General features: G+C 25.4%; 2 protein-coding genes and 1 pseudogene across 3 annotated transcripts in view; 2 read left to right on the forward strand and 1 right to left on the reverse strand.

Annotated features, from left to right (window-relative positions):
- Positions 1-1124: 1124 nt before the first annotated feature.
- Positions 1125-41614, forward strand: LOC145830214 (uncharacterized). 2 transcript variants are annotated; one of them, XM_082938142.1, is made up of 23 exons: positions 1130-1347; positions 2973-3046; positions 10131-10247; positions 11051-11203; positions 12462-12583; positions 13325-13502; positions 14816-14947; positions 15089-15193; positions 15250-15342; positions 15701-15898; positions 16482-16575; positions 16778-16959; positions 17743-17888; positions 18331-18418; positions 18618-18720; positions 19164-19318; positions 19854-20037; positions 23314-23553; positions 24919-25007; positions 25868-26000; positions 34786-34855; positions 39550-39640; positions 41125-41614. In XM_082938142.1, exons 1-23 carry the CDS (start codon positions 1138-1140, stop codon positions 41249-41251), a joined length of 3084 nt encoding a protein of 1027 aa, XP_082794268.1. In that variant the 5' UTR covers positions 1130-1137; the 3' UTR covers positions 41252-41614. The 2 variants fall into 2 exon arrangements, with proteins under 2 accessions (XP_082794269.1, XP_082794268.1); XM_082938143.1 differs by lacking the exons at positions 34786-34855; positions 39550-39640; positions 41125-41614 and adding an exon at positions 32213-32797 and having other exon boundaries at positions 1125-1347.
- Positions 33111-33897, reverse strand: LOC145830189 (uncharacterized; annotated as a pseudogene).
- Positions 41615-50748: 9134 nt separating the features above from the next.
- The window catches only part of LOC145849813 (CWF19-like protein 1), a 25207-nt gene continuing 3866 nt past the window's right edge, over positions 50749-72089 (forward strand). Inside the window, exons 1-12 of the mRNA XM_082954881.1 lie at positions 50749-50836; positions 52114-52198; positions 55147-55330; positions 63651-63874; positions 64079-64146; positions 64808-64943; positions 65779-65922; positions 66086-66182; positions 67911-67984; positions 69449-69658; positions 70011-70151; positions 70470-70567. Coding sequence (XP_082811007.1) covers positions 50814-50836; positions 52114-52198; positions 55147-55330; positions 63651-63874; positions 64079-64146; positions 64808-64943; positions 65779-65922; positions 66086-66182; positions 67911-67984; positions 69449-69658; positions 70011-70151; positions 70470-70567 — 1484 coding nt within the window. The 5' untranslated portion in view covers positions 50749-50813. The remainder of the gene's footprint in view (positions 50837-52113; positions 52199-55146; positions 55331-63650; positions 63875-64078; positions 64147-64807; positions 64944-65778; positions 65923-66085; positions 66183-67910; positions 67985-69448; positions 69659-70010; positions 70152-70469; positions 70568-72089) is intronic.

Below are 72089 nucleotides of genomic sequence, written 5' to 3' on the forward strand. Positions count from 1 at the left end.
AGGCTTATGGTATAAAAAAAAAGTGGGAAAAAAATTTAATTAAAAATTTAAACTTAGTTTAATAAGTATCTTAAATAAAAAAAATTTTTATTATTTTATTGGAGAAAAGCTTGTAAAATTAAAAAATTAGGAAAAAACTCAAAAATTTTTAACGGGCCCCACTACAAAAGTCAAACCCCAATTCGATGGAAATTATTGTGAAAAGCAAAGCAAAAGAACATTCTTTAGAATAAAAAAAAAGTTCCAAGTTAACATTAAAGAATTTGAAAATAATTGGTTTTAAAGTTTGGTTTTTAAAAAATTACAAAAAAAGCCATTCAAGCCAAGTTCACGCTCGTTAAATTTTTTTCGAGGAAATACCTTTACAAAAAACTGTAGACGTCTTATATAGTCTAAACTTTTTTAGATGAAATCCTAACAAAATGCGATAGACTTTTCTTGACTTTGTATTTCAAATAAAAATTAAACAGTGAGACGTCTCTTTTTTACGCTCTTTTACTGTACAAAAACTGGCTTTATCAAATGTTTTGAAGTAAACAATTATAGAGAAGCTGCATAATAAAAATTAAAAATGATATGATAAACTATTTTTTAGAAAAGTTTTTGATTTTTTAATTTTCTAATCAGTGTTGATACAAAATAGACTGAGACTAAGACCCGGGTTTCGTTCTTATTAAAACTTGCAAGTCAGCCGCAACTGAAAAACTTTCAGTCGTCAGTTGCGGCTTACTGACTAGTTTCAAAAAGAACGAAAATCGGGTCTCAGTCTAACGAAGGCTTGTGATCTGATGATCGAATTAGTATGATCAAACCTTATGTTAATTTTAGATTTTCTCACGGCATACAAAAGTCCAGTTTGCGCTCTGTAGACTTTCGCCGATGTTTTCTTTGAACAATACAAACTGTATTTAGATATTTATCAGTAATAATAACCTCACATTTATATTGACAAATTTTAGAAGAAGACCAGATTAAATTTAAAAAATATAACACATTTAAAAGTCTTTTTTAATCAAATAAACAAAAATTAAAACAATGTTTTTGTTGTTAGAAATGTTATAGCAGTTATTTCTAACTCTGTTACCAATGTCTAGATTACTGTAACGTATTTTAGAAAAGTTGTTAAATAGAGCTGTAATGACTGTTAATAGAAACAAAGAAGATTTTCATGTTATTTCAAGCAAAAAAAGAAGACTTGATGTAACTTTTAAACAATATCTATTAATTTCATTTCTTATTTTATTTCTAACTTTTTTCTCCATCTATAAATTTAATTTTAAAAAAGAAGAAGAAGAAAAACAGCAAATAAAGCATAGTTACATGGAACGGACAAGATACAGGCGTTCAGTAAGTTTTGTTTAAATAGTTAGGAATATATTTTATCTAATTTTATTTATAAAGCCTTTACAAAAACAATTTTTTTATAATCAATTTAAGATTTTTAGCAGTCAAATAACAAGTATATTAAAGTTGTTTGAAAAGTTATTTAACAATTTAGAAAAATGTAAATTGTTGTATTTTATTTAAGACATAAAATAGGATTTCTAAAAACAACTGCTATTAAAATGATACTTTTCTGAAGTTTTTGTCAAAATTCTGTTTTTCTTATACTTTATCTTGTACTAGTTATGAAAAAAAAATTATAGATCATCTCCCTGAATTGATAGTTAGTTGAATACTTATTTAACGATTAAAAAAAAATTAAAGAATACAGTTGCGAACTTATCAAGTAATGTAAAGATTGTTGTTAAAAACTAGAAACAATATTTAGCTCCAAATAATAATATTAATAAAAGTTATTAAAGAAAGCTACATTTTAAAGCTAACTAACACTTATTGTTTTATAACGTCTCTTAAAAAAATAATATTAAACTTTTTCCGCAGAAAAATATTTATGTGTATATAATTGAAGAAGTTTAGGAAAAATATTTTATACTTTTTATAAGTTTTGCATAGCTTTTTTTCTAGTTTTCTACTCTTTGTTTCTACGACTAACTTGTACAACAAACACTTCATTTAAATTTTTATTCTCTCGTACCATTTTTCAAAGTTTTTATAAGCTTGCATAAAATATAAGATGAATGCACAAATTTATGAGTAAAAATAATTGAAAGTTAACAATAACATAAAAAATATAAGTACATAATCATAAAAATAAACATATTTATTTTATTTAAAAATACACTAGCGAAAGTCGTCGAGCCAAAAATTTTACTTTTATGTGCCATAAAACAAGTTCAAGTTAACAACAAGCTTTTATCATGCAACTTGGCTCAACAGTTTCATCAGACCACAGTTTCTCGGTAGACTTAGGTTCGTTTAATCATACCATTTAGATCATCAGACAACCAGGTTTCGGTAAACTATCTGATAGCTAGAGCCTAGAGTCTCAGTTCACCGAAAGACACGAAAAAAAGCTACAAAGCTGCGAAAAATGAATCAATAAATTGATGTGTAAAACTAAAGTTAATCTTAATATTATACTACTAAACTAAATAATAAACTATAAGTCGAATTAGTGTGGCTAGTAAAAAATTTATTACTATTAGAAAATCAAAAGGTATAATGCATTGGTGTTTATAACCAACTTTAGGTAAACACATTGATATTATAAGATTTTTGCTTTCAAAATGTAACTTTAAAAAATAGCAGGAATAACATAACTATTGATAATACATTTTACGTACAAAAATGTAATCAGTTAAGATAGTTATTTGGAAAGAGGAAGTTTAGTAAAAGGGCTAAATTTGAAATTAAGTTTAAAAATGTATTTTTGACGAACTTCTAAACCAAAAAAGTTTATCAAAATATTATAAGTTTTAGTTTTTTTCTAAGTCGTGTTTTATTAAAATAAAAAAGTTTACTGCATAACATGAAAACGTATGAGTTTTAACTTTTCTGTTTATTGTAAAAGTTTAAAAATTAAACAAGCCAACAATGATAGTTTAATAAATAAAAACTTAAATACACAGTACCGACCTATTTCTCCTTGTTCAAGTAATCCATGTCGTTCAAGAGGTCTTTGTAGAGAAGATGGAAATGGCAGGTTTTTATTCTTTTGATCCAATAGTTTTATTAAAAGAAAAAGTTAATTTTAAAATAGGTTCGTTATTTATAGTAAATGTAAAAACAAAATTAATAAATTTAAGTCTAGATAATAATAGTTTTATAATATTTAGAAAACAAACTTTAATTAAAACTTAAATTAAAATTTATAAATATGTTTACTTTTAAAAATCATTAGAACAGCTTGTATGTTAAACATTAGCCTATTTGGTAAATAAGTCAAGCTCAACAGTTTTCAATTAAAAATACTGCAAATGCAACTTTTCTAAAGACTCTTTATTTGAATGCAATTTAAAAAGTAATTTTTGTGACTTTTTAAGCAATAACTAACCTACTAAAAAAAGACGTAAACATATTTAAAGTTATAACTTAAATCAAAAGGTAAAACTATCACTTTTTTTATTACAAATATAGGTACTTTTATTAGTTTGAAACTTAGTGATCTACCGGATCTGACTTGATCCTAGTGTTATGGAATTGGAAAATCACTGAAATAACTTTACTCGTTTCAGTTTCTTCCTGTTTTTTTTCTAAGTTTTTTTAACACTTTAAACATTCTAGAGTGTAAAAGGGTTTACAGCCCTTTAGCGCCTTAATAGTTAATAACGAACCATTTTAGATTATTGTATCATAGAGCTTTAAAATAAAACAATTTATAATGGGAAAGGGTCAAATTTGTACTAAAACACTTTGCCCGGAGGGTCATTTTTGCACTAAGGTTCATTTTTGCACGAGAGTAAAAAAAACACAGAAACAAAACTAAAAGTTTAACGATAAAAAGAAAAAAAAGTTACCGACCGAGGTAAGGGTTAGGGGTAACAGTGATAGTAAAAAAAAACTTATAAAAATCAATATTAAAAAAGAAACAGAAAAAAATAGATTAAAAAATAAAAACTAATTTGAAGTTTAAAAAAAATGCTACCGAACGAGGGTAAGGGTTAGAGGTAACAGTGATAGTAAAAATAGAAAATAAAAAACATATAACAACTAAAACTAACAAAAAGAAAAATTTAATAAATTAGTAAAAAAATTTTAGAAAAAATAAGTTACCGACAGAGGGTAAGGATTAGGGGCAACAGTAATAGTAAAATTAAAATAAATGAAAATTTACAAAAAAAATTATAAAAATTAATATAAAATTAAAATTTATAAAAAAATTGAAAAAAAAAACTTAACCCGTGCAAAAGTGTCCCTTCGTGCATATTTGACTTCTACCCACTTATAATATTTTATATATAGAATAAAGTATATACTATACATGCAAACTAATTTCAAAGCTTCATATAAACAAGAATGAGAAAAGATAAAAAATTAAACAGTATATAGTATATTTATTTTAAAACTCTTTAAATGCCTAACTTTAAATCGCTTTTTACTTATAAATCTATTAGAAAAAATATGAATTTAAATTTGAGGTTCTAAATTGAACAAAAATAGTTCTAAACTTATTTGAAAATAAGGAGACAAATATACAACATTAATTAATCAAAATTTTATTTGTAAAACTCAGTTTCACTCTTTAAGGGATCTTCAGTTAGAATTTAAATCTGAAAAATAAAAGTAAAACAAAACATGGAAGATACTAAAAAGTAAAATAAAACAAGTAAATTAGAACTTGTAACTTACGATGTTTAGAAAGTTTCGAGTCTTAAACACGAAAATTTTATGTACTAGAATTAGTTGATAAATTGAAAACTTTAACTTAGGTATTGAACATAAAACTATTAACTTAAAAAAATACAATCAGCTTAGAGTAAATAAATAAACTAAATTACTTACATATTACCATGAATAAAGGGATTTGAATTAAATATATAAGTTGATAAACTACTAGCTAGCTGGAGCTAAATTATACTAATTAAAAATTGCATTGAAAATTTTTTAGAATAACATCGCTTCTATTATTATGACGTAACTAATGTATACTTTGAACTAAGTTAATGTTATAATTTAGTTTTTACAGTTTAAAGCTGGAGATTTTTATTTTAATTTTTAAATTTTTTAAGTAGGACTAAAAACGTTTCGTACTAATAAGTTAAAATGAATTTAAGTAAATAAAATTAGATGCAAAACTAATTATCAAGCGCTTAAGTCTTAAAGTGAATTTTTTTTAAGTGTGGACAATTAGCAAACAGTTCGTATCTTTTGTTTAAGTTCTTTACTTTATTGGCTCTGGCTATTTCTAGTTTTTCTAGGCTGCATATGCTGTAGATTTTTCTTACCTCCCCGATGTGGTGGATGATACTCCATTTGGTGTTATATTCAATATTGTTGTTTTTTAAAAACCAAATGTATTTAGCTAGTTCGGTGGTGTTTTCTTTGTAGGTGTTAAAACTGTGGTTATGGTTGTACCATCTGCTTTTCAAAGTATTAGCAGTGCTCCCAATGTATTCTTTTGTTTCCTTGCTTGATATTACGGTGGCTTTGTAGATAACATTTTTTTATAAGGCATTTATTGTTCAAAGGACAGGAGATTTTAAATCGGCAGTTACAAGTAGGGGTGTTATTGGTTTTGTTTTTTTCTTTATTGGAAATATTATTTAAGGTTTTTTTATTGTGTTTTTGTATTATAACTTTGATATTATTCATACAGGTGTATAATGTTTTGCAATTATTTCTGTTTATAATTTTGTTGAGTACTTCATTGTCTTTAAAATGTTTATCGATGATTTGGAAGAATACTTTCCCTAAATTTGTTTTAACGGATTGGCAGAAGGGTGGGTTGAAGTAGATGATTTTTCTTGATCGGTTTCTTTTCTTTTTAGTTTGAGGGTTTTTATTTTCTGAGTATTTTAATATGTGTTTAAAATTTGAATCATTTAGAGCATTTTGGTATGTGTTTACAGAGTTTTTAAATATTTTTTCACTTTTAGAGAGTTTGTTAATTCTTTTTCAATCATTTCTGGGAGGTTTTTTTAATAATTATTGGGTGGTTAGATTTTTGTTGATATATATAACATCTGAGTTTTCCTTACGGTATGGCTTATATTCGTCGTCAGTGAGGTTTAGAGTTGTATCTAGAAAGTTGCATGCGGTTGCGCCGATATCAATAGTTATTTTAAATCCGATTTCCTTAAATAGCTCGATTGTTTTCTTTTTGGTATTTTCTAAAGTTGTTTACTTTTTCACTCGATGATAGATAGCTAGGCCGTCGTCTCTATATAAACCAATTTCATTATTTTTATAGAGGGATTTAAGGTGGTTTAGGGCGTAAAGGCCTATAAAGTCACAGATCTCTGCGCCAAAAAAATGATTCCATTGGTACATCAAATAATGTGTTGCCGTCTTTTTTTATCCATGTTTTGTTGTTAAATGTTAGAATTGTTTTACATGTGTGTTTGATTAAACTTATATCTTTATCTTCTATATTAGTGTATGCTCTTGCAAAGCTTATGGCTTTCATCAAGTGCTCTTCTTTTATACTGGGGTAAAAACTAACTATGTCAAAATTAACAAAGCATTTAGTATTTTTATTTTTGATATTATTAAACTATGATATAACATCGTGAGAATTCTTCCATTGTATTAAAGATGATTTGTATCTTATTTCATTTACTGTTTTTTCTAAAATAGTTTTACTAATTCTACCGAGTTCGTTTTTCCGGGGTTGAGGATTCTACAATCGATGTTAAAAGGAAAGTTTTTCTTGTGATTTTTTATAGTAATGAATGCATCTGCAGCTGAAAATTTAGGTATGTTTTTATTTTTGTATTTTCTCTCACATATAATTTTTTCAGATTCTAGGTTTATTTTGTTGATTAAGTCTTCATTAGAAGTTTTGTATGTTTTGGTTAAGTTGTCGGTTATTAGTTTGTTGTAAAGTTTTGGGCTTGTCTGATATAAATTTCTTGTTTAGTCGGCGAAAAGTATTACTTTGCTTTTGATTAGTAGTTTGTTTAGGTCTTGTTTTAGCTTTTTCTAAAAATTTGACTTATACGAAGTAAATTTGATGTTTTTAATGGTATCGAATAAATCATTTTCAAACGCTTTTAGATCATCACACGATGGTGCTGATCTGCTGCTTTTGAAAACATCTTCTTCTTTAAACTCGTAGGGGGGGTGGGCTAATGTCTTCGCTGTTGTAAAAAAATAATTTCCACCTTAATCGATTGACGAATTTCGAAGTAGCATCATAAAGTTTAATTAGGTATTCTTTTTTATTTGCATTCTACTTTATGATGCTACTTCGAAATTCGTCAACCAATTAAGGTGAAAATTAAATGCTGTTTTCTGTGAATTCGGCTTCAAATTTTCTTGTAATGTAGAAGAACAAGTAAATTATTTAAATCATGCTACTTCATGATTAACATTTTTCAAGGTAAATTTGTAGGCCCCAAACTTATATACCCCAGACAAACCTTGGCTTAAAGTTGTGCACACATTATAAAAACTGTGAAAAAGTTAAGTGGATTTAGATGACTTCTTAAACTATGACAGGATTTATAATCACTGTAACATTTTAAAAACTAATACATGCATAAAAATTTATGTAACTTGATAAAGAAAAATATAAACAAACTTCTAGTTATGAAAGCGATGTTTTATCTGCATTGAGAAGAAATAATAAAATCTGGAAGTTATCAGTAGTATTAGTTTTCAAGATATTATTTGTAAAGTTAACCTAAAAAGTATAGCTTTAGACTAGTTTATCAAACTTTTAATATTTTAACTACCAAACAAGTTAAAAACTACTCACAAAAAATATCCGTTTTCCATCAATACAGTGGTCTACAAACTACTGCCCTCGGCCCAATTACGGCATGCAAAAAGCTGCGATCTGCGCGCATCTACATTTGACCCAGTAAACAAGAAATTTTTGAAACTTACACTAGATTACCTAGGGCTTGTAATGAAGGCTAAAAAATAGTTCATGTTGTATTTAAAACTAGAACCGTGGCAAGAAACCTTTTTATTTAAAAAAATTGGCCCACGACCAGAAAATACTTGCTGACCCCTGCATTAAAACAAACTTTATATATAGAAAACAGAGTACAAAATATTAATAAATAAATTTTAGATGTCGATTTTTATATTAAGTTCCTAAGAACAAATATATTTTTTTATGATAACTTTTCAGAAAATGTAAATATTAGAGCAAAAACTTTATGCTGTTCAACTGTAGAACTTTAATTATCAAATTAACCTATATAAAATAGTTTTATGTAAAATTACGACGCTTTCTTATATATTTTATAAACTTTTGTGTATAAACTATGTGTTTTACTAGTAGAATATTCTAAAAAGATTTGTATTTAGTCTAAGTAGTTTTACTTTCTATTTGTAATAAAAATCAACAAAAAAGCTTTGGAAAAGTTAGTTTTCTTTATTTTTCTTTGAAAAAATAACGGGAGCAAAGTAATACAAAACTTTAAACGATATAATTTTAAGATCTGTTTGTTTTTAGTTTAAAAAATATTCTCAATCTTACTTCTATACAAATTTTACTAAATGCTTGCCTACATAATTTTTTTTAACTTATACTTGGCTTTAAACTTCGTTTCAAACAATTATTTAATTCGTACAAAAAGTACTTAAAATTTGTTAGTAAAAAAATATCGTAGTTTCACGATATGAAAAAATTATTTAGTTTAGTTTATTGAACACAAAAAAAATCAATGCTCAAACATTTCGGTCAAAATAACAGGGATATTAAAAGACCTTTTCGGCCATCGAGCTACACACCAACTGTTAACTTTATCTTTTTGTGTTTTAAAACAAACAGAAAAAAAAAGTTTTACTTAGACTTAAAAATTTGTAATTTAACAAAAAAAATATATAAGAAGATAACAGAATACGACACTTTACTAGAATAAATTATCATGAAAAATAAGAAAAAATAAATATATAAATGGTGTTTAAGTTGCTTAATAAATTTTGCGTACAACAATAATTTAGGTCTATTTACTTGTTTTGAATTGTTTATAGCTGTAAATAATTGCCTATACCTACAGAATTAACTATAAAATGATAAACCTATTAAGCATGCAGTAAAATAAATGTACTAAAATTGTTTGCTACAATTACTTACTTAAACAAAATAATATAAATACAAAACTAGCTAAGATATATCCTAATTCTTTTTTTTTAACAACAACTTAGTTAATAAATAAGTATTTAGCACTTTTAAAGCAATCAAGCCAAAAACTTTGTAAATGTACATATAGAAAACTATTAAGTTGTTGAATTTAAATCTAGTAGTAGTCCAAGTATAATTATATTATATTAGTAATTGTCACAGTCTAGACTCGGTCAATGTCATCAGAAACAAGTTAGCATATTTAGCAGAAACTATTTTTAGGTTTAGTAAGTATCGGTATAATCCCAAAAATTTCTCATAATAACCTACCTAAACTTTGGTCATATAACTATTCTTTTATTTTTCTTTTAGTAAAAAGTTTACAGATCGACCTGGTACCTTACAAACCGAGCCTGATCTTTTAAGCTACTAGGCAAATTAGTCCATACTTTACTACCCTGATATGCCAAAAAGTTTTACCCACGTCTTTTACAGCTTGGTAAGAAAACAACAATATAAAGCTTCTTTGAGAAAATCTTTTTGAATATTTATGTATTTTTTCTACATTTAAAAAATGACATATGAATTTAAATATTAAAAAGTTATGCTAAAGTTTATACAGAAAGACAACAACCCAATATTTAAACAATTTTTAACCCTTTTTTGATTTTTTATCTAAGAGCTTTATTTATAAGTATGCATTAAACATATCCTCCGAATTTCACAAACTGTTTTTTTTTCAGTTAAATATAATCTCAAAAACAAACTTATGTTTCCCCTTTTACCATAGCATTCTAGTTTGTTTAAAAAAAGACTATACATCCACATTACCAAAGGCTTTACTTAGATGTAGAAACACTGAACACACAGCTTCGTCTTATCAAATGAATATAGAACTCCTTTAACAAAATCAGACAAAGCTAGAGTGATAGAACAGACTTCTCTGAAACCAAACTTAAACTTTTTAGGATTTTGTATTTAGTGAAACACTCATATATACAGTTGAAATAAAAAAAAACTTTAAAATAATCGAAACGTCATGATGCAGATTTGAATGCGAATGTGAAAGTGGTTGGACCGGTGAACAATGTGAAATAAATGAAATGTGTGTTTTTAAGCCATGCTTACACGGAAGCACGTGTCAACAAGAAGAGCACAAATTTAGGTTAGATAAAGAAGTAAAATAAAAACAAAAATACTATATATTCACTACTTCTATTTATTTTATAAACTTTTTATTATGAAAATTAGTCATTTACAATTATATTGACTTAATATCTTGCTTTATTCGCTAGTATATGCTTTACCATCAAAAAATACTGATTAGTTATAGTCATCCAAAAGCTTAAAGTATTGAAACAGTTTAAACTAAATTTTGTTTTACTTTGTAGAATGGTCACAAAACTGTTAAGTTTGAAAATACAAAAACGTGTTATATTTGTTCTTGTATCCAAAAAGGTTTTCTATCTAAATTTAAACTTTATACTTTTTTTTGTTAATTAAAAAAGACAAAATTACTAAAGTGTTAATTTATTAAACACTAGAAACACGATAAAAAATCAACGCTTGAAAATTTTGGTCAAAGGACCTGGTGTATAGAAAGACCTTTCGCTTATCGAGTTACACACCAACTATTTACTTTAATTTTTTGTGTTTTTAAACAAAGAAAAGAAATAAACTATTTAACCTTAATAATTAACCTTGATTGCAATAGTTGACTTTAGTAAACAAACATATTATAGAGCAACGATATTGATTATTATGTAATAATCGATAAACAGTTTTTTTTAACATTTAGTTAAAAAAAAAATATTATTTCAAATAAATTATGTGTTATACTTTTAGTTTTGACACTTATTATTTAAAACTCAAATATACAAGTTCAATTATTTTAACAAAAGTGTTAAAAACATTTTTTAAGGTTTTTTGATTTATATTAGCTATTGTGAAAAAAATAAATGCTTTTAGTTGTCATTGTATGCAAGGATTCACGGGAAGGTATTGTGAATCAGAAACTAACGAATGTTGGAGCGATCCTTGTTTAAATGAAGCAGTTTGTGAAGATTCTATAAACTCTTATAGATGTAAATGTGCTGGTGGATGGGAAGGTGAAAACTGCGAGTGAGTTTCACATTAAAATAAAAGTTAATCTTTTTAACTTATACAATAAAAAGGTTTATAAGTAGATCTAATCTAAATGTAATTTTTTCTTTTTTTTTTTTTACATTCTAGTTAAGTTTTTTTTTGTTATCAAGTATTTGCTTTTTATTAGTTAAATTAATTGTCAAGGCCACAGGAAGGGGGGGTCAAACATTTTTTTTACAAAAATTAACTTTAGCTTTTATATGAAAGCTTTAAGTACAAACTACAAGCCAGTTTTTATAGAATCTAAAAATTTCATTTAACTTTTGAGATATTTAATTTTTTGTAAAAGTTTTCCGCTAAAACGTATAGACTGAAAATTTTTTAAAGTCAATTTTCTCGGAAATTTAAAAATTCACTAAAAATCTATCTCCTCCTTCGTTTTTTAAGCAATCTTCTTCAAATTTTCAGGAAACGTTCCTTATAATAAAAGGAAAAAACGTTACTTTAGAATTTTAGTAATTTAAAAAAATTAAAATTTTATTACAAAAATTAAAAAAAAAAGTTTTTTTTTTCAAAAAAAAACATTTTTACAATTTTTTTTTTAATTCCAAAGTAACGTTTTTTTTTTATTGTATAAAGATTAGACTGTGAAAGTTTGAAAAAGATTGCTAGAAAAATGTAGGAGGAGATAGATTTTAAATGAAATAGTCTTTTTTCGCTGTTTTAGTTTTCCCTTCCCATAGGGAACCTAATATGCGGCCCGACTTTGACTGATCATATCTCAAAAAATAATTTGAACTTTTTAAAACAATAAAAAGCATCTTGAAGCTTAGAAAAAACTCTATAAAATAAGATCAACTTGTAAAAAACATGGTTTACCTCCCCCCCCCCCCCTATGGCCTAGCTAGCAATGATCTTATGCTCACATATAAGTTTTGTATATTAAGTTTCAAATTTGAAAAATATTATTTGTTACCAGAAAATTTAATCACTCAATTAAATATTTAAAATTAGTTTGACGGTAATTCTATTTTGTTACACAAACGTACTAAGTCTTATTTGTTTTTTAGCAGTTTAATTGTGGAAAAATACTATGAGAGTTAAATATATGTAATAGTGCTTTCATGAGTTAGTAAATCACTAAATTAAAAAATTATTATTTTTCAATTTATCCTTAATTATGCATTTAGGAAACTTGAAGCTATTAAAAATTCAGTAAATTACTGAAATAAAAACTATATTTTAAGTCAGTTTTCATTTCGGTTATTGTTTAATCACAATTATAAATTTTTAGATCAGATATAGATGAATGTTATAGTAATCCATGTGGAGAAAATGGTGAATGTTCAACTCCAAAATTTAACTCATACATTTGTACGTGTTCACCAGGTTATAATGGAAAAAACTGCGAAATAGGTTAGACTCACTTCCTTTTTTCAAAGTTTAGCTCTTAAAACGAATTGTAAAAATTAATGAATATTGGCTAAAATAAAACTTTGTACGCATTTTTGGGTGTACAAATTTAACTAAACGTTTTTTTGATAATGATAAAAAGAGTATAAATATTTTCAATAATTAATGTACTTCAAGCAAAACTAATTGTATGATAAAAAAAATAGACTAGTAGACCTAATCTTTGATACAAAGTTTCGGCGACATAAAAAGGAAAGTAGAAAAACAGAACTCAAAGTCAGACCAGCTTTTGAAAATTAAGCCTAAAATTAATTTTTGAAAGAAAGAAGAATAAACTATTATGAACTATAAGCTTTAAGAACTTTTTGAGATATATGTAGTCATATCAAAATAATGTTGTAACATTATATATATTATACTGTTAAATATATTAAGAAAAATTTTTTTACATAACAATTTTCAAGGTATATGAATACTTACGTAAATGTTAAAAACATTTTAATTTAGTACATTTTTTGGTGTTATATTACAAATTATTATAAAAACGATACAATGTTTTATTCCTAAACTGAAATTGATTAATTGAAAATCTCTTATATATCCTTATAGGGGTTAAACATTGATATGACTCTAATTGTCTTATAAATAAAATCTATATGTTTTCATTACTTTAAACTGATCAAGTTTATATCGTTACCATTGTGGTACAAAAAGTCACACAAACATTTTTTAACTGTTTGACAGAAATCGATGAGTGTTTTTCAAACCCGTGTTTAAACGGTGGTAGATGTGTTGACGAAGTAAACGGTTACAGCTGTGAATGTATGAATGGGTTTAACGGCAAAGATTGCAAAACAAATATCGATGACTGCGCCTCTAACCCATGTAAAAACAATGCAGTATGTTTAGATTTTGTAAGCAGGTAAGAGATTGTTTTCTAAAAAATTAACTTAGTGTTTTAAGTATTTTGTTTATATGTAAGTAATTGGAAGCTTTCTTGGAACAGAAATATGTAAACTAAGAAGTATTTTAAATAAACAAACAACTATTCCGAGTTTGCTGACAAATGTTTTGGCGGTACTTGTGTTGATTATCAAAGCCAAATAAAGTTTATCTAGCGTTTGAAAATTCAAATTAGTCGGTTTTAAAATCAAAGTTTTCAAATTTTAGTTTACATAAAAGTACTTTGACACTAGTTGACTAAAAAAAATCAAAACAATTAGTATGCACTTCTTGAATACATTAAGGAAGAAAAAATATTTTAGGAATTGCATTTTTACATAAACCAAAATGCTGATTTTTTTGCTAGCAGATATCTCACTCGAACCAAACTTAAATAACAAACTTTAATTAACTTTTTTTTCAAAACACTTGCTTTGATGTTACCGTTTTGTTTAATTTGTTACAGGCTTCCTAGACTTGAATTAGGTTCTTAAAAATTAAAGCTATAAGCCATACAGACACCCAATTTCTCTCAAAGTTTAGTTGTAGGAATTTAAACCACCCAGAGCATGTATAAAAACTTTTTCAATGAATAAGCATTTTTAGAAGATATCTGACTTCAAGTAAATTTTAGAAGAAAATCCGAAACTGCTAGCAAGCTAGAGAGCAAATGTGTATGATCGTGAGTTAGCCTTTATCAAAAAACACGATAACAAATGAAAAATGAAAATAAGGAGAACAGTTATATAATATTTAATTGCTCTTTCTCGCAAAAGTTTAGGAAAAATATTGCTAAAAACTTCGTAACGGTTCTTGGTAAAACATATAATAAAAATTCTCTGTATGGTGAAAAACATTAAAACTGTAGTTTTGCCTTACACCTCCTCATAAATTTATGAAGAAAATGAAGTTAATTTATACTATAAAAAATTATACAAAAAATACAAAATCTTCATAAAAAAAGTTACTTAAGTTTTGCTGTATACTCAAAACTAATTACAAGCTTTTGAGAAGAGCTAAACTGGAGCTTGTTGTTTTTAAATTAATTTCAATGATAAAACCTTAAAAAAGTTCAAAGTTAGCAAGGTAACATATATAAGTTTTTTAATAATAAAAACGTTTACAAAGAGTAAACATATGTCATTCATTTGTTCACCATCTGAAAGTTTAAACAACACACTGATGGGTAAAAATAACTTGTGTTAGAGTCTATAAAAAAAACAGTCGTAAAAAACAACCTTTTGCTTTTTTTAATTCCTATTAATTCTTTTTAATACAAAATTATAACATTAGATACACGTGTGATTGTTCATCTGGATTCACTGGATTAGATTGTGATATGGAAATAGATGAATGCTCCTCATCACCATGTTTAAACGAAGGAGCGTGCAAAGATAAATTGAATGGTTTTGAGTGTAACTGCAAGTTTGTTTTTTGTTATATAAAGAAATCACTATAGAAATAACAATATACCAGCTAAATTTTTCAGATATAGTTTTTTGAAATGCGGCTTTTGATAATTTTAAATTGTTATAGTACATTTTTTTTATAAAAATATTCTTCAAGGCGTGGTACAGAAGGGATTTTATGTGAATTAGACGTACACGAGTGTGCTAGCTCTCCGTGTTTAAACGGCGGAAAATGTACTGAACCAGTATATGGAAAATACGAGTAAGATATTAAGTTATTTAAAAAAAAATAAAAACCAACATGTAATATTTGCTTAGATGCAGTTGTTCGAGAGGATTTGAAGGGACAAATTGTGAGCAAAACCGAAATGATTGTAGAAGAGACTCTTGTAAAAATGGAGGCACATGCGTGTTTGTTATTAAAATTAGAAGCAATGTTTTGTACATACAGTATTAAAACTTACACTAAACATTAACTTTTTAATTGACACTAAACATTAAAAAAAGTTCTTTATATAGTTGTTTTATACTTATTATTAGTAATTTTCAAAAAAAAGTATTGTCTAGTATTTATTTTACCAAAATTTATAGAAATGTATTAAAATATTTGGTAAATAAAAATTATAAATTTTTAGACATAATATAGTAATTAAATTTAAATATAATTTTTGTAAATTAAAAAAAAGTACAATTTTGTAAATTAAATTTAAGAACTTGTTGAAGTGTGAGAAAAAAAAAAGTAATTAACAGTCTTATACTTGTTTTGCAGTGATGGAATTAATAGTTTTACATGTCTATGTAAACCAGGATATACTGGAAAAAATTGTCAAACTGACATAGACGAGTGTGGAAGTACGCCTTGCCTAAATGGTGGAACTTGTAGGGACTTAGTAGCCAATTATGAATGCACTTGTAAAAAGGGTTGGGAAGGTGTCCATTGTGAAAAAGAAATACAAGAGTGCATGAGGTTGTTGTCGTTAGAAGCTGTTTTTTGACATAATTTTTTTTTTCAAAAACAGCAACTTATTAATTCAATTCGTAAACCAATTTATAATTTATGTATAAAAAAATTAAAGTTAAATATTAGAAAGATTTGATAAATGTTTATTAAAAAGAGTTGCTCTTAATAATTTCAAAGGTTTTTAAGAGAAGTTATAAAATTTTTATTAGTATTACTTTTTTTTTTATTATATTGATGCAAATGAGATAGTAGCTCATTCGTTTTTAAAACCTTTAAATGTTTTTATCATTTATGTTGTTTAAAGGACATTTAGAAAATATTATTTATTAACAAAACATATAATTAAACTAAATACAAAAAAATACCTTTTTATGTGCTAGTCAATCTCGTTATTGAAAATTATAGAACTTTCAAGATATAACTGCAAATCTTATTAGGTAATTAATCTAAAATCAAAGAACTTTTTTTTTCTATTTTATGTAAAAAAAAACATAGAAGTTGGCTGATATAGAAGTTATACTTGTTATAAGTCATATTTAAAATTAGCTTACATTTCTACAAAACCTGGAAGTTTTTTTTTATTTTTCAGTCAGCCATGTTGGAACGGTGGGACATGTGTTGAAGATAAAGTAGGGTCTTATAAATGCTACTGCAGAGAAGGATTTTCTGGAGAAATGTGTGAGGTTCAATAACGAAATAAAAAGGATAAATTTATTAATAAACTTAGTAACTAAAAAAACCTTTATATATAACAACATATATTATATAAATCATAGTTATTAATATTTTTTAAAAGAGTTCTGATTTGAAAACTTTTGATTACATTATACAAGTAAAAAACTTTTATAAGTATGATATACCAATCAAATCTGGTGTACTTTATAGAATGGAATTAGTGGTTGTTCAAAAGAACCATGTTTAAATGGGGGATATTGCGAAGAAAACGTTTTAGGATTTACTTGCTGGTGTCCTCAAGGTTACAATGGTAGAATATGCGAAAACAATATTGATGAGTGTATATTGAAACCTTGTTACAATGGAGGAACGTGTGTTGATGGGAACAGCACGTTTGTCCTATACTTTAATGACATTATTCTAATTTACATAAAGTATAGCAATAATAGTGAAAAATATTTAACACCAAAATTTTACTTCATATTAAAAAGAGTGATTTTAAAAATGGGTTATTAACTTAAAAACTGTTAACTGGCGAAATGTCTTTAAATAAATAAAGTTAAACAGAAGTAGTTTTATGTAATTTCTCCTTGTCTGATTGTAACACTTCAACAGTGTTCTTCTCTGTCGAAAGCGGTTTTCTTTCTTTCTTTTCTCTCAAACTATTCAAACCACTTAATTTCAGTAACGCGCTTGTTTTGGTGGGTTAGTTTTTAGTGTCTTAGTTGATATCACGTCTATTTCCTGAAAATTGTTTATTGAAAAGTGTTCGCATCGTACACTTGTACAAATGTTATACTTCCAAATATAATTATAAGGCTTCAGGTAAAACTTTTTAAATTTATACTACTCTAAACGAATCTTTTTTGTGTATCTAAGTTTAACTATTATAAAAAATATGTTTGCTAAGTAAGAAATACTAAATGCATTAAAAATGTATAGCAGGGGACGGCAAACTTTAGACCGCGGTCAAAAATCTTTGATGTTAATAATTAGTATTAGATAAATATTAATTTGTTTTTACCTCTATTTGTTGCTATATTAGTAGTCAATAGTACCAATATGATGATTTTTTTCGTTTCATATAGTGTAAAAATTGAGAAAATTTTGTACATTTTTTGCCGACATTTGATATATAGTTTAAGGTTAAGATTAATCATCAATACACTTTTTAGGTTTACTTGTGAATGTAAAGAAGGTTTTGAGGGTTTTAGGTGTGAAATAAACATAAATGAGTGCACAAGTACACCTTGCAAACACGGAAGTGTATGTATTGATGGTATCAACTCGGTTCAGTGTGTTTGCTCATCTGGGTATGAAGGTTTAAAACATTAATGTTTTAAGTTTTTTATTTATTTTCATACCGTTTAAACTTCAAAAATCAAATAACTATGTATCACTTTGTTTTTCGACATTTTTGTAACGAAAGTTTCAGTCAAAAAGTATATGATAACAATAAAAACTTTAATAAGTTTACTTTTAAAAACATAATTTTTGATAATTTATACAAAAAAATATATGTTCAAATAGTAACTAATAAAGTTGACTTTTGACATTAAGTATTTAAAAGTTTTTACAGATATAAAGTTTGAGTAAAAACAACTAAAAATAAAACTGTTAATATTTTTAACGACAGAACTTTTAAATTTTTATGGTATGTTATTTAGAGTATTTTAATTTTGATAGTTTTCTTTGATAAGATATGAAACAAAATTTTTAATGTCTTCCTAATCATTTTTTCATGTTGATTTATTAAATTCTAGGTCAATTTTGTGAAAATAATGTCGACGAATGTGCATCTAACCCATGTTTAAACGAAGCAACATGCTTAAATCTTAACAATTCGTTTAGGTAAATATTTTTTAAAAATAGGGTTTTTTATTACTAAGATTTTCGAAGTTCTTTTTAAGAGAGTTTTAGTATTAGATCATTAGAAATTAGATAAAATTTATAAATTTATAAACTGTGCCATAGTATACTTTAAAAAATCAATGTTTTCAAAGAAATAACTATGTTTATTTTTAAACTTTGTTTACTATCCCATGACAAGTTGTCAATGTACGGAAAACTACGGAGGTGATAGATGCCAGAATTTAAAATCACGATGTACAGAAAATTTTTGTGCTGGTGGAGGAAAATGCATTGATAACGGTGTAAGTTTTTATAAATAAATTTATTACTTTAAACGTTACTACAGTAGTTTCTATAAATGTTTAAATAGATAAAATGACATTATTAGTTTTTATTTGAATGAGAACTTAAACTAATAAAACATAAAAGTTTCTATTATAACACTTTAAAAGTGATACTTTATAAAATAATAAATTTGAACATAGAATAAATGAAGTTTAATATCATTATTATTAATAGTTAACTATGTTTGTATTATGTTAAACAAAGTAGTGTACACTTACTTAACTTATTTAATGTTGTTTTTTAGTTACTAAATGGTCTTTTATATAGCAAGTAAGATTTGCATCACATCTAATAAAAAAACCTAGAGTCGCCTCTGACACTTAGTTGTTTTTGAAAAACAACTTTTATGGTAATTTTTTGTATAAGTAAAGCTTTATAAGCTTTTATTACAATTCTGCAGGAAAAAGCTAGTTGTGAATGTCTGAAAGGTTTTGAAGGAACGTTTTGTGAAATTAACATAGATGATTGTAAAGAAATACAATGTAAAAATGGAGGAAGCTGTGTTGACCTCATTAATAGTTTTATGTGTAACTGCCCAAATGGATTCGCTGGAGTGTTAGTTTTAAAGTGTTTAATTAATTCATGTTTAATTAGGGTGTCTATTTATTTTTTTATATCTTAATTTAATAAACTTACTTAGTTTTTTAAGCTTTATGAATATCTTAAAACTATTTCTATTGAAATAAAACATTTATTGTGTTCAAACTTGTATTCCTTTAAAGTTATTTTTGAATAAGGCATCACAACATTCGTACAACATCTGGGTTGACTTTTTTATCACAACTTTTTCTATGACGAATTATAGTATAAAACACAAACTACTACTCAAATCAGTATTTCATAAATTTAGTCTATTTTTATTTTTTGACTTTGGAAAAACTATCTTCAAGACTTAAACCAGTAAATAACAAAGTTTTTGTTTTTCATATTATAAATTTTGAAGCTTAATAAAAATGCTTTAAAGACGTTTGTCATCAAAACTTTGTTTTAAAATAAATAATAGATTATTTATAGTTTATTTAGATATAATAGTATATGTTATAAACAACTTAAATAACTCAATTAAACTGACATATAGTAATATTTATAGATATTGTGAAGATTTTGCATCAACTACCAAAAATCAAGCAGAATTATTACTTACAGTTTTATTGCCTATGTTGCTTTTCTTTTTATTTGCTACGGTGGTTTTTGTTGTGCTGATTTTATATATAAGAGGGTTAAAGAAAGGTTTAGAGGATGAAAATATTGCTCTGAATCATATGAATAAGCTGGTAATGATACTTTATACAATATTTTTAGTTTTATAATTTACTAGATAAACAAAAAAAACTATACATGTCTTTTAAAAAAATAGCACCGAAAATAAAAACTTAGTTTAACAAAAAAAAACTAGTAATAAAAGCTGACGATATGTTATGTTTAAATATCATGGTTTGTATTTTTAAATCTAAAAAAACATTTTTACGAAAACGATTGGTTTTTGTTAAGTTAAAAAACTGGTCTAAAGCTTTTTTAAAACAACTAATTTTAGTTTTAAAATAATATTTATGCCATCAAACTTTTTTTCTGCTTTTTTGAATAATAAGACAGCTTTGTGGTAAAACTTAAAAAAAAACTTAATAAGATTTATGTACAACTATTTTTACGCTTTTTTTTTTAACGCTTTCTTTTATAACTTGGAACTTACTTGGTACCAGATCTGTAAAACCTTAGTCTACTTCCACTGCCTTGTGGATGCTTTTAGTTAATTTAAGGCTTTGAAAAGTAAACCGTAGAAAAGCTGCTACTGAGACAGTTTATTGGAAAGGAACAGTCAGTAACTACATACTTGCTCGTTATTGCAATTCCTGCTTAATACCCTTTTATATGATATTAAAGTCAAAGGTTAAAGGAGAGTTGTTGTGCTATAAGACATGTATGATGTTGAAATCATAACTTTGTATAAAAATTAGGTTTCTAAGTCGGAACAAACAACCACAAGGAGTTTTTTTTGAATTGTTAATAAATTTTCTGCACAAATATTTCTTTCTCGACTTTAGAATCTGGATTATAGAGTATATCCCAAGTCGCAATGTAAATTTAGTAAACTTTCTACCATCGGTTTTATTTTCCCTATACCACATCTGCAGTAAGGTTGCAATGAGCAAAATTTGCTTATTTTTATCGCTTTCATTCGACTTTACCAAAGCTTTTGGTCTACTAGTAAATAGGGCAGGACGGATATTGTTGAAGATGTCATGTTTTCTAAGTCACTTTAACGTTGTGAAGTCTTTTAACTCAAACACAAAGGCAACCGTTCAAAATAATGGCATCAATTCTTATTCATTAAAATTTAAAGATGGCTAAAAACGGCTGCGTACTTTCTCAAACTCTTTACGGAATTTTTTTAATGCTGTAAAAGCGCGGTTTTGGATCTTCAACTATAGAAGTTGAGCTCCAAACTAAAACTGATGCTTGTCTTTTCACCTTGCAAGTCTGTGGTCAAAGCAAAAGGTGAAAAACTTCATAGGACGTGAACTTTATTTTATTGATGATGCTGAAGTCGTATCTTAACCTGCTAAATATATTCAGACACTTCTGAGTCAATTATTTACTACATACTCAGATTTCGGCCTTACCATTAGCTTTAAAAACATTTAAGTCCAATGAACAGATGTTTGGCTATCAGTTAGAATTATTAGCTATGACATCGAAATGTGAAAAAAATTTTGTATACCTTTGCTTAAGTGTTGCGTGAATACTTGCGGAAAATCTAACGTTTACTGTACTTTTGTATACAGTACTGTATGGTAGCAAAACTTCGACCTTGTTGAATGTCTACCATATAGCAACTACGATCCTTCCGTCGTATCTTGAGAATCGGTTGGCAACAAAAGATCAACAACGAAAAAATTCTAATAAGTACTGGTTTCATCACTATGTGGTTTACCCTCAGCCAACGCAGGATTCGCTGGTTAGGTTATATTTTAAGGATAGGCAAAGAGGAATTCTAAAGTCTCTACTGTATAGCGAGTTGGTCGTTGGCAGACACAACTGCAGTCGGGCAACACTACATTTTAAGGACGTCTGCAAGCTTGACCTAAAGAACTTGAATGTCAGAAATGGTAATTGGTAGAGCTCGCTAATTATCACGACATTTAACGATCTAATATCTAAAAAGTGCTGAAAGAGAGATAGAAGCAGCACTTTAAAAAACGGGAAAGACAAAGAAAGAAGAATCAAAACAATTCTGTTTTAGTTTATCTACGATATTTTATTTGTAATTTTGTTACATCACTATGTTTTTCATCGTTTGTAGCGTTTTTTTTTTTGAAAATATTTAATCTTTTGAGCACAACGCGATGGCCAATTTCGTCTGATAACGGTCTTGAAACTTGTTATTGTTATTATTATATTACTATTTCTTCCATATGTTTTTTAGTTATTATTTTTATCATTATTGTTTTATTCACAAATATTATTAATTTAGACTGTCTGAAAGTACTAACAAAATTTAAATACATAGAAATAAGTTGATAAAAAGTTCTATTTCTTTCAAATAGATTATGATAATATTTGCATCTTATCAGGTTTTTTTTACTCAAACTAATAAAATTTAATGGTTCGATTAAAATCAATATAACCTATATAACTGCAAGCGCCATATAAGAGATATGCAGTTTTTGCACTACTTTATTTTGTTGCAGTTTTTTTTTTGTATTTATTTTAACTTTTGTTTCAAATTGTTACTTTTATACTCTTTTATAAGTAGTCTTTTTTTTAACAAAAGGTCTCCGGTTATTCAGTATGCTTTTTTATTCAAGATGTCTTTTAAACTACTATGACTGATTTACTGAACGCTTATATTTTTATGTAGGTCTGCAATTGTTATTTATGTCTTACACGCGTGAAAAACAAAATTAAACAATCCCACACAAAATAACTAACATTTACAACAAATTTATTCATGACAAATTTTGGTGATATGCATCTAATCATATGTACAAAACTATAAAATAAACGCAGGTTGCAAGAGATAATATAGTTTGAACTCTAAAATAGGTATAAAAACATTATACATAAAACTTACAAAATTTGAAAACTAAAACTAATTTTAACTCCGTAATTGTATACTTTTTACCAATTTTTATTTAATTTTAGAGTTCAGAGTATTAACTACATATTAACTTCACAAAACCAAAATAATAACAATTCATCATTTAAGGTAGATTTCAAAGGCTTTCCCGTATGTCAAACGAATTTAAAAGGCAGAGATAAGAGTAAAAAACAAGATAAAAAACGCATACTAAATAGTTATGAAGTTAAAACTATCAAAACATTGATAACTATAAGGAAATTTATTATTTAACAAATTAAAAATAATTTATTTGTTGTTTTGTTTTCAATTTTGAATGTCAAATCTTTATGAAGATTATTAACTACTTATATAACTTTTTGGTTGTTTGTGTAGCATTTTATTAGCTGCATAATGTATAAATTCAAATCTCTATGAGATTACGTATAAAAGTACATTTAGTTCTATTGAATAACTAACTTTTTTTTTGCAGAACGATGATTTCAACTCAACAAGTAATGATATGAGTCTTGCAAAAGACAAAGGAAAAAGTCAGCGACAAAGTCATCTGTATGGGTCAAAGCAACCCGTATTGATACTGGCTAATAACAATTTAACGACAGGAAATCGGCAATCAAGAAACTCTTATTCATACAGTGAACACCAAAGGAAAATAAATAAGCCTTTGCATGCTTCAGAAGATAATTTTAATACTTTGTCTACTGGTTATAAGGTTTTATAATAATAAAAAAGTCTTTTTTTTCAATTATTAAATTGTGTGGTTTCAAAGTAAACAACACACCTTAAAATTTAATTCACTATTTTTTTTTTACAAGGGCATATTTAATAACATTGCGTTAGCTTTTAATAAGTTACCACAGAAAATATATTAATAGTTAAATAAAAAAATGTTATTTTTGTCTATTCTAGTAAATAAAAAAAATTGTTTTCATCTATGTTATCATCTATATTATCCTAAAACAATATATCATATTCAAAAACTTTAGATTTATTTCTTTAAGTTTAAAGATAGTAAGATTAATTTTTAAAAGTTAACAAACTTTTAATAAAAATTATTTTTTTTTACACTGACTATGAACCAAAAGCATTACTGACTATCAAAGATAATTTAATTGTAATTAGTAACTCCTAAAAGTTTTAATATAACTAAGCACTAAAACTAAAATGGTTTAGAAAAATCTTGACGTAACTTATTATAATAAACTAGTTAAAGTAGTTCATGAAATCAAGTACTGCTTAATTAGCATAAGTATTGAAAAAGTAAACTTGTATAAGGTTCCGATGCGTTCTACTTAAAAATAAAACAACAAGTATAGTTAGTAAATTTTAATGAACAAATATAACTCATAAGTTTGTAGCGGTTAAAAACTGATAATGTTACATTGAAGGTTGTTATAAGTCTAAGTTTACATGTATATGCTTCTAGTTTATATTTAAGTTTACATGATTTGTTGTAGTATTAACTTGTTGAATTTTTTAGGCCTTTGAATATTTTTAAAAGTTTATTATTATATTTAAAAAATGATTGCTAGGTAATAAAGATATTTATATTACCTTTGTAACTTTACCTATCACATAGGGACCTTTAAGCTGTATGTGTCTTATCAATACATTACAACAAGTTGAAATATTTTTTTTATATTATGTGCAACTTGCATAGTTTTTAAAGTTAATTCACCTTATTAAGTCCTAACTATGGCCAGTCTGGAAAAACAATACTGACAAAAACTAGTTTCACGTAGTTTTTAGCACATGAAAGTTGTGTTTGTTGTTCTTACAATTTTTATAATGTTTTTTATTTATTTATACTTATTTAGAAAATATATGATATATAATTAATATTTAAGTCCTGCAATTGTGACTTTAAGTGGTAAAACTAATTACTTTTTTAGATATACAAAAACCTCCATAACAATTACTTGAAATGTTTAAATACAAAACTAGTAATTTAGATATAGAATACAGGCTTTATTAACATGTTTGTTTAGCTTTGATAAGATAGAATAAAAACACGGTAAACCTACGATAACTAATTTTAATAAAATCTTAAAATAATAAAATAAAACAATTTTTGCAGCAACCTCAAATGATAAATGGTTCTAAAAAACATCATAGTCGAAGTTATCAAAACAAAGAAATCGAAAACTACGAAAATTTACATTCAAGGTAACAAAAAACTTAACTTTGAGTTATAAAATATCTTTGTGGTTTTCAGTAGAGTATCAGCTTTCTATTATTTGTTTATGATATATTTTTTAATTAATTTAATTTTTTATTAACAATTTCTCACTTTTTGTTAGAGCAAAGTGAAAAGTGAATTTATATGCATTTAGACGTTTTATACACGAGCGTTTTCTTTTAAATTGCCGCTGGTAGCAATTTTCCGATCCTTACTATAAAATTTGTTCTTATAATTTAAAAATGTATCTACCCAACTTAAAAAATAGCTATGAAAAAATACCTAGTAACTTATACAATAATGACCAACTTTTTTGATCCTTAAATGTTTTTGTGGGTAATAGAATCATTATAATCTGTTTTTTTTTATGATTTACTAATCACTGAACTTTTAGTACTTGTTTTTCATTTATTATGAAGAAGCCATAAAAAAAGCTTAATAGTGTTCAACTGTAAACAAACTTTCAAGTAGAATATAGGCTAGGTTTGAAATTATCTAAATAAAATAGCGATTCAGAGTTTCAAAAAAGAATTAAAACTAATGCATCATGAAATGTTCTCCTAGCGTAATTTGAGTTATACTAGCTCTAAAGTTTTTAAAAAAAACTACACGCTTGATATCAAAGCTAGAAATAGATTAATTTTATATCTGGTTAGTAATTTGCGATTGAGAATAATAAAAAACTTAAATATTAAACTTAAAGTTTATTTAAAGTAATTACTGAAACTTAAACTAAAAGATTAGTTTATTTGTTTAAGTTATTTGGTTTTAATACAAAATTAAAAGTTAAAAGTAAAGTTATCAAATACAAAAGAAATACATTATTAGTAAAACATTTTCTCACTAGTTACCCAATTGGTAAAAGAAAATCTAAAAACTTTGGTCACCCTATAAGAAGGTCATCATTGAAACCATCTGACAAACAGCTTTCAGAAAAATATATAAAAGAAATGAATGAAAAAAATAAAAGAAGAAAATCTGTAAGATTTTAATTGTTATATAATAATTAAGTACTTTCTTTTTAATATTGTAACCTATAAATAAACATAAAAAATTAAAAATATAGTCAATTTTTTTTTGTTAGCTTTAAGAATACTTTAAATAAATTTTGAAAAACTTTTTTGATTGCACTTCTATTTGTAACGTCATGCATAAAAATTTACTTATTAATGATATTTTATAATTAAAATCGAAACTAAAAAAGTTTGTTTGAAAATCGTAGTATCTTTTTCAAAATTCTGCACTTATTAAAACTTATGATTTTATCTGTTCTAGTTTAGTATACAAAATAATAATATCTATCAGTACCTAACAAGCTGTTTGAATTACGTTGGTTGTTACCACAATTTTGATATGACGTAAATTAAGGGCTTTTAAACACTGTAATTTTTTTTAATTTAGACCGTCAAATGTTTAACTTTTACGAGTTAAGGTCCAAAAAGTTGAAGTTTTTGAACATCTTGATTTAGTTGAATTTTATCTGTAACGGCTCTGTTTTGAAAAAGAGCTAGTAGTCAATGTCAAAACGAGAAAATATTCTAGCAAGTATGTCGGAGAACTGTGTATTTTAGTAATCGCAAGAAATTTCTAATAAGTTAAGTATTTTGAAAAATATTTTCATGCATTCTAATTTAATTGATAATGTTGCTATTGATAATGTTTACTTGTTTAGTAGTACTTTCTCCTAACTCTTTTTAAAAACAGAGCCGTTATAGATTAAGTTTAAATAAATCAAGCTGTTCTTAAACTTCTATTTTTCAACCTTAACTCGTGCATAAATGTAAGTATTGGAAATTGTCGCATTAAATTTAGCATGTACATCAACATGAAGTAGTTTTAAGGAAAACCGAAAGTTCTACTATTTACTATTAACTTACTGTTTCTTTTAGTACAAAATAATAAGCAAAAATAATTAGTAACTGTGTAAGATAGAATGGTAATATATTTTTATAAAATGTTATATATTAAGTACAACACTTTTATCATACCAATTTGTGTACTTGTTTTAAAAGTGTCTATGCAAACTTAAAAAATAATAATAAAAAAGGAGTTGTATAAAATAAAAACTTTTTTAAGTTCAAAATATACAGTTGGATTTAAAATTTAAGGTATGATAAAACCAGATCTTCTTCTTGGAAATCACAGGGTTACCACTCTGTGAAGCATAAATAAAATCCTAGAAGTTTTTTAAGGCATGCCTAAGTTTCTACAAACTAGTAAGAGTCAAGTCAACCTAAGTATATTGGTAAAGATATTATTTTTCATTAGTCGACCTTTAGAGTTTACTGTTAAAGACAAGCTTTATTGATAGTTGAACTCTACTTCTTTTATTTATGTTAATACTGAGCAGTATAACTTATTACTTATATGTCATTTTTGAGTCGCAATTTACTTACAAAACTGACATGAGTATAATTAACACGTCCTAACTAGCCTAAACTTTGTGTAAAAAAGAAATTAAAGTAGCCTTAATAAGTCTGCATTTTTAACTAGCTTGTGTAAAGCCTTAAGTGAGTTACACCCCAAAGTTATATGTGTTTCTAAAATCATGTTTTGTTCTTATTCTATAAAACATACTTTCAATATACTTTAATTTTTTTAGTTAAAATTAAAGCAACTTTTTTGCTAAATTTTAACTGATAGATTTTAAGTTATTTATCAAAAAATTATGGGTATAATAATTGAAATTTTTATTTATTAGTAGTATCAGTTTGCTTTAACTGTTTTACTTAAGACGTTTTTCAATAGTAAATAGAGAGCACCACAAGTTCAAAAAAATTGGCTACTTCATGACTATAACTTTTATGATATCTGAATCACTTTATATACTATAAAAGCTAAACAAAGTGTACTTGCTTTTCTTACATGTATCTTATTTTCAATAAAAAAAATAACCTCACCTTTAATGATTCTTTAGAAATTGGGAGGTATAAACTGAGTTTTAAATGACAAAAAATAAGAAAGTTATCTTTTGAAAAGTGTTAATAATACCTTTATTCGTTTTAATTAATAGTTTATTGAAAAAAAAGCGAAAAAAACAAAAATTTTTGCTCAAAAATGTTTTGGTTCAATGACCTGGATAGCAAAAAGACCTCTCGGTCATCGAGTTGCATACCCAAACTTAATCAAAATTATAAAGAGCTAAAAATGAAAAAAAAAAAAATTAAACTCTAAAACGAAAAGCTCTATGAAAAGTGACACTATTAAACTTTACAACATTAAATATCTTTCTTAAACAAAAATAAACTAAAAAAAAAAGAATTTTCCAAAAAAAATAAAGAATTTTTACACACACATATATCAACATTATATACACATAAATATATATCTAACTTTACGTTAAAAGGTTAAGTTTTTATCTGAAGTTTCAATTTTAAAATTAATCCAGAACTTTGCAAATAAATTACCCTTTTATATGATTTGAAAGAGAAAAATATATATATTAAGTTATTTCCTTAGTTTTGTGTGTGTTTAAGAATTTCGACTCTACTACCAACTTAATTTAACTTATCAAAAAATAAGTAACAGTAAAATATAACTATAACATTAAAAAAAATAAAAATAACGTAAAACTGCAATATTCAAACAAAGTAAAATAAAGCTGTATCCATAAAAAAAAATTGCTTAAACTAGATAAAAAGTATAGAATAAATATATCATTTTAATTAAGTATTTTGTGCTAAAAAGGTTCCTTTTTTGATAATTTAAGTTGAAAAATAAAAATATTTCACATTTGAATAGCTACATAAACTATTGTAAATTTTTTTTTAGAATTTTAAAGAAGTGATTTTTATAAGAATTGAACTTAACTTTTATAAATAAAAATATGAAAATACGTATTAGGTAAAAAAAAAAAACAATAATAATTTTAACAACAATGATATTAACAACAACAAATTTCTTTCCACTAATTCAATCAAAAAAAAAAAAAAACTCTTTTCTCTTTGAAAAACTTGTCTAAGTCTTAACTGAAATAATAGAAAGAAAACAACATTTGTAAACATAAAAAAGAATAATTTTGCTTTGCTCAAGAATAGCTTTTTCTTTAACATAAATTTGCTTGAAACAGTTATCTCAGCTTGATTTTTAAATACTTTATTTTCTGCTAAAATATAAACATCTATAACTATTCTTTTTACATTTTCATGCAATAAAAAAAAATATATATAATAATAAAGTATATATTAAAAAGTTTGTAAGCAGAAAAAAGATTTAAAAAAAAAAGTTTGTAAGTATTCTGAACTTAATTCAAAAAGGTAATCTTAAAGAATAGTTATAAAAATAACTGGACAGAAAATGCTAAAATCTCAACTAAACCAATGTTAATGTAACCAAACAAATCTAATTTCCAACAAAATAATTAAAAAAAAAAAAAAATTGGATATTAAATGAATTATTAAATAATAATCTTTAACTGCAATCTTAGAAATAATTAAATAGAAAATGCTAAAATCCAGACTAAACCAATGTTACTGTGACCAAACATATCAACTTTCAGACAAAAAAAAACTAAAATATAAAAAAATTAATAAAAAAAAAAAAAAAAAATTAATTAATAATTAATAAAAATTTGGATATTAAATGACAAGTACTATTAACTCCTTAAACAAAGTAAATAGGGAGTAGGAATGATCACTAATGACCTTGAAAATTACTATTTAAAAGATAACTTTTAAGTTCATGCTGGAACTTTCCTAAATGACTTATACTTTTTAAACTTAATGGTAACTTAGTCCACAACTTACTACCTTGGAAGGATAGTGATTTATGACCTATTTTGCTGTTGAATCTAGGTAGGAAAAAATTTGTTTCTGAAGACCTGGTATGATAATTATGTACATTTTTTACACTTTTATAGTAATTTTTAAAGTTATCTGGTAACAAATTGTTGTTAAACTTAAACATAAAAAGACCTAATTCATATAAATACAGACTCTCAACATTTAATATTTTTTTCTGAGATTTTAATTCTCTTACACTGTCATCATATTTCTTATAATGTATGCATCTAAGAGCTCTGTTTATGAGAACATTAATATCATTTATACATTTTTTATTTGCTCTTCCCCAGCACAACAAGCCATATATAACATTGCTCATAAGCAAAGAATTAAAAATCAAATATAATGCGTTTTCATTTAAGAAGTGTCTGGTTTTATATAATATACTCAATGTTTTTTGTAATTTTGTTTTTATAGTTTCTATGTGTTCTGACCATTTTAAATTTCTGTCTATAATTATTCCCAAATATTTATAGCTATTTGTGTTTGATATAACTGTTTTACCTATTTTTACATTAGGATCTTTATTTTTCCAAAAAATATTTTTTGATTGATATAAAATCATGCTTCTGGTTTTATTAAGATTTAATTTAAGTTTGTTTTCCATAAGCCAATCTGATACCTTTTTAAGTTCTATGTTAAAATTTTTACTGTCATTTAGATATGTGTCTTTTGTATATGTTTTGTATAACATTGAGTCATCTGCAAAGTTGAGGATGTTAAGACCAGTGTTGTTCTGTAGGTCATTTATATGTATTAAGAATAACAACGGTCCTAATACTGACCCCTGTGGAACCCCAATTTCACATTTTTCACAGGTTGACTCATATCCTCCAAAGATAACAAATTGTTTCCTTCCATCTAGATATTAGCTGATTAGCAGATGCATATTTCCTCTCACTCCATAACTTTCCAATTTCCTTAGTAAAATATTTCTAGCTACACTGTCAAACGCTTTACTTAAATCCAAAAAGACTGCACAAACTGCGTTTCCTTTATCAAAATTGGACATAACCCCTTCAACAAATTCAGACAAAGCCAAAGTGGTGGAATGATTTTGTTGAAAGCCAAACTGAGAATTGTTTAAAACATTATTTTTAGAAAAAAAACTGTACAGGCGACCATAGATTACTTTTTCGATTATTTTATTTAAATTAGATAAAAGTGAAATGGGTCTATAATTTCCTGGTAAAGTTTTTAATCCAGTTAAATAATAATTAAATAATTAATAATAATAAATAATTAATAATAATAATAATAAATAAAAAATAATGTAATTAAATAGTTTTTAGGCTACTTGGATAAACACCTTCATAAAATGCTTGGTTAATTAATTTGCTTTGTAATGGGGATATAAGATTGATTACTTTCTTAAGGATCTTTACAGATATACAATCTTCACCACTGGCTTTGTTTGGATCTAAACTCTTGATAGTATTAAATACTTCAGTTTCTGTTACATCTAACCAAAAGAAACTGTTACTAACATTTTTTATTTTATTAGCTGAGTTCAGAGTATCCCTTTTTTTGTACAGGTCTGTAAGCCAATATTTGCAAAATGAGTATTTAATTTATCAACTATTTCAACTGGTTTGGTATAAGAATTTTCATTTATATCTAGCTGGTGTGGAAATTGGTTTTCTTGTTTTTTTCTATGGGTTATACTATTTATTATTCTCCAAATTTTGGATGTATTTTTTTCAGAGATTTTAAGCTTGTTTTCATAGTATGCCTTTTTTGATATTGTTTTAATTTTTGTAAGTTTGTTTCTGTATTTTTTGTATTCTTGAACTTTAATTGGATCATTAAAATTATCTTTGCAGATATTTTTGTATAATTTATTTTTTTTGTTTTATGGATTTCAATATTGCTTTAGTTATTCAAGGTTTTGATTTCAATTTTAGTTTAGCTTTAGATAATTTTTTATTTGGAACATTTTTGTAAGTTAAATCTTTAATTTTTCTTATTAGGTTATTAAATTTTGTATCAATAGAACTTTCAGATTGAATTAAATTGTTAGTTTCATGTATGCTAAAAATAAGTGAAGCATCTGCTAAAAGTTTTTTGGTATTGATTTTTGAGAAGTCTTGAAAGTATTGGTTTTTATTTTTAAAATCATTTTTCATTAGGTTGCAATTTTTAAGTTTTATAAAAAGGGGAAAGTGGTCTAATATATCTGACATAAGCACTTGGCACTGTATAACTTTTTGTGGGGTTGAGCAATAAAAATGATCTATCAATGTACCTTCAGAATTATTAATTCTAGTTGGGACTTTGATGATATTTGTAAGACCAAATCCATTTATATGATTTATGTAATTTTTCACTGATGTAGCTTTATCATTTAAATAGTTAATATTAATATCTTTAAATATTAAAAAAATATCTTTATAATTATTTATATTTTCTAGGAAGAAATCTGAGAAATTTTTACTGAATTCAGGAATCGAAGCATTAGGGTGACGGTATATAATTCCTACTAAAATATTTTTAACATTTTTACTATTAACTCCTACTGATATTTCTAGCCATATAGATTCATAACTAACACATATAAAATTTAAGTCTTTTCTGATTGAGTACATTATTGAATTTTTGACATCAACACCAACGCCTCCTGAGTTTGACATTGAATTTACACAATGAAAATTGTAACCAGTTAATGACAAAAAATTTGTGTCAGTATTTTTATTAATTTTAGTTTCACTGATTCCTATTATATCAGGTATGATTTTATATGAAAACATTAATTCCTCTAGCTTAGATTTATTTTTATTCAAACTTCTTATATTTATGTGTAAAAAACTTAAACTGCCCTTAAAATCTTTATCTAATATATTTTCAAAATCATCTGAACAGGAATACTGAGTTTTTGTAACAATAGGTCCAGTCTGGGTATTAAATTTTTTATTTGAAATGCTATTATTTATCACAAAAAGTTCATTGTTATTAACTTGACTAAATAAAAAAATAATTTTACAAAAACAACTGTTATTATTACAAATTTTGCAATTATAACTACAAATATTACTTAAGTTGAGGTTTTTTAGTTCTTTATTACTTAAAAAACTAAAAGGTATTTCCTGTACTAAACAATTAAAACAAAAAAAAGGTTCATTAGATTTACTTAGAGAAACAAATTGGGAACTAGAAATTTTACAACATTTAAAATGTGACCATTGGCCACATATTTCACAATATATACAGTTATTTTTTACAATTTTTTTACACACTAAACAAATATATACACTTTTATTAACAGACATTAAACTACTAAAATGTTTCTAAGCAAAATAACAAAGTTCTCAATTAAGAAGCTAGGTTATCTAAGTCTGAAATATTTCTTACCGTAACTGTATCTGATCCCTCTTATTTTCTTAGATAAACTGTTCCATTTGTAGTCCAAAGAAACTTCCAGTTGTTAGTTTTTCTATAACAGTTTGCCATATAGAATAATTGTTTATTTTTGGGAGTAAGATTTTCATTTATGTACACGTTTTTAATACTATCATCTAATGAACTAATTTTAGCTTTAGCAAAATTCTTTTTATTACTATATATGTAATTTCTTTTATTAATATTTTTGAATCTAACTAAAATAGAACTTTTTATTACTTGATTTTTATTATCTTTTTTAACTAGTTGTCTTGCTGACTCAATATCTTCCTCACACAACAGAGGGTCAACTTTTTTCATGACCTTCATTGCAACATCAACTACATTTTCATTCTTCATAAAAGGCACTCCACTGATTTCGACATTCCTACTTTTTAAATTTCTTTCAATGTAGTCAAGTTGTAGGCTTGAATTACTGACCTCCTTCTTCATTTCTTTCAATTGAACATTTAATCTCTCATTGTCTAACTTAACAAATTTTACCTCCTTGATATTTTCATTCTCTTTTTTTACATCTTCAAACTGATTGTTTAAAAAAATAAGTGACTTTTTCATGGAGTCTATTACCTCTGCCTGATTTGCCAAGTTTCCCTTAATTTCCTGCATTTCATTAAGAAGTGCATTAGTTGATTTTTTTTGAACTTCAGTTAATTTTTCTTTCATCTTCTTTAATGTTGAGCAATTCACTTTCTCAGTCATTTTAATTAAATTAGTGTTTTAAGTTATAAACTACCACTTTATGGAATTAAATATAAAAACTAGCAAGAAAAATTAAAGTAAATAATTGAAAAAGTGTAAATTGAAGTTTAAAAACAATTAAGCATTAAAATTCAAAATAAAGTATAGTTGCAATCAAAAGTTACTTAAGCATAAATTAGCTGAGTAAAACTTTAGTTGCTTTAACTTTTTGTAATTTCTTATTGTTTTATTATTACTTGTTAAACATCTAATATTCTGTTAAGATGTACATCATTTACTTTTAATAGTCTTAGTAAGGCTTTTAATATTAAAATCTTTCAGATTTTTAAAGGCTTATAATAGTTGCATATGCTTAAAAATAAATATTACAAGATATAAAAAACAGTGATGATTAAGCAAAAAGTAAAAAAAGATTAAAAGATGTCAAAAAAAATTGTAATGTTAAACAAAGTTAAAGAAAAGGACTGTACGGCTTAAGTCGAAATATGAAGTACCAACTTGATGAGAAACCTGAAGTCTTTTTTTTACTATTTATTTTACTGATACTGTTGTTAAAAACTAATTAAAGCAGTAAAATAAAACTAGCTAATTAGATTATGAACGTAGAACGTTTTAATTTAACATTAAAACAATAATTTTTTTAGTTTTATTTTTTTGTTAAAGTTGTTTTTGTTTTAAGTCCTAGATATTAAACAAATATAATTTTCAAAATTGTATGCAATTGTTAAATAAATAATCATTAACGCATAGAGTTTTATCTTTATAAGCATTTAGAAGCTGACTTCTTCAATAAACTCTAAAATTTTATATATTCTAAAATATATGTAAGAACAGTATTTAATTTAGTTTTAAACATTTTGTATTAATTTTATTTTTCAAAAACTCTTAGATACGACCATCTGGAAGAAACTGCAACAATGAAAACGAAATAAATAAAGCTTTAGACTCTGATAGATCTGGTGAGTTTTTTTACTATACTAAAACTTTTTTTTTATCAAATAAAAGTTAAATCAGATATTAAACAACAAAACCACATCCTATCCTGGTTTGTTTTCTAAGTTTATTGAAAAAATCATTTTGCTCAGTGTTGAACACGTAAAGTATTTTCATAAACGAGACGCCGTATTAAATTGACAATCCGTGCTAAAATTTCGCTCCGTGCTAAAGTGTATTTCGATGCAAAGTGAAATTCAGTACTAAAATGACGCCGTGCTATAGTATACTTCCGTGCCAAAGTGGCGATTAGTGCAAAATTGTCGCTGTGTGGTTCTGACACTACCCTATTATCTGAACATATATTTTGTTAATTTTATTTTTACCATTTTTTTGTTGAATTTAATTACCAAGTTACGACTCTTAATTGAGATTAAAAGTGGTTTTGAATTAATTGGTATCAGAAATATTTATGTATATATATTTTTACTCGAACAAATTGTTTCCAGTGCATAATTTATTCAAAAAATATAACAAAAACATTTCATTTTTTGTTTATTTAAGTACTTTCAAGTAAGACTTATCAAAAATTTTATCATACTAAATTAAATTGAATTGAAACTGAAATAAATGTATGTTGTAGTTGAAACGTTAAAATTTAGAATATAAAATGATGTAATAATCAAGTGTAGACTTTTTAAAATTGAATAGATGCAAATACTAGACGACTTTGCTGTATTAATAAAACTTATTAGATTAAAATCAAACTAATTAAACATAATTTTTTGGTTCAAGGACCTGGATACGCAAAAAGACCTATCGGTCATCGAGTTGCATACCCAACTAAATTAAAATTATAATAAGCTACAAATGAAAAAAATTAAAAAAAATTAACAGTGATACTGAGAAAAATACTACTAAAATAGTTGCATACTATGAAAACATTCTAGAAAATTCTTATAAAAATACATCTAAAATTTGGAAAGTAATAAATAAATTCACTAATAGACAAAAAATTGACAGCCATTTTTCACATAGACTAGATGTGGATCAAAAATCTTTTACAAAACCAATAGATATAGTAAACAAACTTAACATTCATTTTTCTAACATCAAAAAGCAAACATAACGAAAAAAAATTAACCTACTAGGTTTTACTGACTATCTGAGAAATGTTAGTAATAGTTTTTTTTTTTGGTTTGATGTTACAGAAACTGAAGTATTTAATATCATTAAGAGTTTAGATCCAAACAAAGCCAGTGGTGAGGATAGTATATCTGTAAAGATCCTTAAGAAAGTTAACAATGTTATATCCCCAATACTAGGAAAATTTTATGAAGTATTTTATGAAGGTGTTTATCAAAGTAGCCTAAAAATTGCAAAATACCAATTTTAAATCAGGATTTAAAACATTACCAGGAAATTATACACTTCTTTCTGATTTAAATAAAATTATTGAAAAAGTAATCTTTAATCGCCTGTACAGTTTTTTTTATTTTCTAAAAGTAAAGTTTTAGATAATTCTCAGTTTAGATTAAGAGAGGGATGTTCCACTACTTTAGCTCTATCAGAATTCGTTGAAGGGGTTCTGTCAAATTTTGATAAAGGAATTGCAGTTTATGCAGTCTTTGGATTTAAGTAAGCATTTAATAATGTAGAAAGAAATATCTTACTAAGGAAATTGGAATGTCATGGTGTGGGAGGAAATATACATCTACTAACTAGTTCATATCTAGATGGAAGGAAACAGTTAATTAGTTTTGGAGGATATGAGTCAACCTGTGAAAAAAGTGAAGTTGGGGTACCACAACGCTCAGCGTTAGGGCTGTTATAATTCCTAATACATATAAGTAATTTATAGAATAAAACTAGTCTTAGTGTTTTCAACTTTTCAGATGATACAATGCTATACAAAACATTCACAAAAAGCACATACTTAAGTTATAGTAAAAGTTTTAATACAGAACTAAAAAAGGTATCAGATTGGCTTATGGAAAACAAACTTAAACTAAATTTTAACAAAACCAGAAGCATGATTCTACATCAATAAAAAAATAGATTTTGGAAAAATATAGATCTTAGTGTAAAAATAGGTAAAACAGTTATAACAAACACAAATAGCTATAAATATTTGGGAATAATTATAGACAGAAATTTAAAATGGTCAGAACAAATAGATTTATAATAACAAAGTAAAAAAAAATATTCGGTGTATAATATTAAAGAGACACTTCTTAAATGAAAAAGCATTATATTTGATCTTTATTTCTTTGCTTATGAGCAATGTTAGATATGGCTTGTTGTGCTGGGGAAGAGCAAATAAAAAATGTATAATTATATCAATGTTCTCATAAACAGAGCACTTAGATTCACACATAAAAAATATGATGATAGTGTAAGAGTATTAAAAACTCAGAGATAATTGTTAGGTGTTGTTAGTCTGTACCTATATAAACTAGATCTGTTTTTTTTAAGTTTAACAATTATTTTATACCAGCTAACTTTAATAATTACTTAAAAAATGTTAAAAATGTCCATAATTATCATACAAGGTCTTCAGAAACATATTTTTTCCTACCTAGATTCAACAGCAAATTGGGTCATAAATCGCTATCCTACCTAGGAAGTAAATTATAGTTTTAACTACCATAATGATTATAAAATATAAGTCATTTTGGAACATTCTAGGATGAACTTAAAAGTTGTCTATCAATTAGTAATTATCAAAGTCATCAGTGATCATTGCTACTCGTCTATTTACTTTTGTTTAATGAGTTAATAATACTTGTCATTTTATATCCAACTTTTTTTTTATTTATGTAGATTTATTCAAAAGTTGATTTGTTTGTTTACAATAACAGTGGTCTAGTCTAGTTGCAGTTTTTTCTATCTGATTATTCTTTAGATTACTTTTTAAGATTACTATTTTGAATTAAGTTCAGAAGATTTGCAAACTTTTTTTTTGTATTTTTAATTTATTTTTAGCATGTCAATGTAAAAATTAGTTGTGGATGTATATACTTAAAAATAAATTAAGTATTTAAATAATAAGTTGAGATAACTGTTTCAAGAAAACTTATGTTAAAAAGTCTTTTTTTATAAGGAAATCAAAAAAGTTTTCTTTTTTATGTTTGCAAATACTTTTTGCTTTCTATTATTACAATTTTAGATTTGTTTAAGTATTCAAAATATAAAAAAGTATATTTTAAAATAGAAGTAAATTTGTTGTTATTAATATTATTGTTTTTTGTTATTTTTTCTTATTAAAATCATAAATGTTATAGTAATTATCTTTATATTTTCATTTATAAAAGTTAATTTCAGTTCTGGTAGAATTCAATTCTTTAAAATTATTAAAAATTTATACAATAGTTAATTTATCTATTCAAATGTAAAATTATTTATACTATTCAAGTAGAATTACTATAAAAAAGAAAATTAACACTTTTAGCACAAAGTAGTAACAAATTTTAATGTAAAAATGTTTCAGCGCATTACTTTTTACCTTCTTTTAAGAAGTTGTAACCTACCATTCAAGTATTCACATGTTTGCTATTAGTATTGCTTATCTCCTTTTATAAGTTAATTTAAAATTATAGATGTTTTTTAGTTCTTATGCTGTTAGAAAAGTTTTTAAGTACTTTTGTAAACACAAAATTCTGTGAATTTTCGTTTAGATGTATATTCTTTAATTTCGTTTAATTGATTGTTTTATTACTAAAGATTTAAATATTTAGATGGTAAAAAAATTGTACGTAATAGCTCGTAAGAAAGTTTATAAGCATGTGGTTTACGAATCGATAACCGAAAGGTTCCTTTGTACACGAGGTCCTTAGATCAAACTTTTCGAGCGCATTTTTTTAATCGTGCAATAAAAAATAATAATATTTTTAAATTATCTAAAGTTTAAACATTTTTATATTCGTGAGAAATTTTAGACAGTTATGTAGTAGAAAGTTATGTAATTTTCTAAAATGTATTATTAAAAGCTACGACACAAAATACTCTAATATTGAACAAAAAATCGTGCAACCCCACTGAAAAAAGTCTAGACACGCTCCTGAATTATAATACATATGCTTTATGGCAGCTATTCTATAGAGTTTTTAATAATGTGTATTTTGAAAACCTAAAACTAGCGTACGTATTAATTTGTTATATTACTAGTATTTAAAATTTTCATTTCAAAAAACAACTTATTTGTTAATTTTTTTATAAAAATGTACACAGTTTAGAACAAATTAGTTGTTAATTAATGTTTACTAGAACAGTGACGTATAAAATATGTTTATTTTTCTAATGTCAAAATTAACTTCTAAAATAATTAAATTTTTAATGCATTATTTTTCGTTTTAAACTGTATAAAGTTCTAAGAACTATAAATTTTAATTTAGTGAATAAAAAGTTTTTGTCTGATTAATTAAAAGAGAAACATTGTAAAATTGTGTCGTCAGTTATTTTATATTTGTCTTATTAAGCTTTTTTTAAACTTTTATTCTTAACTGTTTTGTTTGTAAAAACTTAGTATACAAAATACTGAAAATAAATTTCTTTTTTATTTACTTTGGTAAAAAACTAAAACTTTGATTACTATAATTATTTACATAAAAAAAAACCTTTTAACAGGTTTATACATAGACGACTAAACAAAACTATGTATATAACTAAAATATAAGTATTTTATTAAATATTTTAATTAAAAACGGTTATAACATTAAAGCTCAGCGAAACAGTACTAGAATGATAGATCTTGAAGAAAAGCCTGAAGAGAACTTGAATGATTATAATGGCACAACAAGAAGAAATTCAAGGTAAATTTATTCATTTCTATAAAAAAGTATATCTATTTATCATTTAATTAGTTTTTAACGTTCTGCTGCTGTGTTTAAAACACGATTATTAGTCTAATATTATATTTCTGTTTTAAGCAATAATACAACAAATGAAAAAGCATATCTTTTAAGTTTTCGTCAGTTTGATACAAAATTTGTTATATCAAAAAACTAAAAGATTATGTTTACGTTATATAAAATTTAGATACACAAAAAAAAAAAGTTTAAAACAAAACAAAAAATATATAATAAAATATATTGATTTAAATACAACCAAAACTGCTTAGTTTGGTAGAATCTGTTTCAAAAACTGAACTAGATTCGCTTACGGCAAAGTCAATAAAAAATTGTTTATTTAAAAAATATCAAGTCTAGTATAGTCATAGTGCTTTGTACAACTACGACTGTTAATTTCAGCTTCTCACAATTATTATTATTATTGTTATTATTATTATTGTGTTTTAAGTTGAAACAAACTTATAATGTGAAACCAAAAGCATTACAAGTACTGTAGCTACAAAATCTAGGCGCTTCTGATTGGCAAAAATATGACTTTTGTTTATTTTGAATTTTAACAACTTTTTTTAAATCGATTTGATATATACCTGAGTTAGGGTAAGGGTTTAGACTAAAAGTTTAGGGTAAAATAGGTTAGGGATAGGGGGTTTGATCTTATTAATGCACTGTAATATTATTGTGTTATCTCAAAAGCTTAAAATTACGAATTAAAACAATTCTAAAATTGTATTACTGTAGCCAATTCTTCATTATTTTCAGAAAGTTTACTAACTATTTTAACTTGCTTTTGTTGAAAGAAAACTTTGAAAAGTGTTGAAAACATGAATGTAAAGACTTATTTTGTTATACACCTTACTTATTATTTTTGTTGATTTCTTTTTTTTTCACTATATATTGTTTTTTATTCAATTTTTATAAGTTACGAAATAACCTATGTCCTTACAAATTTTATATAACTTAAAACAAAAAAATATACTATAACTTGGATAATGAAACTTTAGTTGTTTTTTGTTGTTGGTGAAAGAACAGAAAATTTGTAAGTCATTAAAAAGTTGTACTATTTATCGTTGTCTATTAGTTTTGTTTAAAAAATACTTTAAAACAATTTTACAATGACTCGTTATTTCAATAACAATTATAACTTACTCTTGTTGTTTTTTTTTTTGATTATTTTTTTTCTGCAAAAGATATTTTAAAATAAAATAAGTTTTAGAAATTTATTTAGAATTTAATCACACATTGTTAATCGTGTCATTCTATTTACTTTGTTAAAAAACTATGTGAAAAGTTTTTTATACTTAATTTTAATTTAGTTATTATTGTAACAAATTCACTGAAACCATGTTGATAAGTTACTAACTTAAAAATAACACAGTATTTTTTTACCTAAGACTCAATCAACAAAATGTTAAAGTTTTATATCAAAAATTTTATTTTCTTTACAGACCATCAGTTCACGTTCCGATGCAAAACCCAAATAGACGAGTTTCAACTTACAATTTGTCAAGACGTTCATACGCTCAACCCCAACTACATGCTAACAATCTCGCTACTGTTCCTATACCAGAATGAGAATTGGAAATAATAAATTTTATGAATAATCAAGTTTTTTGTTACCCATTCGTCATATTGATGAAAACATAAACAAATGTTCATTTTTTTAATGTAAACTTTAGAGTAAGGTCAAAAAAAGTTGTAGAATTAATTATTGTAATTTATTTAATATAACATTAGTGCCTAATTAAAAGTACTTTTTGTAACTTTGCAAGCTTGTTCATTGAGTTTTATGAAAAACTTGTATTTTTTGTTTAAGTAAATAACTTTTTAGTAATGAAAATTTCAGTTTTCAGAAATGGTGATATAGCTTTCCATTTTCATAATACTGGATTCTTTTTCGTAGTTATAAGTTATATATCATTTTCTACTCATATAATTATGCTGACAATATTTGTAAAAAGTTGAAATAAAAAGCTTAAGAGTTTAAGTTTACTTAAGCTACATTCGTTTAAGTATTACAATATATATATATCTTTATAGCCTTGACTGTTTTGTCGTAATTTTTTTTTACTGATTTTTAAGTTTGTTTGCTTTTTTGTATGTTTGATTTGTTTATTTAAATTTAACGAAGAAAAAATAAAAGACAGTCGCAACATAATGGTAAAATCTAAGTTAAAACAGTTATGTGCTTTTGAATAAGATAATTATTACAAATAATTTTTAGGAAACCTTTAAAGTAAAAATGTGTACAATACACAGTGGGGAAATCAATAAAATACACACTAAATCACACAACTAAGTGAGACCAGAGTTAGAAAATATATATTACAGTTTCTTAACAGTATTGGTGTTCAGTTAAGTTTATTTGATACGACTAGGTTAAACTGCTAAGCAGGTTGTCAGTTACTAAAAAATAAACAATAATCTAAACATTTTTTATATACAAATATTAAGTCAAATAATAAAAAAATTACGACTTTAAGTTAAAATATAGTTAGTAAAGTTTAAGTTTTATGATGAACAAGCATTAATTTTTTTTCGGCAATATAAATTGTTGTTATGTGAATTTGACATAAGTTCTTACTATACTGTTGAGTAAATCGTAATAAAAAAACGAAACTTTAAAAAGTGTTAAAGCGTTCTCTAAACCTTAAGTGAAAGTAATTATAGGTCAAAAACTTAAGTAAACAAAAAACGATAAATCTTAAAGAAAAAAGAAATTTGTTTTTATATCTAAAGAAAACTTTTAAGTAATTAATTTTAAATTCAGTTTAGTTTTATCATAATTTGTGGATCTGGTAGATCCTTAATAACAATGAGTTTTAAAAAAATTCAAAAATTTTGTATTGACTTTTTGATGACAAATATTACTCAAATTAAAGGGACTGTACTAAATGCTTTAAATAAAACAACTTAAATAAAAATATACACTATTAAATGATTAAAACTCTTGTACTAAATATAAACCAAGCTTTATTATATCTACACATACTAATATGCATCTGTGTAACAAAAATTTAAAAATCGAAGATAAATTAAAAAATTCTAAGAACGCAAGAAGTACAAAGAAAAATAAAAACTTTATGAGTGATTACTATAAGATTTGTGCCAAAAGGTATTTAGAAACTTTTTTTTCAAAAAGAAGTAACTTCTATTTCTCGAAAAAGTTCGTAGAAAAAGTAAAATAATATATATTAAAGTTTTTTCAAACAAATAAATACTTTTTTGTTTAGACAGTAAATAAAACAGTTATAAAAGTGTTCAATAAACGATAGTATAAGTTCAGGCTTAATGTTCTGGGACGTTCTTTATTAAAAAAGTAATTCTTAAGAATAATTCAAAGAATCATTATTAACTAAAGAATTATTAATTTTAGTCCGATTGAAACGGTAAGGTGTTTCCCCTAATATTTGCTGAATCAGTAAATTATTTTTTTTTTACGAGCTTAAACTTGGTTTGAATGGCTTTTTTTGTAATTTATTTTTAACCAAGCTTTAAAACCCATTATTTTTAAATTCTTTAGTGCTAAATTGGAATTTTTTTTTTTTTTTAGAATATTCTTTTGTTTTGCTTTTCATAATAATTTCCATCAAATTGGGGTTTGATTTTTGTAGTGGGTCTCCTTTAAAAATTTTGAGGTTTTTTCTAATTTTTAATTTTACAAGTTTTTCACAGAAAATCTTTTTTTTAACATACTTATTAAACTAATTTTAAACTTGTAATTATTTTTTTTCCATTATTTTTTTTAATAAAAATATACAAAGCCATAAGCCTAAATAAATTATTCAGAAAAAATTCAATTTTGCAAGATTTTAGATTTTTAGGTTTACAGACTTTTATGCGAAAATATTTTTTTTTGATAACTTTTATTTTTAACCAACTTGTATAGTTAAGTTTCGTGATGTAACTATATTTTTTCCTAACTAGTTGTTGTTTTTTAAATATATTACCCATACAAGTTTTACCTTAATTCTTAGCAAAGCTATTTGAGGGATTTCTTGCATGGGATTAGAGTGTAATAAGAAATAATAAGATTTTATTGCGAAAAGCAAAGCAAAAAAACGTTCATTATGATAAAATTAAGTTCCAAGTTAGCATTAAAGAGTTTGAAAATAATTAGTTTTAAAGTTTGGTTTAAAAAAAAATACAAAAAAAGCCATTCAAGCCTTTTGTGTTTTTTCAATCACGCTTGTGTTTTTTTTTTTTTACTTTATTTTTAATTTATACCCTTATCCCTAACCCACATTACCGAAACATACTAAAATTTGATCAAAAATAAATTAATAACTGAAAATAAAAAAATCATGAATAAAAGCTTTTTTACTATGCTGACTCAGCAGATATTAGGGAAAACTCTTAACGTTTCAACAAGACTCACTAATTTAATATCAATATATTTTTTTGTTGAAAGACTTAAGTAAACAAATTCTAAAATATTATAAAGCAAATATTCAGTTACGAACAAAATAGTTCAAGCATCTTTTTTGTTATATTTCTATCAATGATATTAGCGTAAATGTTCAAAAATATATATAGGTTGAAATAAACTTTTTTTTCGTGAAGTATTTTTACTAACAACATCTAGAGCTTAGAGCAACATTTTGAATTGTATTTGTTTCTTTTTTGACAAGTTCTAAACTGCGGAAAATAACTAGATATGTTATAGTAATAAAAGCTATACAAGTTCAAAAGTTAACTCATTTCAAGAACACTTTAACAATAAATTATTTTGTCAATTTTTCAAAGTCTAACTTAATTTTAAACTTGGATTTAGTTCTATTTTTAATTTTTTTAATTTTAATTCAAGTTATTTTTTATATTTACAAGTAGAAAATAATAATCAGTTTAAACGTTTTTTTTTTGTTCAAAGGACTAGGTAAAATTAAGCAACAATTCTCAGTTTACTTTTTGACAAAAACTTGCGTATTTATTATTAATTAGTATAATAAACAGCAGTTATTACCGCCATCATCAACAGAGTTGAGATGTTTCGCGCCAACAATAATAATTAATGAACTTTATTGCAAGATCAACAACCACAAAAAACCGATCAAACGATCGCAGACTATAATCTCACAACTATGCCTGCCTGATGAGTCCTAATTAGGAAGAAACAGGTCATAGGATTGTTTCGGGTTCTTTTGTTGTTGATATTGCGGTAAAGTTCATTAATTATTAGTATAATAAAAAGTTAAAGTTTTAATACTTTAAAGTTGTCAGTTCAAAAGTAACTTTGTTATAATACGGTTATAAAGATATCTTATGAAAATAACGAATTTTAGAAAAATTTGAAATAAAGTACTAAGTATATAATTGTCCTCGTTATTTTAAGGTATTTTAGCTCAGAAAACTAGGAATTCTAAAGTTTTATGACCACTCAAAGTTAAGTTTTTTGAAGCTGTTTTCTAGAAGTAAGATAAGACTATAAATTTAAATTTAGGTTCTAAAATATACCTTAATCTGTTATTAATAAACTAACTTTTTTTTCTTAAAGTAGCATAGAAAAATCATTTTTTTCCTAACAATTTATACTGTGAAAAAAAGTATAAAAATATAATTTATTCAAGTCTTATTTAATAAAGAAAAAATTCTTAAACTTTTTTTTATATTTTAAAAATTGTTTGTAGTTTTATCGGTTATAACAATTTAAAATAATAGTTTTGAATTTTTCTTTAAAACTTTGCTAAATTTTTTTTAGTTGATAGAATAAAAGTTTTCAAAGTAAGTATAATTTCACCTTTTAAGTTAAACAAACTTTTACTAAAAAACCTGCTAATTATGATGTCAGCGAAGTTAAATGGGCTGCTTCTGTACAAGATTTTCAACAATTTCAGTTTTCCTCCTACTTGCTAGAGAAGCTTTGATTTATACTGAGAAATGTTTTGCCATGATTGCAGAAAATCAGATTTTTTTGGAATTGGATTATAGTCTTATCGTGAAAATCCTACATAGTTCTCTGCTACATATCGATCAAAGCTACAAGTATTTTACGCAGCTAAGTCGTATTTGATTTGAGTCAAAACATTAAAGAAAGTAGCGTGTTTGCAAAATATTTATTGTCTTAAGTGCGTATTCACTGATGAAAGATAGCAGCTAGAGCAGGGTAACAGCGGTGTGTTTCTCTCACACTGACTTTTGTGTGTACGCGTTTGTTGAAAACATATACGTTTTCGGCGGATTAATTAAAAAAATGCAGTGTGGCAACTGTTTTGCGCTGAACCCGAAAGATCGGAGTTGAAGTAAAATTGCTAACACGGACCAACAGAGATTATATGCAGCGTGCGTACCAAAAGAAACATCTTTGTGGTAGATGGAAGAAACCGTGACACAAGTTATGTAGATGAAAGCACCGTTTAACCTTACGATTAAACTTCAAACAAGTGACCTGCAATGCCCAGAATGAACAGCGGCAAAAGCTACTTTGAATTGGTGTAGGTCAGAAACAATCTGTTTGCATTTGGCTTTAAAGCTGATAACCAGCTTAAAGTTTACGGCAACGTCGATAAAATTCTCGTTGTTTTGACGCCTCCACTTCCGAAAATTTTGTCGGTCAGACCGCAGATATTTAGATCGGCAGAAAATTTTACGTGCTTGCAGACGCTGGGTCGTCTGCGTCTTGTTACGAAATGGATGAGGCCGAATGGTCAGAAGAAACGTTCAAAGCCCCAAGGCATCGTTTGTATTATTCTTGTGTCATAATACCTTTGTTTTAAACATTTTTTTCAAAATTAATATTTTCAAAAGAGCTAACAATGTTTTGCTTGATTGGTAGATGAAGTATAGAAACAACATGCACAAATTACATATCTATTTTTTTTTGTAAAAGTCTCTATTTTCTTAAAAAATAGTCTTAAATATGCCTTTTTCGCTCTTCATCATCACCTTCAGAATACCTAGTGTAAGTTTCAAACCACAGTCTTATCGCTCCCTACTCCTTTGCAGCTTATGGCTTCTTAACTTTCTTAAATGGCCCACTCTGGCAGGCCCTGGTTAGTTTCAAATTTTCTCGTAATTTCTAGTATAAGTTTTAAAACTACACTCAAATACGCTTAATTTTTTTTGCTCTTCGTTATAAATTCCAAAATATTTAGTGTAATTTCAAATTATAGCTTCATGTCTTTTTATGACCCAAGGGGGCCATATGGCAGACTTTTAGAAACCTTGCATTAGAGTTTATTTATAAACTATTCTTTAGAATTTTAAACAAAACGGTTTATAAAAAAGTGACATGTCCAAATTTTTATGGCTTTTTGCACGATCCCAAATCCCAATGACCCTTTAAAAAACTAAAGTTCTTCTTAAATAATTAATTTATAAAACTTTGTATAAATTATTTTATAACAATCTAAAATAAAGAAAAATTTAGTTCTTGAAGTTACTAAGTAACAAAAAAAATTTCAGTTTTTCTTTTCAACATTTTTTAACAATGACTTTATACTTTATTTTATAAAGAATATAATAATCCTTTTTTATGTCTGTATTAAGGATTTAATTTGCATAAAAAAACTATATTATATTTTAAAAAAAACAAACAAAAATTTTTATTATCTGTTTTCTACTATTTGTTTTTCTTGAGCACATAGTTTTCAAGCTTTATAATTTATATTTTAGTTGTTTTTTTTTTCGTAAACTATCAAAACGTAACCTAAATATAATTAAAATTTTCGACTAGTTTTTAGTAAGTTATATATTACTCTATCAAACTTATTAATACTTTAATTCAACGGATGGTATACTTAAAGGTTAGTATAAGCTGAAAAAAGCTGAGTTTTCATTTTTTCCAAAACTTTTTAATTTTAACTTTATTTATGTCGTTATCCCTAACCCACCTTACACAAAAATATTAAACATTAATCGAAAAATAAACTTTTATAATTAAAAATGACATTTAACAATTCTTTTTAGCTGATTCTTTTTTTTTTATAGCTTAGACTAAAAAATCTTTATTATTGCATTTAGTTTAGTTTCTTGTTAGTTTTTTACAAATCTAAATTTTTGAGTTTTGATTTTTTTCTCACTATATTTTTAGCTTAAATGTGGTGTACGATTCGATGACTGAGAGGTCTTTTCGTATACCTAACTAGGTCCTTAGACCAAATTTTTTCAAAGCATTCTCGTGTTTTTTTTTGTTTTTGTTCAATAGACTTCTTTTTCGTGTATTATACCGTCCTCATTAAGTTGCGCTTGGTATCAAGCTTGGTGCTTTTTAAGAATATGATTTTTTTACTATATTACAATTTTTATAAGATTTATATTTTAATTTAATGATATAACTTTCTTTTAATTTAAATCATTATAATAAGATGTACCTTTTATTGTTCATATAAATTTAACTCACGCTTAGTATAATTTAGAGAAGTTTAAACACATAGTTATATTATATGTTTTGGTTTTAAGAAAACAAATAGAGAGATCTCAACTGCTCAACTGCTGATATGCAAAAATAGAAATCTAGGGGAGGAGATGGTGTGGAGCCCATGGTAGACTATGGTTTCCATGGTCAATATTGGCAGTAATGGGTTAAAAAAGGGTGCTTGCCATTTTTAAACTTAAAAAAAAAAAATTGTATATACAGTTACTTTCTAAGTTTTTGTTTTTATTTTTTCATTATTGTTTTAAAGTTAGCTCAAAGAATTATTTTTTTTTTTTTTAAAGTAGAAACAAGTAAATGGTGTGCAGCTTGATGACTGAAAGGTCTTTCTCCACACTAATCCATCGACCTTAGTTGTGAACGTTCACATTTTTCTTTCTTTCTTTCTTTGCTGGAGGAGAAGTAATATATTTATTTTTTTTAAAATTTATTTTACAAACTAAGTTTCAGTCAAAGACCTCGTCAGTGCTTAAAAAAATCTTATTCAAATAGAATCTTTATTTTCTAATATTTCTTTTTGAATAAGATTTATTTAAGCACTGACGAGGTCTTTGACCGAAACTTAGTTTGTAAAATAAAAGTTTTGAAAGAATAAATATATACACATAGTTATATAGTTTATTAAGCAAAAAAAAAAGCGCTCAAAATATTTGATCCTAGGAGCTGGTGCACAAAGAACCTTTCTGTAATCAAGTAGCACACCACAGATACCTTTTAATGTCTTGTCCAGGACTATATAAACTTAAAGTACTTGAATTAATTCTACATTTAGGAGATTAATTGTTAATTTTTTTAAACAATCTCAACACTATCACACTAGACTTTTCAAGAAATTATGTATTAGATAAGATAAATAAAAGTTGTTTGTTTAGCTATCTATCAAAATCTTAAACTAGATTATATTTTCTGCAATGTTCCTTTTTACTCTCAAAATATTGTCAATTTAACTAAACAACCCCGAAGTAGTATTATTAACTCAAAAGTAGTTTTTTCAAGTATTAACTTTTTTTTATGATAAAAAAAACATCAGTCACCCTGCTCTTTTGCAACAACAAAGATTTTTAAGGATTTAATTACTTTGTGAGTGTTTACCAAATGACAAGCCATCAAGGTTTATTTTTTATTTATAAAGACAGCTTTTTTTATTTATAAGCATTAGACTAGCTAGTTTGAAGTAATTAAGGAAACTCAAGAATTTTTTTATTTCAATTGGGCATAGATTAGTTTATTTTAAACATGTCGCAGGGTTGCCACACACTCAGGAAACTCAGGGAAACTTGTTGAATTTTCATTTATAGAAAATCTCAGGGAAACTCAGGGAATTTTGATTTTTATGTTTTTATTCAGGGAAACTCAAGGCAGATTTGTTTTTTTTTTAAATCTCAGGATTTTTTTTCTAGATATAGAATGAGAAATTAGTTAATTCAGTTTTAACATTTTTTTCAAAAAAGTTATTTTAATTATTTTAAGTGCTTATTTATTAATTTAGAGCCTTGCGGCTAGTTCTTTAATATTATAAGAATTAACATTGTAATTTTTTAAATGTGGTATAAATCTTAAGGATTTGAAAAAAACTTAGGGCAACATATGGAAGTTTAAGGTTACTCAGGGAAGTGTTTTTGACTCAAAGAGTGGCAACCCTGATATCAATATTTAAAGTAAACTTATGTTATACTAATTCATTATTGTTAGTATTATAGTATTGAATTTTACTATTTGGTAATGTATTACTGCTATGCAGCTGACTTTACTTCAATATAACAAGTGTGTTTTTATAGCCTTTTGTAAAGACAAAGTGTGAAAGTGTATATTTACAGTCTTCCTTTTAGTGAAAATGTATTTTAAAGATAATTTATAAGTGTTTTCAAGCCAAAAGTAGTGGTTCAAATATATTTTAAAAATGTGCACAGTGAATCATTAGAAAAGTTCACAGTAAAAAAAATGTTCTCATAATAGATAATAAAAAAAAAATTATAAGTAAAAAATAGTCTTCAAAATTTTTGTTGTCTTTATACGAGACTGACAATTTAAAACTATTTAAAAGCCTTGAACAAAATGTTGAAAATAGAATAAGACTTATAACATTTGATTGAGAATTTTTTACCTCAAATAATTCCCTGTGTACTGTAAAATATATTCTATCACCGTGCAAATTTTTTTTTTCTATCACTGTTACCCCTAACTCTTACCCTCTGGCAGTATTTTTTTTTTGTTTTGTTTCTTCCATGATTTATTTTGTCTAGTTTTTTCGTAATTTTTTCTACTTTTAGTTTTGTTACCACTAACCTTACCCTTGGTCAGTAATTTTTTTTTTATAACTAATCTTTTTATATATTTTCTTGTTTTTTTTGTTTTATATGTATATATTTTTCCCCTTGTGCAAAATGACCCTTTGTGCAAAAGTTACCCTCGGTTCAAAAGTGTCTTATGCTAAAGTGACGCTTGTGCAAAAGTGTCCACTTGTTCAAAAATGTCCCTTTGTGCAAAAGTGTACCCTTGTGCAAAAGTGACCCGTTCCCAAATTAGATAGATGATCACTATTAAAACGTTACTTAGATTTTTGTAAGCAATTAAAAGCAACTTTAAGCTTGTTTGAAAATCTGTTAATTAAAATAAGTTGAATGATGATTTACTTCATATGAATTTATTTTTTTTGATTAAGTAAAAAATTTTCATAGTCTGAAAGATATCTTTTTTTAATAGAGTTTTAACATTCATATATATATATGTATATATATACTAGATAACTAAAAAAAGTTGTTAAAAATGGATATTGATGAGCAAAAAGTGTAAGTTTGTTTTTTGTTTTTAATAATTTTGCAAAGCTAGTCAAATGTTATTTATCCAAATAATAGAATGAATAATTTCATGTAACTTTTAAATGGTTTGTATAGATATTTATTAAAAATTGAGATTTTTTAAAGATTTAGTCTAAATTAAAATGTTTTTATATATATTACTTGTAATAACTTGCTGTTATAATTTAGTTCTCATTTGAATATTAAAAGTTCAAATATTTAATAGTGTTTTTTTTGACTTTGATATATATTTAGTATTTTTAGATTTTCGACTAGTTCCTCTAATTAAAGAATTTAAAATAGTTATAATTGTTTACTAGTAATAAATACATAGTTGTGATTAAGGCAATAGGAAATCTAACTTGAAATAAATTAAGTTAAAACAATGTTAAAAAACTCAATAATTTGTTTAATAAAATGTTAATTAAAGTTTAAAACATTGACATAGTGAGTTTAAAACTTTCTACAAACGTGTAAGGAAGAAGTTTTTGTTTCTTTTTTTTTAGAACTTTGAATTAAAAATACTTTATCTCAATATATAATTATTTATTTGATAGTTTTGTTTTGTATATGTTTATTTTGTAAAATAAGTATTGAACAGCCCCACAACCAAAAAAACATAAGCAGTATCAATTACATTTTAGAGTAAATATATTGCTCAAAAGAAGTATTTTAAAAGGAACCAAATTGTTGGAAAATATGAATAACTTGTACAAATTTTTAATAATTTATAAATCTTATGAATAAAACATATGTATTAGTTACTAACCTAATTGTAATAGAAAAACTTTGTTCCTTTTTAAGTAAGAAAAAACACATTAACTTGTGTAAGTAATTTACTGTTATATGTTTTGATTTTTTGAAAACTAATTAAAATATCTCAGCTTCTAGAGGTGAAGTTATGTTTATTTAATCTTTCAAGACTTTTTAATTCAAACTCAGTTTCGGTCCAAGACCTTGTCAGTTCTTATATAAAAAATCTAGAAAGACATGTGATATTCATGGAAAACAGTTTATAAACAAACAAATAAAAATAAATCTTTACTTATAAAAATTAATTAGTTTTGTTTCATAAGTAAAGTTTTGTTTTTAAGTAAATATTTGTTTTTTTTTATTTTTTTAAGCACTGTTTTCCATGACTATCACATACCTTACTAGATTTGTTTATAAGCACTGACGAGGTCTTTGGCCAAAACTGAGTTTGTATTAAAAAGTCTGAAAAGAATTTAAAATATAAATAAATAATTTACTCTAAATCTATTTTAAAGAATAATATGTGGAGACTTGAACGGCAAGTTTGACAAAGTGTTTGACAGAATAAGAAAACTACAAAAAAAAGGACAAAAATTTGATGTTGGTTGATTTATTTTACTATTTACCTAATTTTTAAAACTAACCTTAAAAATTATCTGAAAAAAATATTTACATAATCTAAGAAATAAGTAATATGCACCTGGATAATATTTTATAATTCGAAGTTGGTATATAGTGCTCTATAACTTACAGCTATTTTTTTGTTTATTATATAAAACAGGCACTAATTTAAATCTGCTTCAGTCTAAATCAGGGTTTCCCAAACTCATATACTAAATCGCCCCTTTTCAGAAATTAAAAAAAAATCAAATTAGCTCTGGACCGTACTTTACCCATCTGAAATCTTAACTGGAACCTGACATTATAATAATCTCTATTATAACAAATTTCTGACATTTAGTAGTTAATGCTAAGTAACTTATTTAAGTCGCGCATCATTTTTAAATTGTTGTGATTATCAAATACTTATAATAATAACTAATTTGCATATACACTACTAGGTAACAGGTCAAAATTACACAAAGACAAAATTGCACAAATATACTTTTACACAAAGACAAGTTTGCACCAGGGCACAAAATTGCATCATTGGTCAATTTTGCATGAGTTACATTTTTGCATAAGAGTAAAACAATACAGATAAAAACAAAATAAAAACAGAAAAAAGAAAGATAAATTAAAAAAAAAGACCTACAGACCAACTGAGGGTAAGGGTTAGGGGTAATAGTGATAAAAAAGTATATAATTAAAAAATAAAAAATAAAATAAAAAAAAACTACCAACCGACGGTAAAGGTTAAGGGTAACAGTTAAAGCAATACAATTAGAATTAATAAAAATATTAAAAAAACAGAACAAAGAATTCAACCCGTGCAAAAATGACCCTCTTTGTGCTAAAGTATCTTTGTGCAGTTTTGTGCACTCATGCAATTTTGTGCCCTTGTGCAATTTGGTACGCTTGTGCAAATTTAACAGCTACCCACACTACCTATACTTAAAATATTTGATTATTATGTGAGTACATAATAATCAAATGTTACTATTTTTTATTTAGTAGTGCAAGCTCAAAAACAAAATATTGATTTCAAAACATAACCAGGGTTGCCACTCGGTCAGGAAAAGTTAGGAAAAATAAAAAAAAATGACAAAAGTCAGGAAAAGTCAGGAAATTTAATAAAAAAAAAAAAAAAACAGATTTTGTCAGTTTGAATTTACAAAATTCTATGTTTTCCAAAGCCTTCAAATGTTAAAAATTAATTAAAAGTCTTTTAAAGTCAGAAAAATATTCCAAAATTTTCCTAGAAATTTACAAAAATATTTAATTTTATATACAACGCCTTCATCTGGTATAAATTAGTAAAATATCCTTTATAAAACTGCAAAAATTTTCCATTAACATATTGAACAAGTACCCTACTTGAACAAGCATATTTTGTAAGCTTTTTAGTATTGATGATCTGTAGCAAGGACACTTTCATAGTGAAACTGTGATATATAAACAAAAGTTTATCTAGCATAATTTTAGAATCAAAGTGTTTTTTGTTTTAGTAAATAATTGAGTTCTTTATAACTAAGCAGTTAGTTTAGTATTTATGTAACAAGTTAATGCGGAATTCAGGCCAGATAACATATCTTCATTAGATACAGAGGTTGAAGTGCTAATAAAAAAACGGAGAAAATAAATTTTAGTACATACATTTAAAAAAAATAGTATTTGATTAAGTTCTTTATTGTTTTAATGTTTTAACTGTAAAAGTTTGTTATTGTTTTAAGGTTTGAGTTCTGAAAGTTCCTTATTGATTTAAGGTTTTAATTGTAAAAGTTCCTTGTATGTTGTTTCAATTATTTAGATACATTTATGCTAGGAAATGCTATAAAATTGTGCCATTTTTCAGACAAGCTGTGTTTATAAGGTAATAATACAAGTATTTTGCTGATAGAGCTGCTTATTACAAACATCAATCATACACAGATGGTTTAAGTGATGTACTGGAAGTTTGATGATAGAACTCTGCAAAAAACTGTTGTTTTTAACCTGTACCAAAATTAGATTAAAAACTTAATATAGTTTCAAGTGCTAGAGTATGTATTTTAAAATAAGTTTAATTTAAGAGTTTGATTTAGAAAAGTCAGGAAAATTTTGGTAAAAAGTCAGGAAAATTTTGGTAAAAAGTCAGGAAATTTCAGGAAATTTTTCTCAGCTTGATCAGTGGCAACCATGAAATAAAGAGTAAAAAATGGTTAGAGTGATGTTTGATGGGACCATGTTTTTTACAAGTTGATCTTATTTTATAGAGTTTTTTCTAAGCTTCAAGATACTTTTTATCGTTTTAAAAAATTCAAATTGTATTGTGAGATATGACCAGTCAAAGTCGGGCCGCATAATAGGTTCCCTATGGGAAAGGAAAACTAAAACAGCAAAAAAAGACTATTTCATTTAAAATCTATCTCCTCCTACATTTTTCAACCAATCTTCTTCAAACTTTCACAGTCTCATTTTTATACAATAACAAAAAAACGTTACTTTGGAATTAAAAAAAAAATTGTAAAAATATGTTTTTTTTTGAAAAAAAAAAACACTTTTTTTTTTTAATTTTTGTGATAAAATTTTTATTTTTTTGAATTACTAAAATTCTAAAGTAACGTTTTTTTCCTTTTATTATAAGGAACGTTTCCTGAAAATTTGAAGAAGATTGCTTAAAAAATGAAGGAGGAGATGGATTTTTAGTAAATTTTTAAATTTCTGAGAAAATCGACCCCAAAAAATTTGCGGTCCTGACGTTTATATTGGAAAATTTTAATAAAAATTAAATATCTCAAAAGTTAAATGATATTTTTGAATTCTATAAAAACTGGCTTGTAGTTTGTACTTAAAGCTTTCATATAAAAACTAAAGTTAATTTTTGTAAAGAAAAATGTTGTACCCCCCCTATGGCCTTAAATATTTATTTAATTTAGTACATATATAACTAAAAAACATATTTACAGATGATGTTCTGTGTTGGAAATGTTTTTGAAGGAGAATCATCTGAGTTTAAACTTTATTTAAATGGATCTAAAACTGCTCCTATTCAAACTTTTATTTTAGGTCCTAACAACCAAGAACAGTATGATAAGTATAATGCTGGGTCAATAGATGGCTTTGAGTTTTGTAAAAATATAACTTATTTAGGTTTGTTTGTATTAGTATTGTATTTTTAAAATAATTAAAACTTTTAAGTACTTTTACTTAACCTGTAAAGTATATAACTAAAGTAAGTATGATAAATTATTTAATAACCTACACACAACACTTAAATTTATTATTATTATTATTATTATTATTATCAAGTTTATTGTCCAACAAAGGACCTAGGCATTAAAACCTAGGCCACTTAAACTGAAAGACACTAAAAAGAAAAAAACAAATTACAGTGATTAAATAAACATAAACATAAAACTTATACAAAGTACAAACTGAAATAAATTAAAACTTTCACAATTCAACGATTCCAAAGTCACCAATCTCCAATTATACGTTCCAAAGCAACAAATACCTGTGACAAGCATATCTGTCAAATCTTCAGAACCTGTCTTCATCACGCAGAACACTGATCTGAGCTACTATTTGCCACTCGTTATGATGGCAAATTCAGTCAAAAATCACTTCAAAAAAGTGGAAGCAACAGTTCACAAATCTAGCTTAGGAATCAACTGAGTATCCAACAATTTCAAAATCTAAAGCCCAAAGCACATTAACAACAGCCCTTCCGAAAAAATCAAAGTTGAAAAGTACCTAAAATCTATAAGGGGAAGGTGTAGCTTACAGATTAAACTACCAATAAACTACATACCACACACCAAATCAATGGCTAAAAAGATGAACAAAATTAATCACTTATAAATTTTACTGGTAAATATTTATTTAAATCAAATCTTTTTAAATTTGAAAATCTTTAAGATTTTTGCACGATACTAGTTCATTTGGAAGTTTGTTCCACATTTTTACCGAACGATAGAAAAAAGATTCGTGCCAACCAACATAGTTGAAATGATATTTGCATGTATATTTTCTATTATTACCTCTGAGTGAGTAATTATTTTCATAAGGTTTAAAGAAAGTTTGAGAATCAATAGTAGTTTCATTGTTAATCAGTTTAAAAAAAGTAATTAGATCAAATTCAAGTCTTCTGTATTCTAAAGTTTTTATATTAAGCTGTGTTAGTCTGTCTATGTAAGACGTATATGAAATGTTGCACCGATTAAAGATTAATCTCGTAAATTTTCTTTGAATAGATTCTAGTTGGTTGATGTCTTTTATAGAATATGGAGACCATAAAGGTGTGTTGTATTCCATCTTAGGACGGATGTAAACTAGGTACAATTTTTTAAGAATTACCAAATCCGTAGATTTAAAGCTTTTAAGAACTTGAAAAGATAAAATTGATGCAGTACAGTAAATATAGTTAATATGATGGTTCCATTTTAAATTATCTGAAATAAAAATTCCAAGGTCTTTGAATACCTCAGTTTTAGGTAAGATTGCATTGTTTATTTTAAAATCAAACGTTGGAATAGGTGTACTTTTGTGAATATTCAAAACATGACATTTGCTGGGATTTAGGTTTAATCTCCTTTCTTTTAACCAATGGTAGATTTTATCTAAAGATTTTTGTAAAACTAAGTTAGATTGGCTAAATATTTTTGTGTCGTCTGCAAAAAGCTTAATGTTGCTATTAGAATCAACCTCTAAGGTTATATCATTTATATAGATTATAAATAACAGTGGACCTATAACCCCTCCTTGCGGAACTCCACTAAAAATTGATAAGGATTCTGAGAACGTGTTACCGATAACTACTCTTTGTGTTCTTTCCTGAAGAAATTCTTTGAACCATTCAACTAGATTTCTATTAATTTTGTATTGAGATAAAGTTTTAATTAACTTAAAATGAGAGACAGAGTCAAACGCTTTCTGAATGTCTGTATAAATTACATTGATAGATTTATTGGTAAAAAAAGATACTAACCATGAATGAAGGCAATCCAATAATTGAATACATGAAGTTCGTTTAGGAAGAAAACCAAATTGTTTCGGAGAAATAAGATTATTTAAGAAAAGATGATTAAGTATTTTTAAGGAAATTATATGTTCAAAAGATCTGCAAAAGCTACTAGTTAGTGAAATTGGTCTATAGTTTAATGGATTATTTTTGTTTCCTTTTTTGAATATTGGTATAATATAAGACATTTTCCATTGCCTTGGTATGAAAGATGTCGCTAAAGAGCAATTAAAAATTAACGAGATTGGAAAGATAAGAGAGCTAATAGTTCGTTTTAAAAAATACGAAGGTATATTTTCTGCTGTTCTGAGTATTTTATCTTTTAAATTATTTACAGATTCAATTATTTCATTATTACTAATAAAAAAATCCTGCATTTCAGGACAACTCTTATCAATAAGTATAAAATGTTCATCTTCATAATCTTTACTAAATACTTTTTGGAATGATTTGTTAAAATAAGAGGCTTTATCAAAGTCGGAAATTAATGGTAAGTTATTTTCATCAAGTAAAAGAGGAAGAGAAGGTGATAGATTTAGCTTTGATTTTACAAAAGAATAAAATTTATTTGAATTAGTATTTTGACAGAAGCTTTTTTCATATTGTATGTCGAATTTTTTTACAGCTTTTTCGTATGCTTTTGAAACTAGCTTGTATTTTTCAGTAATCTGCTGATCTAACTTGCATTTTTTGTATAGTTTTTGCTTTTCTTTTTGTAGCTTTTTTAAATTAGAAGGATATATCTTACGTTTTCTATTTTTCTTCTTCAAGGGTACAAATTTTTTGATTGTAAGATTAATAATGTTAACAAATTTATCATAAAACTCCTGTAAATTCTCTGATTTATTATAAATAAATTTCCAATCTATACTAGACAAATATTCGTTGATACACTTAAAATCCGCTCTGAAAAAATCCGGGTAAAGTGTCACAGTAGCTGATTTCATGCTCTTTTTAACACTAATGCCAAAAGATATAAGGGAATGGTCATTAGTATTAGTTAAAGGTGAATCTACTGAATGAAATTTAATTCTATCCAACCCCATGCAATTACAAATCACTAAATCAAGAATACCACCGTCTTTATGTGTAGGTGAATCAATAATTTGAGTTAAATAGTTTTCTCAACAAAACTTAATAAAATTTTTATTACATTCATTGAAAGTTGAGCTCGGAATACTCCAATCAATATTGGGAAAATTAAAATCACCAATAATATAGAAAGAAAAATTTTTTGGTGTGAAATGTTTAATAAGGTCAATCATGTTTGATACAATTTTTATAGATTTAGAAAGATTTGGAGGAATATAAATACATAGAAATCTTAACTTTAATCCGTTGAGAATTAAATCAAAGCATATAAATTCAAAACCGTCATTAGCAATAATTTCACTTTTAACTTCAATAATTTTTAAATAATTTTTAACAAAGACAGCAACGCCTCCCCCCCTGCTCAATCTATCATTGCGAATAACGTTATAACCAGATGGACAAAAAATAGAATTGATAATGTTTGGATTTAACCAAGTTTCAGTAAAGAAAAATAAGTCTATGTTGTTTGTGCACATATGAAACTCAACAAAACTTATTTTGTTTAAGATAGATCTAATATTTGTATAGGAAATTTTTATTATAAAATTTTTACTAGACTTTGACCTATTGAGAAAATTTGTGTTTAAGGCTTCAGTACACTTATTTTTTAAAGAACTAACAGTACTATTATTAAGAAAAAAGTCACTACAATTACCATCAAAATTAACAGATTGACTAAATATATTAAAGTTTTTAACAAAGTTGTTACAACTAACACTAACCCCAGAGTTCCAGGGTGGTGTAACGAAAGGGCTGCTGTATTTTCTCAACTATTTTGTTGTTTCTTATTACATATTGTACTCTCAGATTTTTATCATCAGCCAGTTTTTGTTTTATTTTTAACTCTTCTCGCAATTTTTTAAAAGCCAATAGCTCTGAAACCGTTCTATCAGGATTAATATATATTGCGTTTTCTTTTCCATTCCTAATAACTTTTAAATTTCTCAACTTTAAAAGTCTCTGCTTAGCTTCCAAATTGTTGAGCTTAATTATAATTGGTCTGCATCTATTCTTGATAATTTTTCCAATTCTGTACAATGAGTTGAATTCAGATTTAATAATTTTATGTACTCCCAAAATTTCTTGAATAGTGTTTAAATCTTTTTTTGAATTTTCAAGTGAGCTACTAGGATTTTCTGATTCTGGAATATTGAATACAATTACATTGAGTGCCTTTTTTTCTTTTAGTTTTTCATCACTTTGAGCTTCTATTTTTTTGGTAACCAAACTCAATTTTGTACTTATATCTGTGAAAAACTCAGCTGGTTTGTTCAATCGAACTGTATCAGCGTAGGTCAGAAACTTTGTTTGGAACTTATCAAATTTTGTAGAAAATTCTTGTTTAAACTGTAGGAATGATGTCTGCAAGTCACTAATTTTTTGTTCGATTACAGTATATTTTTTGTCAAGGCTAAGACTTTTTTCACATGTGCATTCACCATTTTTCAAATCAACCAATCTTTGTTCTAGACTCAAGCTTTTCACAGTGTATTCATTTTTTAACTTGCAAATATCATTTTGGAGTGAACTAAACTCCATATCCTTTTGAGCTCCAAATGCTATAAGTCTCTCTTTTAATTGCTTTCCAATCTTGGAATTTTCAATCAGCATTTTAATTCCATTTTCATTTGACATTTTAATTTTTTTACTTAACATAAACCTTATTCAAATAGAATATTTCATAACAATATATATTTCATGCTTATTTTATCAGTTGTTTACTAAGCAATAAAAATAAAGATTCAAATCTTGCTTATATAGTGAAAATATAATCAACGTAAAAGTAATAATAATAAAGCAAAGGGTGATTAACAATACATTAGTACCTCTAATTACAATGCAACTAAAAAATAAATAAAACATACGTAACAACTTATAAAACAATTTATGAAAACAGCGAAACAGTATAATCAAAGTCTTTATGTTTACACAATTTAGGCTTTCTTAACAAAATACATATAGCCTCAAGTTTAATTAAATCAAAAATCTTAAAACAATTTTTCTTAATTTTAAATTTTTTCAAGTTATAATTACTTGCACAATCAAGGTTAATAACTAGGTGTTCTGCAATAGCAGATCTTTTTAAAGCATTTAATACTTTGTTAGATTTACTTTCCTTATCACTCGTTTTACAAAATTCATCAATACTTTTTAGAATATGTTCCTTTACCTTTTGCCAAATTGCTTTAAAGTCTTTATATAAGCTAGATTTGAAACTTTATTTTTGTTGCTTAGTGAACAACCTATAAAATAAGCATGAAATATATATTGTTATGAAATTTGAGTTTTGAGTATCTTTTTTGAAATAATTTATTAAAGTGTCAAACAAATGTTTAATTTTACGTATGATAAATCTAAAACTAGCCAATTAGTTGTATAAATAATTAATATTTGAACAGCTTTTTTCCGGTGCATAACTTACTAAAACTATATAACAGAATGCATTTCATTTTCTTTAAATTTATTTAAGTACTTTCAAGTAGGACTCGTCAGAAATTGTTTCCTACTGGATTGGAATGAATACAAATTGAAATAAAATTATACTGCAGTTTAAAGTTTTAAGATATAAAATGACGTAATAATCGAGTTTTATTAGTACACCAAATTTGTTTAGCATTAGCACTTATTTAATTTTTAACAATTGATTATTACATCATTTTATATCTTAAAACTTAAAACTGCAGTATAATTTTATTTCAATTTGTATTCATTCCAATCCAGTAGGAAACAATTTCTGACGAGTCCTACTTGAAAGTACTTAAATAAATTTAAAGAAAATGAAATGCATTCTGTTATATATTTTTAGTAAATATTTAATAGTTTCTTTTGATGACATCTTGTTATTTAGCTTGCTTAATAATGGTAAGGATTACATTACAGTTTTCAAAACTGTGCACATTAGATGAATTAAAAGTAAATTTAGTGCAAATTAAATTACCAAGTAAATACTCATAGTTTGTACAAAAGCTACTGATATTATGCTTTAAATATACATAACTAAATAATGTTTTTTATGATTATCAAACTTTTCAAGCCCACTTTAAAAGCAGATTTTTTTTTAATACAATAACATCAAAATTTTAGAGAAAAGGAGGAATAAATCACTTTTTTCTAGTAGATTGAGTTCCTAGTTTCAGAATAACTGGTCTTGTTTTATTATTATATTTACCCACACGGTATAAAGTATTTAGTTCAGTCTCAGTCAACTTGTTAGAACCTAAACTATCTTGAATTAAGTTGAGATTTTTTTTAGAATTTTCAATTGTGTAAACTGATGGACTGTTACAATTTTCAGGAACATTGAAAGTTATGACGTTTAAATATATTTTTCTCTTAGTTTTCTTTCAGTTTCAGCATTTATTTTTTCTGTTTCTGATGTCAATTTACTGTTGATGTTACTAACGATGTCAGGTTAATTTGTAATAGACTTGTTTGATCTTTCTGCATTTACTGTTAATTAACATTTCAAAATTCTCAAATTTACTGTTAAATCCTTTTAAATCCATAAGACTCTCATGTAGGAAACTAAATTTCTGTACAAGAGAATTCTCTGCTGTTTGTTTCTTGTAAACCTCCATATGGGTTTTCTGCGTTTTTTGAATGCTTATTTCTAGTTCTTTGATTTTCTTCTCGTACTTATTTTTTAAATTACTGATTTCTTTTTCCAATAATTCATATTTATTGCCATTTTTTCTTCCAAGTTGTATCAGGCTATCGTTTGTGGCTCTGTATCTAACCTGTAAGGAAACCTCTTATATCTGCTACAGACATATTTATTTAACTATATATAACCTTTATTAATATAGTTGAGTCTCAAAGTTTGTTTGGAATTTTTAAATTCTACAAAAACTGCCTTATGTTTTATATTTTAAGGTTTCATTAAGGGCCAATTATTATATTTAAAAATAAAGTTCTGGCGTCCTTATACCTTTTATAATATTTTTTAGTTAAAATAACAGAAGTATTAGATAAAACTGTTACAACATATTTTTTGAAAATTATTTCTAGTATAAAAAATTGCTTTTACTATTGGTATCTTTAGTGTCAACATAACAAATTATATCAATAAGTTTGTTATTATTCTAATTTTTACTAAAATGAAAATAAAATAAATGATTTCAGTTGTAAACATGTTATTTTTGCCTTGAAATAACTATTCTTTACTATTTTTTGTACTTATATTTATACTTATGTTCTATACTTAATAATACTTGTTTTATAACACTATTTTAGTTACTTTTAATTTATATGTTTTATACTTTTGATTACCATACATTTATATGCATAGACTTCCAAAAATGACTAAATTTACTCCTAAAAATAGCTATTATTTAGTAAATATAAAATGTATAGAGCAGGGTATCCCAAAGTGGGCCAACTCGCCCCCTTGGGGGCCATGATAGATACTCAGAGGGCCATGAGGTCATAATTGAGAACTTACACTAGATATTCTGGAGTTGCTGATGAATAGCAAAAAAAGGTCTTAGGTGTTTTTTATGGTAGTTTTTGAGTAATCTTAATACAAAGGGGTCATAGCTTTTTTTATTTATTAAAGGGGGCCATTTAAAAAAAAGTTTAAACCCTGGTATAGAGTCTAGTTTTTAGGTAGGCAATTTCTCTAGTCGCGACTAGAGAAGTTGTACTAGTCGACAAGCCAGATGTGGCAGCTTTTTGTACATAACAGGCCATATTAATTAGACAAATAAATTCAAAGGCTGTTTTAATTTTACAAGATTAAGTTAAAAAGAATTTTTGATATGTTTAACAAAAAAAAATTTCTAGTACAATGATTTAGCACAACTAAATATTACAGCTAAATTTATATTATACCGTAAATTTTTATTTAAATTATTTTCAGTTTATTTGTTAATACAATATTCTACAACTAAAAAATACGTTGTGAGACGAGATATACAAATTGGCTGTATAGGCAAGAGATTAATTTGCTAAATATACGGATAGAGTCTGAGAGCTATATTTTTCAGACCCTTAGTCTAGTTACACAAGTTAAACAAATAGAGTATAAAGCTCGGTATTGATCTCAAAGCAATCCCATTTTATGCAGATAAGAAAAGTTATTTGTAACAACACTTAAAAAAAGTGTTCTTTAAAGTTATATTTTGTTTTTTTATAAACATGCTATAATTCACTAGTTAGTAGCTGTTCGTATACTGCTTGTTTAATAACCTTTTTACACACTTTAGTTGGTAATCAAGATTGTTATAGTTTAGTTTAACATTTAAGAACTAAATATATTTTAATAACTTTTGTTTAAAGTGTTTCAAAATTATTTAAACATACTATTTTAAAACTGGCAGCTTCTACTAGTCGTAAATTAAACCTTTTTGTTTACTGTAGGAAAAAAAGGAGTATTTACAGTTTCAAATGGATTGAAAATTGTTTATATAAGTGGAACAGAATCACCATCTAATTCTTCTCCAGTACCTAGGCATTGTTACAGTGATTCTGATCTCAAAAGCTTAATGACAGTTTTAAAAACCAATGAACCTGGTTACAAGGGGGTTGATATTTTGCTTACATCTGAATGGCCAAAAGGTGTGACAACCCTTGGAAACAAGCCGGTTTGTATTTATGTTTTTCTGAGATAAAAAATGCTTAGTTTTTTGTACAATGATTACGTTTAAATTGTGCTTGTATAAAACATATCGTATATATATATATATATAAAAGTGTGTAAAAGTAGATAAGTTTAATCTGATTTATATAATGGATATCATTGTTAAAACATTAAAAATCATTTATTATAAGTGTTTAATATATTACAGCCTTTGGAAAAATGCAAATCATGTGGGTCTTTACTACTATCAAAGTTTGTACATGCACTTAAACCAAGGTAAGTTTCTTAATTGAAGTAATTTAAATTATTACGAGGTACTTAATATATTTGTTCTATAAATAATTTGATAATTGTTTTTACAAAGTTATGGTAAAGTTTTAGAGTACATTGTAATATATATTTTTTAGCTTTATAAGTTTATGTTCATTTATATAGTTTGATACATCTTTTAGATATAAATAAATATAATAATAAATGTGAAATTTAGCTATTTTATATATTACTCTGAGTGGGAAAAAGTCTGACTTTTTTAAATATTAATAAAATAGTAAATTGCACAGAGCAATTTTGTTTACGTAAGAATACTACATGCTTATCTTTTATTATTAATTATTAACATTGTTTTCACATTTATTATTATATTTAAATAATCTCTTTATTTTACAGCAAATTGAGTAGTATTTTTAGTTAGGACAAATAACTTAAAAGATGTAAATAATGAAAAAGTTTCTAGCGAAAATATTTTACAATTTTAAATGTATATCAGATCTTTTAGTTTTCTTTAACTTTAAGGAAGATTTTTAAAGTGAAGAATAAAAATTTTTTATATAATATTTTGTTAAAAACATGAGTTTTAACATTGTACATATTTTGAAAAAAATGTAAAAAAATAAATAAAACGGCTTTTATTTAGTCATTTTCCTCTTATTTATTCTAGGTATCACTTTGCTGCACTAAAAGGAGTATTTTATGAACGTTTTCCATACAGAAATCATGTAGTGTTACAAGAAAAATCATTACATGTTTCCAGATTCATTTCTTTAGCACCATTCGGAAATAAAATAAAGCATAAAGTAAGTTTTAATAATTGTTGTTTAAATAATCTTAATTATTATATTATAGTGATATCTATTTGTCAATTATGCTTGGTTTAATATAAAGTTTGTACATATTTTTTTGCTATATATTTTTATTTGAAAATTACTATGTATTTCTTCGTAAATTATGGTTAAGATATATGTTTATTATTTTATGTTTTATTTACTAAATTAAGGTTTATCCTAATAAAATTAGATAGCATATTGTACCAACAAATAAATCGTAAAAATACTTTAAAATTATAAGTAAAAAGTATGATTTAGCCAGATCGATTAAAGTTTTAGATAAAAACAAAGTTTATTTTTGATTAAATCGTAAACATACTTTATAGAATAATTCATAGAGAAAAATATTTGTAGCATTTTAAGAATACAATATAATTATTTATCACCATGTATCGATTTACTTACAAGAGTGGCTAAAATAAATTTAGAGTTATTTGTTATGTTATATCTTAATAACCACAATATTCCAACAATGAAAATAATTTTCAATAAGTTTAGCTAAATCAATAAAAAGTACAGGCAGAGCATGCAAAAAAAATTAGGCTTTTTTTTGATCAGTAGACTATGTAGTATTTCTTTCTGTTAATCAATTAAAAAAGCAAATTTTTTTGCAATGTTTTAATTACTGTAACTATTTTTAATGTTATGCAGCGTTTAATACTAATTAGATTAAAGAATAATAATTTTTCATAAATTTTTTCTTTTCATTTACATATTCATGTAAATATTATACACTTTGAAAGTATTATAATTTAAAACTATTAAAAAATATTTTCCGAATTAAAACATTAATATAAATAAATAGTATCTGTATGCGTTTTCAATCAAACCAATGATGAAAACACCTACAACTGAATTGAATAATCAGCCAGAAGATACAACTCCATCTCCTTTTGAAAAGTTAATTCAAGAGGAAAATAAACGTGTTACTGCATTGTCTTCTAACAATGTAAGTTTTTTTTAAGTTATACAACAAATAGTTTAATAAAAGTTATTAAGTAACATGAGCTGTTATTTTTCGGCAAATGCCGTTAATAAAGATAGAATTTTATAGTTTAGTTTCACAAACAAACATTTATAAACATGCAAATTCAATTAACATTGTTATGCAGTATCGTTGGGGTACGCAAGCAAATAAAAGTGGAAATAAGAGACGTCATAATGACCATAGTGGTGATTACCATGGTAAAAATAAAGTTCCAAGGCCACGTAAGTTTAAGTTAAGTGTAGGTTATACTAGTATACAAATTGCAGTTTATTTTGTCTGCCTACTAAATAAAACTTTTAGTCTACATTAGTTAACAGTTTTTTTTTACTGTCCGCGTGTTACAAATAGGGCATGGTTAAACTAAGACATGAAATAAACAACATAAAATATATTAATGTAAACAAACCCCAAAAAACCTGGAATTTGACAATTTAGCCTAAAAAAAATCTGGAAAAACCTGGAATTTTAAACAACTTTTACATGTTAAGTAGTAAAATTTCGATTTGACATAAAAAATATATCGTATAGATAACATATTTTTATAATCGTCGAAAAAAAAATTTACTAACAAAACATTTAAAGAAGTTTTAAGATATCTTTTCAATGTTTTTAAACTATTTTACACAGTTTTTTACCCTAAACTTAATTTTAAACTAAAAAAAGACCTTAAAACGTATAATTTTGAAAACCTGGAAAAAATTCTGAACACCTGGAGAAAGTTTGCTAAAAACATTTGGCAAGTCTGTTATTATATGCGTTAGTACTGACAAAACATTTTTTATTAAGGACATAGGGGGTCGGACATTTTTTTTTAACTTACAATAGCATTGGATCTTATATGAAAGCTTGAAGTTCAAGCTACTAGCCAGTTTATATAAAATTAAAATTTTTTATTTAACTTTTGAGATATTGTAATTTTTATAAAAAATTTCCGATACAAACAAATGGACCGCCAATTTTTCGGGGTCAGTTTTCTCAGATATTTAAAATATCCCTATAAATCTATCTTATCCTTCATTTTTTGAGCTAGATACCTCAAACTTCTAGGAAACGTTCCTTTTATAGTTTATAAGACTTTGAATGTTGGAATTTCAAAAATATCAAAAAAATTTCGATTTTAAAAAATAAATAAGTAGGTGTTTTTTTTTTATAAAAATTTTATTTTTGAAATTAAAAAAAATCCTGCGTTAAATCTTTTTAAAATTTATTAATACACTATCTATGATATTTTGAAGAAGATTGCTTAAAAAATGAAGGAGGAGATATATTCTAAATGAAATGGTCTTTTTTCCCGTTTTTAGTTTGCGCCTTCCATTAGGAACCTATTGAGGTCACCGACTTTAATCACTGATATCTCAAAAATTAGTTTATTTTTTCTAGCGGTTAAAAAGTTCTGATAGCTCAGATAAAACTCTATAAAATACTACAACTTATGCTACAAACCATTAAAACGTTTATTAAGAGATACAAGTAGTATTTCCTAGTTTAAAAATATCAGGTATACCAAAATGATCTCAAAACGTTAGTTTTATCAGAAAATTTCGAATCAGATTTGAATTAAAAAACACTACTAATTAAACTATTAATTTACTGTTATTAGCTTTATTCTTTCAACGACAGATTAAAAAAAATTCAAAGTTCCAGTGTTTTCACTAATAATTTTAATCTTTTAAAAGCCTAATTAAAAATCAAGGAAATAAAAGTAAACACCAGAATTTTATAATTTTAAGTGAATAAGTGTACTGTTTTTTTAATTCTCTGTTTTTATATGCGCATTTGACAAGTAGAAGGTTAGAAATAGTTATTTAAACACAAATGTTAATAAATATATTTTGTTGTGATATTATAAGTAAATATTAGCTGGGTGAAAAAAAAAATATAACTGAAAGTTGATAACTGTAATTTTATTTACTCATAAAAATATCTAGATTAAGATATACTGCTTTTAGAAAATTGGTCTTGCTGGTTTTGTCTAGGAAATGATAAAGTAGAAAAGCATCTAGTAGCCAGTGTTGGTCAGCTTGTAAGTTTCTCTAATAAATTATTTATAGTTTTAAGTACATTTTTATTTATTAATGTTTTTTAAACATATTTCTTCTATTGTTTTAGATTTTTTTTCTACGAAAAATTTGTTTCTTAAGTTTTACATAATTGATTTTAGAGATTAATATATTTTGCAATTGCTTCTTAAAAGCTTATATTTGAAAAGCATTTTAAAGTTATATATAAAAAGTACTAAATATAGTTTAAACCAGGGGTCGGCAGGCTGGAGGTACTCGCGGGCCAAATTTGTAATTTAAAACATTTTCGCGGGCTGCAGTTTTAGTTTTAATTACACATTTAAAATTATCTAGTTTTAGTTATAATCAAATGAGTATTAACGTAATAACTTACAAAATCCAAGATGAACCCAAGATAAAACAGTATTTTATAGTTTCAACTAGTTAACACTTACGGATGTAGAAAAATAACCCTGATATTTATACTGTGAAATAGAGAATTTGTCTCCTAAGTTTAAGCGGTAAAATTAGTAGAACACTTTTTACCAGGGACATAAAACGGAATAAGTCAAAATACCGAACTTTAACCAAAAAAGTCAACTTAAAATATAAACTTTAATGTGCCAGATCAACATACTTGCGGGCAACATAATTAACTTTTGCAGGGTGCAGATTTACTTTTGGAGGGCCGCGTGTTGCCGACCCCTGACTTAAACTTATTTTAACATGATTTTATAAAGCCAATCAGATAATATCTTAGCTATTTTTAATGTTTTTTATTCTTAGTCAAACAGTTATCTAGAATTTTTTAAAGTTTTTAATTTGAAAAAATTATCTTAGTATAATATTTTGTTATCATTTTTTTTATAATACTAAAGTATACCATGCTTAAAAAAATAAAAACTACTTTATAATTTTCCAAAACAAATGTTTTATTAATAGGATAGGCTTCTTATTGTTTTTATTAAGACTAAGGTTTTTGCATTAGTTTACTAATATTCAGTTTGAATATAAAGGTAGTACAACTAAACATTTACAAGTTATAGGGTTCCCCACACAGGCTAACTTAAACTAGTTTGAATATATAAAAAAAACTCAAGCTAGTTTGAATTTTTTAATATTTTTCACATCTCAGACTGACTCAGTCTAATATAACTTAATTTTAATAAACTCGGCTAGATTCATTTTTTTAAAAACAAAGACTAGTTTTCTAAATAAACTTAAACGAGATTGAGTAAATTTCTTTTTAATAAAATTAGTTTGAACTTGTTACTTATTTTATTCATAAATTCTAGAACTTAGAAAAATAAAGACCATCATTAAAACTCTTACTCTTATACCTTTAGCTTGTTTTTAATAAGTTTTTATTTTTTTTAAACCATATTTTTGAAAGATAAACTTTTTTAAAACTTTTATCTAAAGTTTAAGTTTGATTTTCTCAATACTTTTATGCAAGCAACATTAAATAGGATTTTTCATTATTTTAGTGCTACATTGCTGTTGCAAAAGGTGGTTTAGTACCTGGTCATGTGTTAATCTGCCCAATTGCACATCATGCATCTAGTTTGCAGCTTCCAAATGATACACGTGAAGAAATAAACAAGTTTAAAATAGCCCTTCAAGCTGCGTTTGCGGCTAATAACCAGCATTGCGTTATGTTTGAACGAAACTATCACAGCGATCATCTTCAAATACAAGTAATTTTCTTAAATGTTATAATATCATTTAATACAAAAGCTACTATCTTAGAGCTTAATCAATGACTCATTAGAATTTATTTATTAAGTTTTAGATATCTAAAACTTAATAGTTTAAAAAACTTAAGTTTTCAATGTTCTTACTAATAACTATTAAAATTAAACTACATTCAATTTTAAGTATTTAAAGTTCGTTTATTAACTATATACAATTTAATGTTCTTAGAAAAACCATATAGTATTTTATAATTTGAATACTTTTTCTATAGCTATATGTATATATTTTTTAAGCCAAGTTAAAAAAATATCAAACAAATAAAGTTATAAACAGTTTGTACATTTTTTACATTAGGTTGTTCCGGTTCCTCAAGCTATAGCCAGTGATGCAATCAAAGAATCTATTATTAAGTGTGCATCTAGACAAGTTGATAGAATGAACCGAAGTATAATAATGGATTTCGCAGAACTACCATCAAAGACTAACATAAAACAGGTTGACTTAGTTAGATATAAATGATTAAAAAAATTTACATCTAAAGTAAATTGTAATATCTTAAAATAGTTAATTTTAATATGCAGATAATAGTTTTCATTAATATGTATTTTAAACGTAAAGTTTTGTGTTACCTATAAAAGGAAAACAAAAGATGTTTATTTTGTAGTTTTAAAAGATGTTTTAAACTGTTTTTTTATTGTATAAATTTAAGATTTTTTAAATTTATTTTGTTTAGTTTAAAGTTTGTTGTAGAGCATTGCTTATCTCTCGGGATTAAGAGCAAAGTTTCACTTAAACTAATTATTTTAAAACTAGGTTGTGTCTGATGGTGTTCCTTTTTTTCACGTAGAGCTACCTGACGGACAACGATATTTCCATAAAGTCAATAAATACTTTCCTCTTCAGTTTGGAAGGTTGAAAATTTTAGCTAACATTCAAAACAAAATTGTTATCTACGAATAAAAAAGTTATATACCTTAAGTTTTTGACATAATGTCTTAAAAAAACGTGTTGTATAAAAAAGAACACTTGTTACTATTTTCAGGGTTGCCACACACTCAGGGAACTCAGGGAATCTCAGGGAATTTTCAAACTGTAGAAAATCTCAGGGAAACTCAGGGAATTTTGGAATTATTCTTTTAACTCAGGGAAGTTTTGATTTTTTCTCTAAATTTCAGGGAAGTTTTTGAAAATCTCAGGGAAATTTTTTTCTAGATCTAGAATGAGGTTTAGTTAATCCAGTTTCAATATTTTGTTCAAAAGTAGTAATTTTTATTATTTAAGTGGTTATTTAGAATTTTTTTAGCCTTGCGGCTAGTTCTTCAATATTCTTAGTATTAACATTGTAGTTTTTTTAAGTTTCAAATTTATATTTACTTAAGTAAAATCAAACAGTTTAGAGAAATGAAAGTTGTTGTTAACTATTCATTGAAAAGTAATATAAAACAAAGTAAAATACTTAAAAAATCAGTATTAAGATTTTTTTATTAGGTAATGTGAAATTGTTTTAAAATCAAAATTATGTTTTCAGTTATTTAAAATAGATTGTGTATGAACATCTAAAAGATATAAAAAAAAAATAATTTTAGATTATTTTGTATCAGTTGTTAGGTATTAAGTTGTACTTTGATATGAGATATATCTTTAGCTATTTCTTTAAACTTTCTTTTTGCAGGTTTTTTTACAATAATGTTAAGCTTTTAAGTTTTATTTACTGCATTCAGAACAGTTGCTAGGAAAGACATACAAGTCATAATGAAGTTATTATGTATGCATTTAAGTGAGTTCTTCATGTGAAATTATTATTATAGTATAGTTAAATTTTGTCAATTAAAATGTCAAACAAATTAAACTTTATTCTTTTATGTAGAAAGTTAACTAACAAGTTTACACAAAGTTGTGCAAAAATTTAGTTTTTAATTTTTAATTGGTTTAAACTAGGGGTGGGCAACGTACGGCCCGCGGGCCGGATCCGGCCCGCAGAGTGAAAATGACCGGCCCCCAAACCTTTTTTAATTTTAAATGGGATCCGGCCCGCAAGTGGGTGATCCGGCCCGCAAAGCATTTTCAAAACTTATATAAAATCCGGCCAGCCAATTTAATTATTACAAAACTTGTACAAAATATTTTTTGAACTATTTTATTAAACAAAACTGTAAGTCTTTGACCCTGAAAACGTTTGTTAAAATGACTTATTACTTTGTGGTTATAAAACACTATTTTGTTATAGTATCTTGTTGTGTTTCAAGTCAGTTGAAGTAATCCTTTCTCAAATTATCAAAAAGCAATTGTTTGCTGAATTAACTTTGATTATCTTACCTACCATAATGTTTTCATAAAAAATAGACGTGTCAAAAATTGCTGTCTTTTCCAAATAAGTATTGAGTTGTTTTTTAAATGTTTAAAAAAGTAAAAAATAAATATCATTTTAAACAT

The sequence above is a fragment of the Thalia democratica genome, chromosome 2, assembly GCF_965202585.1.
Source record: "Thalia democratica chromosome 2, ktThaDemo2.hap1.1, whole genome shotgun sequence".
NCBI classification, from domain to species: Eukaryota; Metazoa; Chordata; class Thaliacea; order Salpida; family Salpidae; genus Thalia; species Thalia democratica.

Bases quoted from the DNA above. Each gene is read 5' to 3' on its own strand.
- LOC145830214 (XM_082938142.1), top strand. From the start codon at position 1,138: ATGACTGTTAATAGAAACAAAGAAGATTTTCATGTTATTTCAAGCAAA. The intron at 19,319-19,853 runs GTTAGTTTTAAA...TAATATTTATAG, and splicing joins CCAAATGGATTCGCTGGAGT to ATATTGTGAAGATTTTGCAT. The intron at 20,038-23,313 runs GTAATGATACTT...TTTTTTTTGCAG, and splicing joins TGAATCATATGAATAAGCTG to AACGATGATTTCAACTCAAC.